General features: G+C 41.9%; 1 protein-coding gene across 1 annotated transcript; it reads left to right on the top strand.

The window, feature by feature from the left end:
* The first annotated feature begins 32,269 nt into the window (after positions 1 to 32,269).
* Positions 32,270 to 71,600, top strand: LOC144259120 (uncharacterized). Its single transcript, XM_077807300.1, has 4 exons — positions 32,270 to 32,407; positions 56,029 to 56,403; positions 58,513 to 58,631; positions 71,154 to 71,600. The coding sequence occupies exons 1-4, from the start codon at positions 32,329 to 32,331 to the stop codon at positions 71,259 to 71,261; spliced, it is 681 nt and encodes a 226-aa protein (XP_077663426.1). The 5' UTR covers positions 32,270 to 32,328; the 3' UTR covers positions 71,262 to 71,600.
* Positions 71,601 to 72,089: the final 489 nt, after the last annotated feature.

Raw genomic sequence — 72,089 nt, 5'->3', positions numbered from 1 at the left:
GTGAACCCAGACTGTTACCGGTCAGTTGCAAGTCAATTTGGAGTGGGGAAGTTCACTTTTGGGGCTGTATTACTCCAAGTGTGCAGGGCAATAAATCGCATCCTGCTGCGTAGGACCATGACTCTGAGAAATGTGCACGAAATAGTGGATGGCTTTGCAGAGATGGATTTCCCTAACTGTGGCAGGGCGATTGATGGCACACACATTCCAATTTTAGCGCCAGACCACCTTGCCTCAGAATATGTCAATAGGAAGGGATACTTCTCATTGGTGTTGCAGGTGCTTGTGGATCATCGAGCATAGAGAGAGGTGGGGTTGGCAAAGTCTTGTGCGCGTGCTGCAATGGAGGTCGACCACGGATCTGCTCAGTCTGCAGCTGTATCAAAGACTTGAGCAGCTCTGTCTGATCCTCCATCACTTTTATCATCCGCTCTGTCGCTTGCCTAGCAAATGCTGCATTCTCTTTTCAGTCCTGCCTTTCGGCTTCCCAGCACTCTTTGTGTTCCCTGCTCTATCTCTCATCACGCTGCAGCTCCTCCCTGGACAGGTCTTTGCTGCGTCTCAGCTTCTTCCTTATCTGCCAAAGCTGGTCGGCAGGGGTGCGTGGTGTGTTCCTCAAGGTCTCGGCTGCTGTGGACAATGCAGAGAAGAGGGATTGTTACATTCCAGCAAAAGATTGAAATATTTCAGTAACAAGGGCCTTTTTGCAACTAGTAGCAATCACTTTCTCTCTGAGACTCTAGGCAGGCACACAGCTCCGCGAGCATCCCAATCATGATGAGTGTCAGGAGTGGGGGGGAAGGTGGTTGTGTGTAGGGACAAAATGGTCATGGCTTGCAGGGCAGATTTGCAGGGAACTCATTCTAAAATTATTGCATATTTTTTAACAGGCGGCCAACCTGCTGGCTGACATCTCTCTGCTGCAGGTAAGCAGGGAAACCAGGGAACAACTACTGCATGCTTGCGGCTTTCTCCCTGGTCTATATGCAGAAACCAGAAACCTGGTCTCTCAGGCTTCTGAATTCCTGTGATGCTCACACTTCATGGTTTTTTTTTTGTCTCTACCATCCCCTTCTCCTCTGCAGCCAGTTGTTTTGATCACTTGGTTAAACACATTTAATAATGAAGCCCTGCTCATGTAGAAGTGCCCGTTCTGGCACTTTGCACGGTTTTACTGGGAAATAACCTGGTTCCCACGTGAACATAACCCACGAACTGTACTGTAAACAGTGTGACCACACTGTTATTGCTTCACTAAGGAACTGCAAGCTGTGTCACCTCTAATGGTCTAAATTCTGTGACATCTCTGGTAAGACAGAATTGGTTCAACTGCTTCTTTATCCAGTACTGTACTTTATGAAATCAGCACTAGTAATTCCCACTTGGGTTCCTCCCATACTGGCTTTGAGGATTTCTGGGGATATCAGCAAACAGTACCATGATTCCATTTGCTACCCAACAGACTGTACCTAAAGCCACCTTTGCTGCTTAGTGAATAACACTATCCCAAATCCCTAACTGGTCTTCTAGCTTTCTAATATTTTGAAAAGAAAGAGAATCTACTGCTGATGAACTGCCTGCCTGCTAACTTAGCTTTCATGCCAAGATTAACAACTAATCCAGCTCCTAGTGCTAACTAGCTACCATCACGTTTGGTATGGACAGCAACTCATAATTCATAGGTCACTCTGCCATCGGTTGGTAAGAGATTTCTGTTACCTGAGTGGATTCGAACCACTGACCAAAAGGATGACATCCTTCCAGAAAGTTAAATACCTGAGAAGAGGGGCTTAAAATAAAAGGCCTCCTCAATATGGCAGTATCACTATTACAACTCAGTAACTCTTGCTCATAAAGTTCTGTTCTGGTTTGTTTCAATTCAGCCCAGCCGATAAACAATTCAAATGAATGCATGCCTTCAACTGAAAGTGCACTTGAAATATATGGTTCCTCCTCAGAACAAGATGAGAGTTTTGAAAGGAAATAACTGTGAATTGGTTGCTTAACTTCCCCTTGAAAAACCTCCTCCATTGCACTGATAACTATGTTCATTACAAAAGAGTCGGTAGCAAAGAAAATGGGTAATGTCAAATTTCCACCTCTGCATCCTTAGCAAAGTCAGGGCCTTGTCTGTGACGCTGATGGAGATACATAAAGGAGTCCTGTGGGGAAAAATAGCATGTGATCACATAATTAAAGACTATGATAATGCATAAAGGGACTAAAATTAAAGTTGCTAGAATTAAGGTTGCCTCTGCATTTCTAACTTTTGAGTATTTGACTGTGCAGCCTAGCAAACATTCTTCAAAATAAACAGGAGGACTTAGAGACTAACAAATTTATTAGAGCATAAGCTTTCGTGGGCTACAGCTCACTTCATTGGATGCACAGAATGGAACATATAATAAGAAGATATATACATATACATACAGATAAGTTGGAAGTTGCCATACAAACTGTGAGAGGCTGATTAGTTAAGATGAGCTATTAATTAATAATTAATTAATTAAATGTTAGTCTCTAAGGTGCCACAAGTACTCCTGTTCTTTTTGCGGATACAGACTAACATGGCTGCTACTCTGAAACCATTCTTCAAAATCAGTTTTTTTAATGCAAGTATAAATTTGTTCTGCCATTTACAAGTGTAGCAAATTTTATTTGTTGCTTTGCTATGTTTGTTTTTGATTGTTGTCCACTTCCTCACCTTTTATTATTTGGGGCGGATGCTTCATTGGGAATCAATTCATAAGGCTTTTCAATCCATTCATAAGTCTTTAAACACATGCTGCAGCATAAGTGTGCATGAAACACCACTCATACTGGGGCATGAGCAAAAGGGTAGTCATATGCTGCAGCTTTATGATTTTCAACTTACCAGAAGGGATTGAAATGTTAGCTAGAAATAACACCGCGGACTGAATAGATGACATTCTGAAGGCTAATATACTTTGACCACATTCCACCACAAGTTTTTTGCTTGACAATAAGGTGCTGCTGTTTCTTCCACTAGGTTGCAAGACTATTAACATGCAGAAATTTGAAGGCTAGAAGGCACATTACAATAGCTGTATGCTGCTGCATTTATGCCTTTGGACACCTCTTACCTGTGTTACTGTTTCTGGACTCTGCAGCTTTCCCTTTCCATTGTCCTTTTCTCCATTTGATGTAGTATTTCTGATATCATCAGAAGCCTGTGTGTGAAGAGGTACTTGGAGGACATGAAAAAACCATGTGCCAAATTCCAGCTTGTCCTGAAACCTGGAAAAAACAATGAAGAAACCTGGAACGTGGCAGCAAAATGTATATACGGAGCAGCTAACTAAATGGCCTTCATGGGCAAGTTTACTTCTCGTTTTAGTCTTGAGATTTTTAAAGCATGATGGTTTCAAAACAAAAAGTATTTTTACCCACCTAGAAAACTAACTCAACCCTGTAACACTGTCTCAAAGCCACCCAATCACTAAGCTATCAAGGGGCTATTTGATTGTTTCTTGTACACCCTCTGAGAGCATGTTTAGATCTTCTGCTCCCCAGCCATGCCTATTTACTCCATGCTAAGTTATTTTCTTGGAGTTATTTTCTTGCCTCCTGAAAAATAAGTAAGGCCTCTCATGCTGGCTTTTCATGCTGAAATGATTCAACAAATTGCCCCATCACAGTCTAAAAGCAGCTCCATAGGCTTGTTCAAGATCTTCTGTAAAACAAAATGTCACTCAAATTGTTACAACCAAATATGCTAAAGCTGTACTGTATATATGGCAATGGGAAGGTAAACTCTAGTTGTGTGACAGACTTTAAAGAAATGCAGTCAGCTCAGAGCATCCCTCCCAGTCCTGAACTACCAGCTCAAACATCAACATTTACGAGTGAGAAAGAAATACACAAGGAACGACTTTCAAGAAGAGATGGTAAAACATTTCTCAGTCTCCTTATACAGTTTCACTGAGATTGTTTTTACACTACTAAATTAAATATGGAATGTTAAAGGGAAACTGGCAAGCTAATTATTATACATAAAGCAGATTCTTTCCCTGTGTTACACTAACACCACCTTGCAGTACTAAGAGTCTGATCCTTTTAAGGGATCCACATGAGCAGAATCCAGAATCCTACACCCAAGCAGAGTCCCACTGATTTCAGTGGGACTCTAGACTGGCAGGACGTTCCATTTGTGCGAATCCCTTTGCAGGGCTGGGGACCAAACTAGAAAGTTTTAGGATTTATTATAGTGCAGCCAACTCTTGTGATGTCGTTACTGGAAACCTCCCTGTGTGTGATGTTTTATGTAAAGCTGCAGCTCCTGTAATCATGTTCTTACATAAGAATCCCTGCTCTTATTTTTTTTAATGAAGGTAAGTTTCTAGCCCTCATAGCAGCAGAAAAAAAACTTGATGATCCTAAATGCTCAAATTCAGAAGGCAAATAAAAAGACAATTTTAAAAAATCCTCATTTTAAAGCTAATTTCATAGGGTTTGGGGGGTGGGGTGGGGTAGGACTGATGATTTTAAACCATGGGACTGGCCAAATTTAATGTAATGTTCACTCTTCCCTGTTTACACAGATTTTTCCATATCACTCAGGTTGTGTCTACACTACGGAAACTATAGTGGGCTAGCTATGTCAGCGTAAGCCTGTAGTGCAGATGCAATCTGCACCAATGGAAGGGTTTTGTTTTTTATTTTGTTTTTTTTCCAATCTGCACTGGAACACCACCTCCCTGAACAAAGTTAGCTGCGTCAGTGGAAGCATTCTTCCATTGACACAGCTGCATCTGTGCTGGGAGTTAGGTCGGCGTCGCTACGTTGGTCAGGGTTCTGGGTTCTTTTTTTCACATCCCTGACTAATGTAATTACTTTGACTTAGCACTGAAGTGTAAGCTTGACCTCAGCTGAGCCTAAATAAGTTTGACTGGTGTGTTAAAAGGTGAGAGACAGAAGTGTTGACAAGACCGATGTTTATTTTCCTGTCCCTGATCTCGTGGAATGCATTAGGGTTACAATAGTTTGTCCCTGTCATGTGGCATTCAGTGTCCAGTTGCTACTGTTAAAACAGGTTAGATTCCTAATATTTAATTTCTAATCCATTTTGCTTCTCCATTCATTTTTAACATTGCCGTGGAGCGTTAAGATCACCCCAAGACTTGTCATTAATATATATATATAAAATGAACACTTTCTACTCTTAAGTTTTGTAAAGAAAAATCTTTTATAACCCTCAAATGTTAAGATATTCAGCAGTGTAATCCTAGAGTTTAAAAGCAACTAGAACTACTTTACTCTCCTCTTAACTAGTATCTGCCAGAAATAGAAAAAGGGGACTACCTAGGAGCATCCTTACTTATATCCAACAGATTATTTATACTGTTAATTTCAAAAATAAAAAATCCTTTTCAGTATCTAAGCTGTTTATTTAGTGCATTTCATGCATCAGGTGTAGATAGAAGCTTCTCTTTCTAACTTCTAGCCAGTTTCTCTTTCTAGTTCAGTCACCAACATCACTAACTTCTACAAAGTGCTTTGCATTCATAGATCTCAAAGTGCTTTTACAAGGAGGGTAACTATTTTCATTTTACAGCTTCAGAAACTGAGGCACAGAGGCAACAGTCGTAGACCTTGGATGGGAAAGCAGGTTTTCTGACATCCACTCCAGTCTCTAGCCCCTGGAGCTACAAAGCCATTGTGTTTGGGTTCAGGATCACACTCCTGAAAGGGACTGATTAAGTCTGTGAGGGTGGGGGGAGGGGAAGAGGAAGAAAGAAAAAGAAACATTCTCCAACCTATACATTACAAAGCCCTTTCCAGACCCCTAGCACCTTGATTTCAAGCAATGTTATACTTGCAATTAAAAGTTCTTTTGCATTTTCAAACACTTAACTGCCAACAGCCTTGGTTTGGCTGGATTAGTCCAAGATTTTGAACATCAGTCCTGGAGAACTGAAATATTAGCTGATATCTCAAGACTGTGGCAGTTGGCAAGCTCCTTGCTCTGATCCTCCTTCCCATCCAGGGAAACGAAATGCTGTTCCTGACCCAGGAAGATCTGATAGTAGTTTTACTGGAGGAGGAAAAAAAAAGGAGAGAGGTCAGGTGTTGGTGTTTAAATGGGTGTGGCAGGGCTAGTGATGGCAGAAGCAGCTCCTTGTGAGTTTCTGCCAGGTGTGAGATAGCTGACCCCCCATACCACTACCTGGAAGCTGTGACAGGGCCATACGTGTGCATTATCACATAGAAGCTGTGGAGACAAACACCACAGGAAGAGCCACCTCGGAAGGCTGGACTAATAGCTTCCTTTGGGTCCCCTGATTGGTCTAGGTGCCCTATTTAATGCCAGGAGGAGTTCCAGAAAGTGGCTGTGCAACAAGGTGGTATCCACTGACAATGGTAGTGATGGATCGGCCTTTTGGCTTGCTCTTGGACTCCTGATCCCTGCTCTGACCTTTGGGTCCAAACCCTGGCACTGACCTTTGATGCTATTCATGGCCTCTGACCGCAACTGCTTCAACCACCAGGCCTGGCTGCCCAGCTCTGTTTGTGACACTCCTGGGCCTCCCTCAGTTAGTCATTAGGGGGCAGAGGCTCCCATGTGCTGCTGTAGCTCTAACCTCTTTGTTTTCTTCCTACTCTGGGTGGGAGCACAGGGACAGACGTTCATGGGGCAACTCACAGCCATGGAGGAAATGGAGGTGAATAGGACCCATGGACGTGGACATCTCAAATTGACAAAAAGGCCACAGAAAGATAGAAGGGAGATGTGACAGATGAGGGAAGGCCTAACTCTTCCCTGCTCCTGAGAGAGAGATGCCATGATCTGCCCCCATTTTGCAGCAAGAGACACGGAAGCAATATTCTCTGAAAAACACGAGTGGAGGGAGTAGGTCCAGTGTTGCCAACTCTCATTATTTTATTACAAGTCCTGCAATATTTGAAGTTTTATTTAAACCCACAGCCAGTGAAGACAACCGATTATGTGAAATTCTCAGCTTTCAATTTATAAAAATGTTTTAGCCTTCATGGTTGAAAGCTTGAAAGGGTGACCCCAGTGCAGACATCAGGTTGTTACACCAATAAAATAAAAACCAGCAGGATCTTATTAAAGGGGAAAAGGCAAAATGCCACATTTATTGTGAATACAGAAAGAATCATAGTAAGCAGTTAGTTATAGCTATAACATTCCATTCAATTTCATATTTATTCACACATTCATTCATACACACACACACGCAGGTTCCGCAAGGTTGTTATCGTAGTTACCAGCCTTTAGAGTTGCTCATGCCAAGCCTCTGGCCAGGTGGCCTGGACATGAGGAGGGAGCAGGGCCTTGTCAGATGCTCATCTAATGCTCCTGGAAGTTGGTTTGCAGAATCAGACCCCAAAGTTTTCACTTTCTAGAGTCCATTTTTATAGGAATTTCTTCCTGTGCCAGTCTATGGGAATTGCTTCACCATGCTGTTGCTGAATCAATCAGCAGATAGCACATTCCTGACGGCTCCGTGCTGCCAGATGTTATCTTGTTCTTTGGTTCTCCCATTCTTGAGGCTGTTGGGTGGATTCCAGTCTGCTCTCCGGGGGTCCTCTGGTTATTGCCACTTGACACCTTCTTCAGCCGATGGACACTGGATTCTTAGGCTGGCATCTCCCTGATCATTCAGTTATTATCCACACCAAACATCCATCCACATACATCCTCTATCTCGATTTTAATCACAATTGTTAACAAAGCGAGATGAATACAACAAAAGGGCGGGGAGTCTCTGGGTGCTGTTTCTGTTGTTACACAGTATTGCTTTGAGTCTCTCTCTGTGTGAGTAGTTGTTGTTGTTACAAAAAATTGCTTTGAGAACAGACTCTGTCTTAGAATGTACTAACACAATTAGCAGCTTGCAAGTTTCACACATAGAGGGAGAGAAACGGTACCAAAAACCAAGAGACCTCTTAATTAGTAATACCCTGGAATTTAAACTATGGGGAATCAAACTCATTTGTGATTTTAATACAGAACTTCTTTAATATGATCCAACAAGGTGACAAACTGAAAGAACCCCAATTTTTTTAATCTCATGATTTTTAAGCCAACCTCACGATTTGTGACATTTTGGGGACAGCAATACTGTGGAACTGCTGCTCCTCCCTGAATAGTTTACAAGGGATTGCAAACCACTGGGCCTTCCCCCAAGAAGAGCAGGGGGGAACCTGTTGGAACAAAGGAGATCATTTGTGACTGGGGGCAGTGGTGGGGAAGTCAGCCCTTTTGTGCGTTCTGACTGCTTAGCTTACTTCACCAACCTTTGGAGGCCCTGAAAGAGGAAATACTCGTTAAAACCATGTAGAATTCTCTAATATGCTATCAACCACCTGATCAAGTCATTCTTGACTAACTGATTGAGTGCAATATAGAAGAAACCAGAGATATGGAAGACTTATTAAGCTACCTAGACCACCTCCTGAAACTGATGTTTCACCTGAGGCCATATTCTACCGTGGCTCTGCATTCAGACCCTCCAACCGTCTGAGTGGAAAGTTGTTTGTTTAAGCTGACAATATCCAGTTGAGACTAGAATCCTTCCTCAAACCCTGAAGGGATTTTCTTTCATGACAGGACAGAAGTTAAAGTCTGTTGGAAAATGAAAGTGGAATAGTTATAGGTATGGATCATTCTGGAGGATTATTTCAGTTTTACTGACAAGGGGCAAGTGGTTTTGCTAAATCTGTATCCTTCAAAGATTTTGGAACCAGACTAACATTCCATGGAAACTAACTCAGTTGTTTCACTACATTTTTAGATACTGTACTTCATAGGAATGTGTGTAATGGTACATATTTGCAAAGACAGACGTTTACCTGACTTTACAATCCAAATATGCACATTTTCACCACATAAAGCTTCAGAGAAGGCAAGAAACACAGAGGGGATTTCTTTGAGCCAATGAAAACCAGCTGAGACAAGAACAACAGTTATACCAACTCTAATGTCCAAAAAGATTACTTAGTGAATACAGCGCCATCTGTGACTCCAACACAATTCTTAAAACAACTGTAGTTAACTATGTGACTCTTTCAGTTCTTTTCTTGCCTTTTTTCTTTCCATCCCTTTTGAATTCGTTAACTTAATTTTTAGCATCCGGATCTGAAAATGTGATGGGACAGCGCCTACAGCTGAAGAGTAAAAGTCATTCTCTCAGTGTACAGTTTTGTTCTGAAAGCAAAGAGGCTTGATTGTACGCACGTGCCAAGCCTTGAAGCTTTTTATTTATTTTAAATCAGAGCTGAAATCCTTTCAAAATCTTTGTACCGTCTCTAGGTGGCACTGTGCCCCTGTATTAGTCCCAAATACACAGAGAGCAATACCATTAAAAACAGTTCATTTTTGAACTGCCAGGTGGAAAAGAATTCATAGCTGCCAAGCAATATGCTTTGAGTTCTTTATATATTGGGCAAGTGCAGTAATAGCTTAATTTATAGTGGTTAATTAGTTCTTCAGTCACAACACAAGCTTATGCTTGACAAATAATCTTATAGAAGTTGCTTGTAGCTAATGCTGGAAGTTTAGCTAATAGATAAGCAAACCAAAGTGCCCAGCTTTTTCCTAAAGAAAGTGAAGTGGCAAGTCTCAATACAATTAATTAGGGGCTGAATACTTGATTAACATTGCATGGTTGTACGCACAAGAGGCAATGGCTTTCATTTCTATAGCTGGGTTGTGTGGTGTATGCAACCGTAACGAAGGGTTAATCAGCCGTATGATTATCATTATCTTGCTAACGCATATATAAGGTTATACTGTGTGTTGTCCTGGAACAGGCAAAAATATTTTTCCTGTTTCTGTAGTGGAATTAAACTGCTTAAATTATCTTTATAAAAATTGGTGCCATTTTCCTAACTACTTTTTACACAAGTACCATCCCTAATGTGAAAGTAGGATCATTAGCCGGTGATGCCTAAGGAAATAAAAAATAATGAACAGGCTCAAGATTACAAGGCCCTGCCAAATTAGACATTACCCAACACGACATATTGAGCACTAGGCTAGAGTCACTAAGACCCAGATCCTCAAAGGTATTTATGGACCTAACTCCCATTGTTTTTGATATGAATTAAGCACCTAAAACACCTTTGAGGATCTGGGCTAACTGTTTATCATTGCCAAAAAGTTAAAACCTTTGATTCCTCAATGGCAAGCAGAGGACCTGCTTTAGTTCCAGTGAAAGATCAGGGCTAATGTTCTGGTTATGCTACATATTCCCCTATGCTTAGATTACAATTGGAATTCACCCCTAAAAATAATGAAATTAAATTTTCCACAGAAAGGGTTAATCTGTCCCGTTACCCACCATCCTCACAGAGGATCTGCTTTACATGGTATGCTGGATGATCCTTCGGATCCATGCCATTTTGCTCAACTGACCACAAATTTTTGCATTTGAAGAAGTGCTGTGCATTTAAAATATACAGGCACAGCCTTGTTCACCAACAAGCTCCATTCAAACCAGAGAGATAGGCTAGGACTTTCAAAAGAACCCACCATTGGCCTAACTGTGCTTCCCTTGAAGCGAATGGAAGTGTTTAGGGGTTGGAGCAAGTGTGACAAATCTGCTGCAGTTCCCCGAATTGTGAGTTAATGTGTTATTCCTCTCACCCTCAGCAGTTCCAGATTTGCAGCTTCTGAGCTATGTATCAGCTTCCTGACATACCAGCTTAATCTGCTCTGCCAGCAAACTCTTTAGCACTCTGCTAGGCCAAACCTTGCCCAGCAGGTAACAATGAGTGAACTCCAATGCCCAAGTTCCTCAGAGACATTTCTCTGCTGTGTCCTGCCCTCTCACTGAACACACACACACACGTTTTTAAAGGAGCAGCAAACTGAATGAGACAGTACCCAGCAGCTCACCTTAATTGGGTACAAACACACTATTTTAATCAAAGCACTGAATTGATTTAAAGTAAAGTAAGTTTATTAAACAAAAAGTCATAGGTTTTAAGTGATATCAAGTATAAGGAATAAAGATAGAAAGGGTTACAACAAACAAAAGTAAAAATACACAACCAAGACTGAAACCTGATTTAACAACCTAGAGTCTCATGTTTGAAGAAGTGTTTCTCCCCAAGTCTCTTTCCAGCATGGCTGACCAGACTCTCTGGCCAGGACCCTTCACAGAGATCAAAGGGCTGGGTTTCTTTGTCTCCTTGGGTGAAAGATGCCAAATGGCACTTTTCCCCCTCTGCTTATATCTTCCTCAAGTTCATTGACCCTGATTCAAGAGGCAGGGAGCTTTCCTAGAGGTGCCGTTCCCATCCCCGATCGAGATTGTTAAGTGGTCATCTTTCCCTACTTGCTCTCTTTTGTTTACCTTGCTTTTTTCTGTCTTTGGTCACACCTTGCTTACTTTACTTTGGAGACACTCAAGCAGGTGGACCCACATTCCATTGTCTGGAGCAGGCATGGCTTAGGCACTGCTTGCCAAATACTTTTAAAGAACATATTCCCAGCACATAGCTGTAAAGTTCTTTGTGGGTTTACTGTACATACGACACACAAGAATATTAATGATCAGTGAGTTATTGGTTTTCCAGTGATATATTACATGCCACCTTTTGAATAGATATCACTATAACTGTGCCAACTGGCAATGGGGGGCTCTTAGGATCACAACAAGATACTGGATTTAGGACCCCTACATTTTATTCCCACTCTGCCACTGCTTCACTGGGCCTGTTTTTGCTCTCAGTTACTCCCATGCTAATCAAAAGTAACTATCCAAGATAAAAACAGATATGAGAGATGAGGCCCACAGTGCTACCTTAGATAACCAGTATAACCTCTCTAGTCTCTTGATCCAGCTGTAAAATAGATGCAAGTTGTCTGCCTTAGAGGCAGGACTGAGGCTCAGTATTTGTGATTTCATCAAAGAATTTCAAGCCCGGAACCTTAGAAAGTGCTTAACTTCCATTGAAATCGATGGGGATTAGGTTCCTAAATGTCTCCGAGGATCTGGGCCTCAGAGATTTACAAAGTATTTAGTGGAGTGCAGATGTAGCGAACTTTGTGCCAGACATTCTCCTGGTTCACATCAGTGTAAACATACAGGTAAGCTGTTTGACCTCTGTTTTGTGGATAATAAGAGTGTTAGGAGAAATAATCATTACTCCAGCTGATATTCTGAGCTACACAGAGAGATTTATCTAATTTCTTTACCAAGCCCAAGAGGGAGCAAAGTATCCTTCTGCAACACAACTACCTTGTGTTAAAGTCTTAAATAAATACTGACTGCTCCTGAGTTTTGTGTTTCAGATCTCGGTGAGCGGCAGGAATAAACTAGAAGGCATTAAATAGAGAAACCCAAGACAGCTTTAACTGCAGAGGTAAACTAAGCAATAATATTCTAACAAGCAAACCCCTGTACATTATTGACACATGATAAAGCTGCAGGAGTCTTGCTCTCTCTTACACGCACAGCCAGTTGGCAGGATTTCTTTCTTCTCTCATTTTTAAAGGCAAACTGCACTTGTCTTAGCCATGCCACACTAATGTCTTAGCAGCTGAATAGCCAATCAATCATTTCAACATGCACCTACAGTATGTTTAAGTTATCCAGGTCCTCAAGGGTATGTCTACACTGCAGCTGGGAGCAAGACTTGTGTCAGCAGGGCTTGAGTTAACATGCTAAAAACAGCAGTGTCTGCGTTGCAGCACAGGGAAGGGGCCTAGGCTAGCCATTCAGGCTCCGAACTATCCACTGGGTGCTGAAACGTCCACACAGCTATTTTTAGCATGCTGGATTGAGGCCTGCTAACGCAAGGCTGTCAACCTGGCCTAGAAGGCTCATTCTCAGTTACTGCGTAAACATACCCAAAGGGCTTGCTCCAAGATTACCTTTCTGCTTTCCAGAATCATCCCTTGTTTCCTAGAGGACATTGATCACCATTGCAATGCTACAGCAGGAGAACTTGGTTACAAGGAAGGATACCTCTGCATATTGTTTGGTTCACTGAAGTTCTTTTTTCACATTTTATATGCTTTTAAAAAAATCCTTAGCAAGCTTCCCTGCATTGAACAAAACAAATAGTCCTCAGAAGCAGACTCCTGGCTTGCTTCAGTCTTCTGCATGCTGGTATGCTTGAGCAGAGCAGGAAGTTGATGACCACCATGAAGCAACAAAAGTTTGTGTCCTTTCAGGACATTGTAAGACTTTACACATTAACTTTGTTTGGCCACCCAACTGCTCTGGCGGGTAGATAGCAACTGACTACCTATGGAAACATTTGTTTAGCCGACCTGTACCTGAACTTTGCTACCCAGATCTGAACCAACTCTTTGTTTTGGGAAAACAAACCCCAGTTGATAAGCCACCCCTTTTACCTATCCCTCATTCAGTCTGAGGCCCTGTCTACATTAAGGAAATTCATAGTACAGGTACTCCCCTGTAGCTTCACTCGTCCAAGACCCAATTACAAATAAACGGTAAAAGTCCAAAGTGGGGCTAATGCCAGTTTACTTCACTGTGTCACTAGATTAAGCTGCACAGGCATAAACGCTGCTTTAAAGTGGCGCAGCGTATCTAGTAACCGGGCTCATCCTGGATAGAGTTCATGTGAATTTCCTTAAAGCAGACAGGGTCTGAGAGGGGCCAAAACTGGAACATGTCATATAATCTGCTCACGGTAAAGATCTGTATCCTTGTGCTGGATGAGATATACTGGTGGCTTCTGGCTGGTGTGAACTCTGGATCCAGAAGAGCCAATAGATGGCCAGATAGCTGAATTTGCTGGGCATTCTGAAGTTGCAGTGGAGAGGTAATTTAGATCGATTGATGTAACCTTGCACTACACCCTGCAGCTAGCATGATGGAGCTGACAGTGGACCCGAACCCAAGTGTCAAGTCTGAACCTCTGTAATCTGTGTAATCTGCAACGTGACTACCACAGGACTGAAGGAGTTATATAATGTTTGGACAGAGGCAGATTTATAGTTAGGCTAAATGGAACAATCAGTTTATAAAAGTGAGTAGGCAAGGCTTTGCATGAATTCCCAAATGTAGGAAGTTCAGGTAAAATAGGGCGAGGACCTAATTCATGTTTTGCAAAGCAAGAACCACTCTGGGCGTATCAATTTATAGAAAGTGAAATGTTAGTTTACAGAATTGCAGATGCTGCTTTTTTCTCCCCTCTACAACCCCCTTCAATCAAAAATAGGAAACAAGAAACGGATATTGCACGTGCATGCTAGAGACTGCATTTTATTTATTCCACTTTGTATTAGCCATCTTTTACATTCTGTGCTTCTAGCAAGACTACAGATACTTTAGCCTTCATCTGCAAAAATACACAAGGAACAAGGAATGCAGCTAGCAATAAGAAATGATTTGGCAGCAGAGTCTACTGATCTTGCACTTAGATGTATTTTATTTAGAGATGGATCTCAGGCATAACCCCAAGACTGAGAAAAATTCAAATACCAGCTTCACAGCTGTATCTCTCTAAATTAAACTGAATCCAAATCCAACCACTCGAAGATCACCACATTTTCACCTAGGATGAAGCAATTATGGCGAGAGAACTGTTCACATACCAAGCCCTGAAACCACCTCACTGTGAAGTAAACAAATTAAGAATACCAGGTATTGAAAGAAATCTTTTGGAAGAAAGCTTCGTCTCCCATATATCCTAAACTGTGAAGTTCAGATTTTGATCTAAATTTACTCAAGTTTGGAGTATCTTGACATGAGTTTCAATTACATTTTTTATTTTTGATTGAAGAGTCAAAACAAAAATTTCAAATTGAAATATTTTGGAATTTTGTTCTGCAAAAGGTACTGCTATTTCAGGAGAAAATTACAAGGTCAAAATATTGGAATTTCCTGCAGGATAAAAAAAAAAAAAATCAAGTCTTCTCAAACAGCTCTAGTTTTGAACTGGGCCCATCTCTAAATGCAGAGAAGTAAAGAACCAATTTGTTTGAGCTTATTTACAAGCAGTTACTTAAAATTTGCTCTCCTACTGTGAACTTAAATAAAGGGAAATATTCAATAACGTACACTTCAATTAACTAGATGACAGTATGAAGGCTGCAGCATAGGTATTGATTATGATTATTAGATCTCCTGTACAGAAATAAATGTAAAAAAAAAACCAAAAAAACCCCAAACCACAACCCCCTAGTTGTAGAAGTTTGGGAGCACTTGGTAGTCTAGTACTCTAGAGAGCCTTACGTTACACATAGCTGATCTTAGCTCAGCTCTTTCTTGATAGATTTATTAGGAAATAGACATTTTTAAACAAGAAATCTTGCTAAAAATGTAATTTTTTCAAGTTTTCCCCTTATGTCCCTTATATCATTTTCCATTACATTATCTTAAATGAGAGTATGAGAAAGATAAATCCACAGTGTAGGTAATGAACAAAGCTAGTTAGTGCTCCCTGATCCTGAGGGCCAGCCTGAACTAGCTCTGGTGAGAGAGAGCAGCTGAGGGGCTGCTCTAATTTATGTCACTGTTGTAAGGTTTCTAGTGTGTGTTGGCATCCTTTCATCTGCAAGAGATGGTGGGAATTGCAGCCTATGATGTAGATGGTTTGCAATGTCTCATGTGACTGAATAGACCAATCCGAGATTTGCATGTTCTTTGGCAGTTATTGCAAATGTATATATCTTGGTTGGGAGCTGCTTGCTGTCTATGGGCTCTTTTCTCCTCAAGCTGTAGGAGCCAACTCCTGTCATGGACTTTGATACCCTGATGGAGACAATGGTGCCACTTGTTACAAACATTTGCTAAGATTTCCCATTGGTCAGGATCAATTCCAAATTCCTTCATATCTCGCTTGCATGTGTCTTTATAGCAAAGCTTGGGACATCCTGTTGTTCTTGTTCCCTCTGATATTTCCCCATATAGCATGTCCTTGGGTATGCATCTGTCTTCCAACCTACTCAGATGGCCCCGCCAGCGCAGTCGTCTTTGCTTGAGCAGGGCTGTCACAGTTGGTAAATTTGCCCTTTGAAGAACATCTGTGGTGGTGACTTGCCATTTGGTGTTGAGTAAGTGGCGTAAACAACGTAGGTGGAAACTGTTCAACCTTTTCTCCTGATGAGCATAAAGTTGTCCAGGTTTCCCCACCAGACATGAGAGAGCTGAGGACGCAAGCTTGGTACACTAGCATTTTGGTCTTGATAGTAAGCTTTGAGTTGTTCCATGCTCTTTTAGTTAGTCTGCTAAAGGTGGTGGCAGCCTTTCCAATGTGAACATTTAGTTCTTGATCCAGTAAGAGGTTGGTGGTCACCGTAGAACCTAAATAGCTGAACTTTTGGACTACTTCTAGCTGATTTGCATTTAAGGTAATTGAAGGATCTTATGGAACCCCCTGACCTACAACCATTTTCTTGATGCTGATGGTGAGAGCAAATTCCTGACAGATACTTGAAAGGTGGTCCATGAGTTCTTGTAGTAGGTCTTCATTGTGGGTTATGAGGGCAGCATCACCAGCTAATAGAAGTTCCCTGATTGGCACCTTTTTGACTTTGGTCTTTGACTTAAGTCAGGACAGGTTGAAGAGTTTCCCATCTGATCTTGTATGGAGCTACACTCCATCTTTCATGTCCTTAAATGCACAGTTCAAGAGTACTGAGGAGAATATTCCAAAGAGTGTACAGGTAAGAACACATCCTTGCTTCACTCCACTTTTCATCTCAAAGCTGTCTGAAGTGGACCTGTCAAACTGGACAGTTCCTCTCATGTTGCTGTGGAATGAACATATAAGACTGAACAGGGTTGGTGGACATCCTATCTTTTCTAGTATTGCAAATAGACCTGCTCTGCTGACTGTGTTGAATGCTTTAGTTAGGTCCACAAAGGCGATGTACAACGGTCACTTTTGCATTCTGCACTTTTCTTGGAGTGGGCGCAGAGAAAATATCATGTCTATAGTTGATCTTCCAGCCCTGAACCTGCACTGTGATTCAGGGTAGACACGATTCACCAGCTGTTGTAGGCACACTAAGATGACTTTTGCAAAAGCTTTTCCTGCTACGCTTAGTAGCAAGATACCCCTGTAGTTGTTGCAGTCACCCTTTTTGCCTTTTTTTTTATACAGAGTGATGATGTTTGCATCACACATCTCTTGTGGTACCTCACCCTCTTTCCAGCCTTTAAGTAACAGCTGATGAAGATATGGTAATACGCTGTCTTTCCCACACTTGAGGATTTCTGCTGGGATGCCATCTTTTCCAGGAGCCTTGCCACTTGATAGCAAATCAATGGCCTTACTTTGCTCTTTTACAGTGGGCTCCACATCTAGCTCTGACATGTCTTGTAGAGTTGGTATTTGGTCCAGTGATTCACTGGTGATGTTTCTTTTTTGTGCGTATAGCTCTGAATAATGTTCAACCCAACGAGACAACTGCCTGCTTTTATCTGTAATGATTTCACCGCTGTGCGATTTGAGAGGGGCACCCTTGTTGACAGTGGGATCTAGAGCTTTCTTCAGACCATCAGATGTGACTTTGAGGTTTCCTGTGTCTGAAGCTGTCTGTATCCTGTTCACAGAGCTTGATCCAGTAATGATTTGCAAAGTGTTTGCTTGCTTTCTATATCTCGGTTTTTGCATGTCAAAGTCTCACTTTGGTGCTCTCTGCTGGCTTCTTGTTGTGTTCCAGATAGGTTGTGTTCTTAATATTGAAGAGAGATAATAATTCCGCTTCATTTTCTTCAAACCAGTCCTTTTTTGATGGTCTCTTTCCCACAAATATAGCTAAAGCGATTTCATGGATTGTGGTTCTTAAATCTTCCCAAAATTCCTCTGCCTTCTCTGGTAATGACTTCCCATGTATGCTAAGTACAAAAGCCTGCACAAACTCCTGGCATTTCCTCTGGTTTTTGGTGTTAATAGCATTGATTTGGGCTTGCTCCTAAGTTTTGCTCGATGTAGTTTCTTGGCTGCAATCTTCACTTTGCTAGTAATCAAGGAGTGGTCAGTGTCACAATCAGTGCTGTGGAACATGTGAGTGTTCTGCACTAAGGGTAGGTCTTTCCTCCTGATGATAACAAGGTCTAATTGGTGCCAGTGGCCTGATCGTGGATGTCACCATAACACTTTGTGGTGACCTTTTCCTGTAAAATATGAATTCGTAATGCACATTTGGTTTTGGGCACAGAATTCAAGAAGTCATTGGCCATTCTCATTCATCTTACCAATGCCAAAATGTCCTAGGCAATCTAACTATGAGTTGTTGTCTGCACCGACTCTTGCATTAAAGTCACCCAGGAGGAAAAGTTGCTCAGTTGATGGTATTCTTTTGACGACTTGATGCAAAGAGCTGTAAAATGTATCCTTCTCTTCAGGGCTAGATTTGAGTGTTGGTGCATAGGCACTTATGATGTTCACAGAGCCGATGGCTGTCTGAAGTTTAAGTGAGATGATACACTCTGACTTCCCAATGGGTGTTTCTAGGAGCTTTACCCACTTGTTTCTCACAGCAAAACCGACACGTGCAGACGATTTTCTTCGCTGCTTTTACCTGGCCAAAAGAAGGTGTAATTGGCCTCTTGGACAGAACCAGCATCTTCAAGTCTTGTTTCCTGAAGTGCTGCAAAGTCAACATTGAGTTTGTACAGCTCACAGTCTATCAAAGCTGACTTCCATACGCTGCTTGTGTACTGTAGGTTGTCATCGTCTGTCAATCCCAGATACATAGTCCTGACATTCCAGCTGCCAAGCTGGGTTTCTTATTCTTGGTTTCTTATTTTTGCCAGGTGCAAAGTTTCTGTCTGCCATTCAACTTTTGGTCTACCCCCACAGACCGCTTGAGGTGGGCCCTCCTCCACGCCAACCCGTAACTGCCACCTTCTGTGTTGTGTCCTTGTTGCCAGCAAGGATGGAGTGTTTTCTCCATGTGATTTGGCTGCAATAGCCTGGGCAGTTGATATGGAGGCTCTGCTTTGCCCATGTGCCCACTGCAGGAGTTGCCAGAGCAGAGGAGATCTTCCATCTGCCTGCCTTTCAGTGCTCCATTCCTACATTGGTTATCAGCCACATCTGAAGGCCCCAATCTGTCCTGTGTGGATGTCGTTGGCAAAAACACTGAGTGAATGTGCTCATCTGCCTTTTGATGGTATTTCCTCCCTCAAGGGTTCCACTACCCTCCTTAGGCACTCATCAGCCCAAAGCTGTTGGCGCTTCCTGAGGTTTCTGGGTTAATTAGCTACAGCCCAGCACTCGGCATTGACCAGTACAGGTTGTACCACTGATGGTCATAGCGGTAGCAGATTTTCAATTCTGACCTGATCAGAATAGGATAGGCCTCCCCTGCCACGTCCCCTCCACCAGAGCTGGGTGGGACAGCTGGTGAATACAGTGCCTTCACAAACTTTACACAAAAAGTTTTTCCTTGCACCAGTGGAATTCCCTTCATACAGATTCAGGCTTCTTTGTATGTGTCACTCCAGCAAGAAGGGTTGGATCTCAGTGTGACGGGCTGGGTCACAGAAACCCCTTTGGGACTACCTCTGAGCCCGATTTCACTGCCATCTTGGGACTTCGGTGCCTTGCCTTGTTTGAGCCAGGCATGCTTGCCTGCTGCAAACACAGATCCAAGTTTGGACCACGTCCCCCACAAGCTGCAGGCTTAACTGAAAACAGTTTAAGAAGTGCTCCTGTCTCTAGCACTCAGACACCCAACTCCCAATGGGGTCCAAACCCCAAATAAATCTGTTTTACCCTGTATAAAGCTTATACAAGCTAAACTCATAAATTGTTCTCCCTCTATAACACACAGAGAGATATGCACAGCTTCTTGCCCCCACCCTCCAACCAGGTATTAATACATACTCTAGGTTAATTAATAAGTAAAAAGTGATTTTATTAAATACAAAAAGTAGGATTTAAGTGGTTCCAAGTAGTAACAGACAGAACAAAGTAAATTACCAAACAAAATAAAATAAAACTTGCCAGTCTACGCCTAATACAGTAGGAAACTAACTGCAGGTAAATCTCACCCTCAGAGATGTTCGAATAAGCTTCTTTGACAGATTAGCCTCCTTCTAGTCTGAGTCCAGCAATCACTCACACCCCTGTAGTTACTGTCCTTTGTTCCAGTTTCTTTCAGGCATCTCTTTGGGGTGGAGAGGCTATATCTTGAACCAGCTGAAGAAAAAAAGGAGGTGTTTTACCAGGGGCATATATAGTCTCTCACTTAGGGGTGGAAACCCCTCTCCCCCTCTGTGTAGAATCCAGCTACAAAATAGAGTTTTGGACTCACATGGGCAAGTCACATGTCCATGCATGACTCAGTTTTCTACAGGACCTTCCCAGGAAAGCTCGGATGTGGATTGGCATCTATCAAGGTCCATTGTTAATCAAGTACTTCCAATTACTTGAATTACCCCTTCACATTATGTTGACCAAATCTGCCTTAGGTGCTTTCTACAGCAAACACTTTAAATACAAGCATAGAGCCAACGCTCATAATGTCAGATATAAAAATGATACATGCATACAAATATGATGAATACATGCAGAAAAACATAACCATTGCAAAGATATGTTACATGGCATAACTAGCATAAAACATATTCCAGTTATGTCATATTTACATTCATAAGCATATTTCTATAAAGCATTATGGGGTGCAACATCACACTCAGTAGATAATCTAGCCTTCTGTGTTCAGATTTCAAGTTCCAAGTTTAAATGTATTAAAAATAGCATTTTGTCTACCAGTTGTGACCATTTATCTAACCACTGACAGAGAGGGTGAGAAATCACATAGGTATCATATTGCACGAATAATCTCTCGCCTTCATGTCACGTGTTCCAAAAAGGAATTAATTTGAATGCAAGAGCTTTGTCACAGCAACACCAAAGCGTAGAATGCGTTGCATTTTAGTTGAAGAGGAAGAGGCTGATTGCTTAGATCCTTTAGCTATTGGGGTGGGCTCTTGCTATTCTTGGCAGGCATCTGCCTTAGAGGAGTGGGCAGTAGGGACAGGCTTATGGTTAAGGCACAGGTCTGGCAGCCCAGAGATCAGGTTTCTATTTCCAGCTTTGCCACTGATGTACTTTGTAGCAACAGGCTTGTAATGGAGCGGAGTCACCCGGTGGCGCCTCCTGCTGCTCGTCAGCAGGAATTAGTGTGTCAGCCTCTGGAGCGCACCTGTCTGGTGATCTGCCTTACCACTGGGCCCAGTCCCTCCCAGGACCCAGTGCCCCCTCCCACAGGGGTGCTGCCCCTTGGCAGTAAACCCCAACAATCCCTGAGGGTCTCCCCTCCCCGGGGAATTCCCACCCACTATCCCCACCTCGCCTCAGTCTTGGCTACTGCCAGTCGTCGCCTAGCCCCGCTCCCCGGGGCAGACTGCAGTGTATCAGCCACTCATCACCGGCAAGGGGGTGGGACCTGCTGCCTCTGTCTTCCCGTGGGCTGCCCCCTTGCAATCCCAGGACCTAATAGACCCTAATCTAGGCCTCACAGCCTGGGGGCTCCCCTGGACCTTTTCCTGAACAGAGAGAGAGACTGGCCCCTTTATAGGCCCAGCTGCAGCCTGATTGGGGCGTGGCCCAGCTGCAGCCATTTCCCCAATCAGCCCCGCCTTTCTTGCCCTCAGCCCTGGGCTTTTAAGCCCCACAGGGCAGAAGCGGGTAACCACCCCACTACAAGGCTGGTCGCAATCAATACCTCAGAACAGGAACAACAGCAGCCTCTCCAGGGTGTTGTAGTGCTTAATTCATTATTATTGATAAAGCACTCTGTGATCCACATATGGAAAAGTGCCAGAGTATTAATCCTTATACCAAACCTCTAGCTAGAACAGGGTATTAGGAATCTGGGCTCTTGGGATATGTTTGTATCTCAACCACAGACTGTGGGACCTTGGGTGGATTAATTAACCTGCATGGTTTAGTTTCCACACATGTAAAATGTGTAAATACTTCTCACAGGTCTTTATTAAGTTTAATTATTGTGAATAATTTGATGCTTTGATGTCCTCAGATGAGAAGTACGATATACTTTTGTCATGCTAAAACATTTAATGGTCAGAGACACCTCTATTATAGATCGCTTAATATGAGAAAAAGTCAGGCCTCTATTCCTCACTAACTGCCAAAAATCGCTATTTAAAGAGCTTTGAAGTTTGAGATATCTGAAAACTGTTCTCCAGCATCCTGGCAATTAAAGAGAAAAGTGACATGGATAAGCTAAAAAGACCTGAAGAAGAGCTCTGTGCAAGCTCGTCTCTCTCACCAACAGATGTTGGTCTGATAAAAGATCCTGCCTCACTCACCTTTTCAAGTTAAAAAGAGCTGGTTCCAAATCATGGTCCAACAGTTGTTGGGTCAACAGGTGCAAATCACATAGCTTCTTTCCTTCAGTATCCTTATCAGTAAAAGGGGCTACACTTCTGCAGATTTTTGAGATCAAAGAGGGAAAATTATGGTTTATTCCTGTTTTATTTTTGTTGAAGTCTTGTGACTAGATCCACTGGAAACCTAAGCCAAAACAAACCCCAGATAGGAAGAGTTAAATTAAATATTGGTTTTTACTGTCAGATCTCCAGCTTCATTGAATATCCTTGGGCTTCTCTACACACCCATTTAGTTCACAGCAAGCTGGGGTGTGACTCCACCTGGCACTAGGCTGCCTTGTCCACCTGGGTCCTGCTGACGTACAGTAACAGGTCCTTAGTGCACTTTGATCAACTCCTGTTCCAAAGTGGGGTAGAGCTAAAGTGCAGTAAGGAACCATCCATATGGACACTCAGTGCACAGCAAGCTAGTGTGTGTGTGGGGGTGTTTACACCCCAGCTTGCCTCAAATGAAATGTTATGTAGACAAGCCCTTATAAAATTTCTTATGAGCTTGATACTCCAAGATGCTGAGCGCTCTGGCATTTGTTCAACAAAGCGCTGAAGTGCATGCTTAGCTATCTTTCTGGATAAGGGCCAACATGCTCAGCACTGTAGAGGACAGAACCCTCTATTAATGGCTAGTAACATGTGCTTACAGAAATTATGATGTGAAGCTGGACAGCACAGCATGGGGAGGAGGTGACCAGCCCTCTGTGGAGAAAGAAGTGGTTCAGGACTATTTAGAAAAGCTGGACGAGCACAAGTCCAGGGGGCCGGATGCACTGCATCCGAGAGTGCTAAAGGAGTTGGCAGATGTGATTGCAGAGCCATTGGCCATTATCTTTGAAAACTCATGGCGATCGGGGGAAGTCCCGGACAACTGGAAAAAAGCTAATGTAGTGCCCATCTTTAAAAAAGGGAAGAAGGAGGATCCTGGGAACTACAGGCCAGTCAGCCTCACCTCAGTCCCTGGAAAAATCCTGGAGCAGGTCCTCAAGGAATCAATTCTGAAGCACTTAGAGGAAAGTGATCAGGAACAGTCAGCATGGATTCACCAAGGGCAAGTCATGCCTGACTAATCTAATTGCCTTCTATGATGAGATAACTGGCTCTGTGGATGAGGGGAAAGCGGAGGACGTGTTGTTCCTTGACTTTAGCAAAGCTTTTGACATGGTCTCCCACAGTATTCTTGCCAGCAAATTAAAGAAGTATGGGCTGGAGGAATGGACTATAAGGTGGATAGAAAGTTGGCTAGATTGTCGGGCTCAACGGGTAGTGATCAATGGCTCCATGCCTAGTTGGCAGCCGGTATCAAGTGGAGTGCCCCAAGGGTCGGTCCTCGGGCCGGTTTTGTTCAATATCTTCATTAATGATCTGGAGGATGGTGTGGATTGCACCCTCAGCAAGTTTGCAGATGACACTAAACTAGGAGGAGAGGTAGACACGCTGGAGGGTAGGGATAGGATACAGAGGGCCCTAGACAAATTAGAGGATTGGGCCAAAGGAAATCTGATGAGGTTCAACGAGGACAAGTGCAGAGTCCTGCACTTAGGACGGAAGAATCCCATGCACCGCTACAGACTAGGGACCGAATGGCTAGGCAGCAGTTCTGCAGAAAAGGACCTAGGGTTTACAGTGGACGAGAAGCTGGATATGAGTCAACAGTGTGCCGTTGTTGCCAAGAAGGCCAATGGCATTTTGGGATGTATAAGTAGGGGCATTGCCAGCAGATCGAGGGACGTGATCATTCCCCTCTATTCGACATTGGTGAGGCCTCATCTGGAGTACTGTGTCCAGTTTTGGGCCCCACCCTACAAGAAGGATGTGGAAAAATTGGAAAGAGTCCAGTGGAGGGCAACAAAAATGATTAGGGGACTGGAACAAATGATTTATGAGGAGAGGCTGAGAGAACTGGGATTGTTTAGTCTGCGGAAGAGAAGAATGAGGGGGGATTTGATAGCTGCTTTCAACTACCTGAAAGGGGGTTCCAAAGAGGATGGATCTAGACTGTTCTCAGTGGTAGCAGATGACAGAACAAGGAGTAATGGTCTCAAGTTGCAGTGGGGGAGGTTTAGGTTGGATATTAGGAAAAACTTTTTCACTGGGATGGTGGTGAAACACTGGAATGCGTTACCTAGGGAGGTGGTGGAATCTCTTTCCTTAGATATTTTTAAGGTCAGGCTTGACAAAGCCCTGGCTGGGATGATTTAGTTGGGGATTGGTCCTGCTTTGAGCAGGGGGTTGGACTAGATGACCTCCTGAGGTCCCTTCCAACCCTGATATTCTATGATTCTATGAATTAAAAGGCATAAATGAAAACTGTGCAAGCAAGTTCTTTCTACGCATTTGGATTGGGGCCATGGCGACCCTAACAAATTAGGAAATACTAGATTTTGCTGCTTCATTTGCATAAACATAAATATAAATCATCTTATACTTGGGCAACAATGCCCTAAAGTTGAGTTTAGTAAAAATGAATCCCAACAAGACTAAGTCTTTGGCTTATTGAAGTAGTGTCACATGGCTATGTGTCCTGTTATTAAATTACAAAGATCTGAGAAACAGCAGCTGAAGATCAGAAACCATACCCAAGCGTTCCATTTGGCAATCCAAAGCACCATAGCTAGGGCATGGTCCAGAAACAGTTTTGCTTTCCAGTGCTTATCATTATGTGTTACTTCTAGCAGCTGCAAAGGAAACATAAGCTCCAACTGTAGCTGTAGAAAGAGCAAAATGCTTTTATCGGATACTTAGAGTTTAAGTGTTAGACCCCTGTCAATGCAGCAGTTCACTCGTAACTATGTTTGGAAGGATTAGATTATCACTAAATGTTGATAGACAGATTTCACCATACATGCACAAACCAATGAAAACATATTTCCATCAGTGATAAGAGAAAATTTACAGATGGGCAAATTAAGAAAAATGCTGCTTGTGAACTTAGAGCTTTATTTAAGTCTATTTTCTTTGTATACTTTGATATATGATGTTGACATGTGTTTTAATAGTTAAAGCTTTAACTTTTTGAATCCCCGTTTACTGTCATTAAATAATTGTCTGATCCCTCCCCCTTATAATTTCCTGCAACTATAAACATTTAAATAGATACAAACAGAAAAAAATGCTTAAAAATAAGCATTGATTTTATCAAAATTATGACTAAAAAAATAAAAATCGAATTGTCCCAAGCCTAGTCATAGCAAGATTAGTAGTCACTGACAGACACCTAAGGCTTGGTTTTCCTTTTGGAGTAGACCACTGTAAATCAGAAAATCAATGGAGTTATAATGGTGGAGAGCTGGTGTTTGTTTTCAATTGTCTTCTGCATTAACAAGATTATCATTTTTATGTAGGAAGAATCTCTCACCACTTCATCTATTAAATAGGACAGGTACAGTTTCTTTTCTACATTTATTTCCACATAGATTATGCTCAATCCCTTAAGCTTTTTTTATTTGTATTGATGCCTCAACACTTCAGGAGAAGGAGACCTTATACGTCATCAGATTTTCAATATACAGGCACAATCCTGCATTGGATTATGATGTGATTATTTGTATTACATTAATGCCTAACGGTTCCAAACAAGAGCCGAGGCCCATTGTGCCATACTTTATATATAGTAAGATGCCTTGGCTACACTGGTGGCGGCGTGTACTGTATGTATAGCCACACCCCAGAGTGAAAAGCGGGCTTCATCCAGGCTGCAGTGTGTTAGATACGCAGGACAGTAAAGACTCTGGCAGGGGGGGAGTGGAAGACTTTCCCTGCTGTGGGGAAAGGCTCCAGCAGTGGGACACTTCAGTGCTACACAGAGCAGTGTGGAAGACCGAGGCACTGCTTGGGCATGTAGAGAAATGTGTAGAATACATACCCTAAGGTTCTCATGTGTCTTTGACTAGCTCTACACTTATGGTGGCATACACAGCACATATAGACTGGTGCTAGGGGTGTGTGGAGTGTATGTACTGTATATGCCACCGTAAGTGTAGAGCTAGTCAAAGACACACGAGAACCTTAGGGTATGTATTCTACACATTTCTCTACATGCCCAAGCAGTGCTTCTCGGTCTACATTGATATATAGATACCTATACCTAGGGAGGTGGTAGAATCTCCTTCCTTAGAGGTTTTTAAGGTCAGGCTTGACAAAGCCCTGGCTGGGATGATTTAATTGGGGATTAGTCCTGTTTTGAGCAGGGGGTTGGACTAGATGACCTCCTGAGGTCCCTTCCAACCCTGATATTCTATGATTCTATGACCGGTGCTAGGGGTGTGTGGAGTTTATGTACTGTACATGCCACCATAATTGTAGGCATACTCAGAGACAGTGGGCAAAAATAGGTATCCCCATTTTATGAATGGGGAGCGGAGGTACTGAGCAATTAAGCAGTTTGTGCAACATAATACAGGAAGTCCATGACAACTAGAGCGGGGTTAAATTTTTAATCAAAAACTTTTTTCAGAGAAAAATGCAGATTTGGTGACATTGAAATATTTCACAAATTCATGTCAGTTTTGCCAAAGTGTTTATGGCAGGGAAAAACAAACAAATGGGGGAATTCTAATAGTTGATATGAAACATTTCAACATTTTCTAAATGAACATGTCACTGTGTTTTGATTTGAAATAACTGTTTAGAAATTCCTTCAGGTTTAGTTAAACATTAAGCACTCATCGTCAAAATGTTTAGTTTAACTCAAAACAAAAATCTCTGATATTTTGGAATTGACAAAGATTTAAAAATCTGTTATTCACACAGTGATAGTGACACTCAGGATTTGAACCCAGATCTCCTGAGTCTGTTCAATTCCTTCATCATAAGATCTCCCTTCATCTCTATTGTCTTTTTGTATGAACTGCAACAAAACTGGGAGGAGAGGTAGACACGCTGGAGGGTAGGGATAGGATACAGAGGGCTCTAGACAAATTAAAGGATTGGGCCAAAAGAAATCTGATGAGGTTCAACAAGGACAAGTGCAGAGTACTGCACTTAGGACGGAAGAATCCCATGCACCGCTACAGACTAGGGACCGAATGGCTCAGCAGCAGTTCTGCAGAAAAGGACCTAGGGGTTACAATGGACGAAAAGCTGAACATGAGTCAACAGTGTGCTGTTGTTGCCAAGAAGGCCAATGGCATTTTAGGATGTATAAGTAGGGGCATTGCCAGCAGATCGAGGGACGTGATCGTTCCACTCTATTTGACATTGGTGAGGCCTCATCTGGAGTACTGTGTCCAGTTTTGGGCCCCATACTACAAGAAGGATTTTTTAAAAATTGGAAAGAGTCCAGCAGAGGGCAACAAAAATGATTAGGGGACTGAAACACATGACTTATGAGGAGAGGCTGAGGGAACTGGGATTGTTCAGTCTGCGGAAGAGAAGAACGAGGGGGGATTTGATAGCTGCTTTCAACTACCTGAAAGGGGGTTCCAAAGAGGATGGATCTAGACTGTTCTCAGTGGTAGCGGATGACAGAATGAGGAGTAATATTCTTAGGTAAGTTGCAGTGGGGGAGGTTTAGGTTGGATATTAGGAAAAACTTTTTCACTAGGAGGGTGGTGAAACACTGGAATGTGTTATCTAGGGAGGTGATGAAATCTCCTTCCTTAGAAGTTTTTAAGGTGAGGCTTGACAAAACCCTGGCTGGGATGATTTAATTGGGGATTGGTCCTGCTTTAAGCAGGGGGTTGGATTAGATGACCTCCTGAGGTCCCTTCCAACCCTGATTCTATGATTTACTCTATGATTCTAAAAGGAATCTCAAGAAATTAATTTTATATTTAGCATAGGGCTTGGAGAGTAAGTTAGGCATGGCACCACACAGAGAGACAATAAGCAATATCGAACCACCCAATTCAATGAGCACTGTCAGTCCTGCATGCTGCATGACGTAAGAGTCTTGTGGAAAAACATAGTATATGATCATGTAAAGACAGATTATTATAATTCATAAGAGTGGGGGCAAATTAAGATTGCACAGGCAACCTAAAGTCTACCATTTTTTAAGTTTTGAGTGCTTGACTTTGCAACAGTAATGTTGCACTACACTATATATGGTGTTTTTTAATACAGGCTCCTTGATTTCAGTGGGCTTTGGATCAGACTTCACATTAGCACTATTTGTCGATCATCAGATTCATTAGTGGGACTGCCTGGCCCAGGAGATAGATTATGGGTAATAATGTCTTTCCCCTCTACTAGTGGTAGCGAATTCTCAATTCTATTCAACCTATTAGGCATGGAAACCCATCACCATCTGAGGGCGGTTTGATAGCCTGGTCCATTAAGTTGGCAGGCATCCAGATCACAAAAGCCACCAGAGTTGCTGTTATTTTGTAACATTCTGGGCAATTTTGCGGGGGGTGGGAGGGACAGGACAGAGAAGCCAACTCCTACCCCCCTCCCAAATAAAAACCCCATAATGGGTCATGAAGACTGAATTATGTTCTTGTCCCTACAGGCAATGCCTGCGGAGGATCAGAGTTATATTCCATTGATCCATTCAGAGGGGAGAAACTTGAACTGCTACTGATTGTGACATCCCTATTTTACAGAGAGAAAATTTCTAACTCATGAATTAGGTCCAATGTTCATCACCAGCACTAAATGCTAATTAAGTGAAAAGAGTCTTTTCAAGCAATCAGAATATTTCCTACCAGAATAGCCACGTGGATCACAGCACAGGAGCCAAATCCCATTTTAAAGATAAATCACTGCTTATTATTGACAAAATTTAGACTAAAAATATTAATTTAGCTCACTGGGCATTTTACAAAGTGACAGAACTGGCCAAAGTCAGCACTGGAATAAACCGTTTTGTCAGGGCTAAATTTAGTTTCATGTTTTATGGCAATTTCTCCACCTGATCAATGAGTACTTTGTCCTTCATCATTCATCCCTTTGAATCCCACCAGCATGTATCCTACTTGGTTTGTATTTTGGTTTTTTTTCCCTTTGAGACAGGTTTTTAAATCTAGGAAGTATTGCTTGAAGTTCTACAAATAACCAAGTATAGTAGAGCTCATCCAGTTTGGAAATTCAGCTTGAATACTGTAGTTACTTCACTAACACATGCTTCGAGGTGTAAGAGCAAAGCAGTAAACAATAAACCACAGATGCTGAACTAACTGCTAAGGCGGACTAAAACCCACAAGACTGGGGTTTCAGTTTAACTCCACGTTTGCCGGACATGATCAGAGACCCTCTATGGTACACAGGACCAAAAAAAGATTAAAAATACACTGCTACCCCATGGGAAATTTTCAAACATTTCTCACACACAATTCTGTCAACACATTTTAGGAGATTCTCTTTTTATTACCAGGATATTAGCCTGACTTTTTCTCTTGTTTTATTGTCTCCAACTCCATATTCGCCACATGAGGCCCTGATCCTTTCCGCAGCTACCAAGAGTGACAATGCAGGCAGACCATGAGTAGGAGCTCACCATCTACTACAATTATGAAGAGTCAGAAAATATAAGAGCAATAGCATTGGAACAATGTGTGTAGTGGGGGTGCTGAGAGCCATTGAACCAAACTGTAAACCCTGTATGTGACGGAAACCACTTCAAGCCAGGGCAAGCTGCTGCACCTCCAGCACCCCTAGTTCCAGCACCTTCCATTATGGAAGCACTCCAGATTCCAACATGCATTATTATAAATGCAGCACCATAGGGGTTCGTCGAGCCAGAAACCTGTCACAATTTGCCTATAAATGGCAAAGAGTTTACAGTCCAAGCCAGACAACATAGAAAAAAGATAACGAAAGGCAGGGAAATGCTGCAGGAGGACAATGCTTATATACAACCATACAATAACAAAGGCTCATGCTATATGGCTCAGGAAGTATTTCTGCAGCTAGTTGGTTTCTCTCACCGTGCCTTTTATTTTTAAAGTGAGTTTACTTTGTGACCAGAGTGAAGGCTGTTACAGAACAGCAGCTTCATGGCTCAGATGTGCGCCATTTTAGCTTTTGGTTTGGTCAGTTTAGATTTAGCAGCATGGAAAAGCTGAACATTCAGCTTCCCAGGGAGATTTTTAGGAAGGGGCAGGGCTGACCTTACCATGAGGTGAACTGACGCGGCCGCCTCAGGTGCCAGACTGTGGTGGGGCGCCACTAGGACCCAGAGTTTCAAAGTTTTGGCCCAAGTGAGAGGGCATGGGGGTGTCATTTGAGCTCCCTGCCTCAGGTGCCAAAATGTTGTGGGCCAGCCCTAGGAAGGGGCCCCACACTGAGGCAATTTTTGGTACAATTTTCCATGCTGAGGACTGGAGTAAAACTTAACTGTGGCACAGGGCTTTGTGTGGGCATGGGCCCCTCTGATCTGGGGTGAATTTCATAGTGAGTAGCTATTCAACATATCTTTATGTTAATGCACATCTATCTCCCCTGCTACATAGCTACTGTCTAAGCAACTTTGTGTACTGTTTTGAGCTGGACCGAGATAAGTTAGAGTTCCTGAGTCATAGAGTCATAGATTAAGTCCAGAAGGGACCACCAGAGTATGTAGGTGTGGAATAGGACTACTAGAACATTTATTGTACAATAAACCGGAGAGACTCATCTCATTTGTTGCTTCAGCACTTGACTCAACAGCACTTAATTGGCATGACAGGTATACAAGGGTGGCCAGAGCATAAAGGATGGAATTCAAGAATCTGTCAGAGGGACCATAGATCAGCAGCGCAGAGTGTGGTTAAAGAGACAAACACCCTCACCACCAATAATGCACTCCAGTAACCATTTCCAGGTGAAAATTACAGACAGCACCAGTCTATAAATGTTTACTTTCACACCCTGACTCAGATTCTGAAAGCTATGGTCCTCAGTTTCCTCATCTGTAAAGTGGGGATATTGATACTTGCCTCCATTTGTAAAACGCTTTGAGATCTACTGATGAAGAGCACTGCATAAGAACTAGGCATTATTATTTTAAGAGAAAAAGTATGGCAAAGAAAGAGTCAGGTTACATGTGTACATCACATTGTCTCCAATTCCCTGGACATACATATCGTACCAGCTTTGGGTACTTTATTTTCAAGTGCCAAGCCCTCTAGTCTAGGGTAATTCCATACATCTGAATTTTAATTAGAGGAAGTTACTTTCAAGAAATAACAAATCTCTAAAATAATAAAGTTTGGTTAATTAAAACCCTGCACATACGATCCTCCTCCTCTTATTCAAGTTAATTTATCAATGTTATTTCTTTTGGAACATCCAGTGTTCTCTATCACAATCTTTAAAATAGCTCCATTAACAAGTGAAATCTGTTAGACTGTGGAATAGCCTTGAAAGAAGTGGAAGAATCCCCATCCCTTGTGTCATATAAAGTTAAATAGAACATAGTACTCGGGTATGTACCATACAACACAATGCTATATTGACAGAAGGATGGAGAAAATTACCTAATAGGTGTTTACCAACTCTGGTAGGATTTATGAACCAACAGAACAAAATTTATGGTTTTGTCATACATTAGGTCCACACTTATCATTTACCTTCCTGTTTACTGATTAACTGTTCTTAACATATTTTGTCTGGTAGTTCAAAAATGGTTAAGACAAAGTTTGAATTCTGGTTTCCAGTTTTGTGCCCACAACCAAGTAGGAGTTCAATTCTGTGGGCACAAAACAACAAGTCTGATTTGCAGGTGCAACTAGCTAAATCAATGTCTAAAGGAAATACTTAGTCTCCATGAAATTGCAAGATGGTTTTATAACTGTTTTGCTCTTACAGTAATTGCAGAAACAGGCTTGTCTCATTTCTGTTTTTTGTAGGTGTTCATTACAGTCCTTTCCCCCAATAAGAACACGGTCTAGTTTTAAGTTTCCTGTTGTGGTTAACACATTCCACCCCTCCAAAGAGCCCAGCATGAATGATTGTAAATCTTATTTGTGTTATTGTATTTCTAGCAGAGTCAAAGAGGGGAAAAAAAGTCAGTTTTATTTAAGTCATAGTTTAAAGTGAGCCTTCAGTTTGAACTTGGAACAGAAAAGCAATGCATTCTCCTGTCATAGCTGGTTTATTTTACTTTCTCCTAATTAAGGCTTGGAAGAGCTTAACTGTCCAGTGTGAAGGTATGGTCATAATATATTAGATATATTACAGCTACTAATACTGTTCTAATTTTGGAGGGGACGTTTAGTTTATTTCATCATCACTATGTTGGTCTTAAATAAGGCTGAAATCCTGGTCCCATTAAAGTCAATGGGCACGTCGGTGTGGATTTCAGTGAAGCCAGGATTTCATGTCAAGTGTTTTTCTCCTATAGAAATGTATAGTCATGAAACTAAAAGTATTTCATTAAAATCAAAAGGCAGATTTTCAGGATCCTTTGTGCTATAAAATGACAGACAGACAATCTCTTTTAAACTTAATTTTATAGTCACTTATATTAGGCATAAGTTCTTGGTTGTGGCCAAGTGGTAATATTACAGACTGGCTTGGATACATTTGCTGATGACAGACTTCACCTTTGTTTCAAAATAATGCCAAAACTCAATGACATTTCTAAAAAGGAGGCATAGTAATGTTCTGTTATTGTGAATTTTTTTTTTAAAAAAAACAACTTTGTTGCAGTCACAATATTTGGCAAACATTAAATGGAGCAATCCTTTTATCGGCTTTTTACGGTGGGGAAAAATTAGCACAGAGGATGCGTGATTTGCCTCAGATCACACAGCAAGGCTCCAGCAGAACTAGAAATAAAGCCCCAAATCTCCTCATTCAGAGATGTACGTTTGGACTGCCCTTCTCTTTCACTAACACAGAAAAGGTGGTTTATTTTGGAATACTTTCTCCATAAAAGAGGATGTGATGAGAGCAACTGTATGTTTACAGTAGCATAGCAACGAAGAATCAGGGAGGTCTGTGGGTTTTGCCACTGAAATATCCATTTACATTCAATTAGCCGTTTTTAGAAGGGTGAGGAATGAAATGTTTGAGACCTCCTAGTCAGAACTTTATTTTGTATACATTGATTTAGAATGTTTCTCCTGTGCTTTGCTATGAAAAAAAAATTAAGTCCACAATAGCAAACAAGATTCAAACAAAGAAATGTAAATCTTTGCTTTGTAATCTCTTTATCATTGCAATATTTGAGTGTAAGAATTAACTAATTTTAGATTGCATTGTTCTATTCTGTACATATACCCTGTTCTGTCCGTTAAGAATAACGCATGAATACGAGGTCTAGGAAGAATGGTTATTATGAACAGCACTGTATTGGTAACAGAGAGACAAGGTGGGTGAGGTAAGATCTTTTATTGAACCAACTTTTGTTGGTGACAGAGACAAGCTTTCAAGCTCCACAGAGCTCTTCTTTGGGTCTGGGAAAGGTACTCAGAGCATCACAGATAAATAAAAGGTGGAACAGAGCGTTTAGTGGAAGTAGTTGACACATACTCTAAGGGACCATTCACACCCCTGTAGTTATAGGACAAAAAAAGAAGGGTTGGTGGGTTACAATAAGCCATAAATCTAGTGTGTTTATGAAGACCATGATTTTTAGTGTCTAGCAAAGTTATGAATTTAAACTCCCAGGCTCATCTACTGAAGGCAGTATGCAGGTTTTCTTTGAGGATGGGGATTGAGAAGTCAGATATGGAGCGATTGTTTTGTGTAAAGCATCTGCATGCAGGCGACATGGTGTTTTCTTCTTCTATCACATTTCTGTGTGAAGTCATTCAAGAAACCAGACAATCACTATGTTCAATCATGATTTTTACTGGGGCATTTAGAGTGCACTAGATGAGGTACATCACATGTTGTGATAGGCATGGCATGGATCTTGCAAGGTGTGTTGTGGGGGATATTGATCAGCATAGCAGGGGAGATACATCTGCAGATTTTGTATCAGTGGTTCTGGCAGGGTCTGGTGCTGCTTTGAGCTGGCTCCTGGTCTCTGGGGAGCGTGTTGCTGCTGCTGAGTTGGCAAGGTTGACTGTGTTCTGAGGCCAGAAGAGGGGGTTTAGGAAAGATTTCTTTCAGGATGTGGTCCCTATCGAGTATGGGTTGTAACTATTTGAGGATACCCCGTATGGGTTCCAGTGTGGGGTGGCAGGTGACAACTAGGGGTGTTCAGTCAGAGTGTTTTTTCCTGTATTGATACAGGTGTGCTGGGGGTATTTGGGTGTCCTGTTCCATGATGTGATCTACTTCTCGGGGGAGAACATCCTTGTTTGGTGAAGGTGATTTTAAGTGTTAAGAAATGGATCCCGGACTTTCTCCTTGTGTGGTATCTGAGGACCTGGCTGTAGATAACCTCCCCAAACACTCCAAGAAATCTGTTACTGGATCTGTGAAAGTAGGTGTGGTGATCTGTGGGTATCTCGTATATAGTTGTCTGAAGGGTTCTATTATTGAAGCTGATTCTGGTGTGGGAGTATACTAGAGAGAGTTTGATGGATGGATGCTGATGGTTGAAGATGTGGTGGAAATCTATGTGGGAGTTTAGGTGGTCCATTCCAAGGATGAAAATATCCATGTATATCATTGGTTTTGTGGTGCATTGGTCCAGAAATTCTTCCTCAAGATGGCCCTTGAAGAGGTTGGCATATTAGATAGCCATCCATTACCCATAGCTGTTACCAGTACTTCAGTGTCAACCATGGGAACTGACATGGATAAACCCAATATATAAACATATGAAGTTTCTAAATCAGAAAGCAAGAATGAATAACCAATCTTCCAATTATTATTTTGTAGAGCCAAAATGTTTAGTTCGTGGCTACTCATCTTAGGCTAATTCCTGAGCACCTGGCCCTTATCCAGCAAAGCATTTAAGCACATTCTTAACTTTAAGCATATAAGTAGCCTTTTCAGCTCAGTGGGGCTGAATATGTGTTTAATTTTAAACATGTACTTAAGTGCTTCGTGGGGTCGGGCTGGTGTGCTCAGCACCTTGCAGAATTAAATCTTGTGTGTTAATTCATACAAAGTCTGATTCTACAGACCTTCCATTGAAGTTTATGGTAATTTTAAGTATCTAGGGACACTAGAGGCCAAGCCTTTGAAGTATAAACGTTTTTCTATGGAAATTGCATCAACAAGTTAAAAATGATACATTCTAAGAGAAGCTGTTTACAATTCTAGGAGGTACATTTAAAAAACCTCTCTAAAATTTAAAGAAAGGATTCCAGCCAAAAAAATAGTTTTGACCAGTAGCTAAAGTTGTCCTTTTCACTTGATTTTCTACTGTATTTTTTGCTGATCTTTGGAGAGCCAACATAACCAGATATCTTCCTGTACTGGACAGATTAGACAACCAATAGCAGTCTTTGGGAAGAGCACCCATCTGGAAGCTTACAGCTGTGACAGACTGTCAGGGTTCCTTCCCCACTCTGAACTCTAGGGTACAGATGTGCGGACCCGCATGAAAGACCCCCAAGCTTATTTCTACGAGCTTAGGTTAAAACTTCCCCAAGGCACAAATACTTTGCCCTTGGAGGGTACGCTGCCACCACCAAGTGATTTAACAAAGAATCAGGGAAAGGACCATTTGGAATTCCTATTCCCCCAAAATATCCCCCCCAAGCCCTTATACCCCCTTTCCTGGGGAGGCTTGAGAATAATATCCTAACCAATTGGTTACAAAGTGATCACAGACCCAAACCCTTGGTCTTAGGACAATAGAAAAATCAGTCAGGTTCTTAAAAGAAGGATTTTATTTAAAAAAAAAAAAAAAAAAAGGTAAAAATCACCTCTGTAAAATCAAGATGGAAAATAACTTTACAGGGAAACAAAAGATTCAAAAACAGAGCAGAACTTCCTCTAGGCTTAGTTTCAAAGTTACAAAAAACAATAATAAAGCTCCCTCCAGCAAAGGAAAAATTCACAAGCAAAACAAAAGATAACATAAAATGTCTTGCCTGGCTTTTACTTACAATGTTTGTAATATGAGAGACTTTTAGGATGGTTTATAGGAGAAGGAGTTTTCAGACCTGATGCTTCCCAAGAGAACACGCACAACAAAGCCTTCCCCCCACCCAAGATTTGAAAGTATCTTCTTCCCCCATTGGTTCTTTTGGTCAGGTGCCAACCAGGTTATTTGAGCTTCTTAACCCCTTACAGGTAAGGAGGAATTCTAGGCTACCCTTAGGTGTATGGTTATGACACAGACTTAAAGGCACCATCACTGTGATAGCTGGGTGCAACTGACGTAGCTGAAACTGGGTCATTGTGAATCCAGAAAGAAATACACCATCCTTCCCAGCAGCTTTAAAAACAAAGGAGATGAACCTGGCCAGTCAGCTACTGTCCATCCTTCTTAGGGCTACTTAAGATTATTGCTTTGATAGTTAAGTGCCACTAAGACCCTAGGACTTCAGAGTTTGGTCAGTTGAAAAAGCCTGGGCCACAAGATGGACCTTGACACTACAGAGGTGGCCAAGCTTGTACTTCAGAGTATTTTCACTAGGCACATGGCCCCACTACAAAGAATACCCTACCTGGAGCTCCACCTAGGCTGGGTCTTCCAAGGCTGCGGTCTAGGGTGCTAGGAGATGAAGACACTGTCTTGAAGGCCCTTCTGAGTTTTCAGACATGCAGAAGGGCATAATTACCTGCCTCACGTGTGTGCTGAAAAGAGCAAAGAAAAATAATTGACAGATTCCATCCCAACCTCAATGGCTCATCTATTACACTGCAGGGGGAAAATCCTGGTGTTGGACAAGCTAATCCAACAAGTCTTTCCCCTACCTGCTGCTTTTGTGACTTAGTGCTGTAGCTTCTCCCCAACAATGACAATGCTTGATATAATTCATAGGTTGGTGTGAAACCCCACAACAAACCTGGTTTTGATTTCACAATTTTACTTCAGTGGAGTGCTATTTATTGCATTTATTGCACTGGAGTTACCCCCATTTAAACTAGTGTTACTGGAAGTTGAATTGGGCCCAGTGCATCTAATCATGAGGTTCTTACAGTCCTTGTTCACTCAGCCTTATCCAGCAGCAACTTACACCTCACATGAGTCAGAGACTCCACGGCCAGAAGAGATCATTCGGATCCTCTAGTCTGACCTTCCATACAACACAGGCCAGAGAATTTCCCCAAAATAATCGCTAGATTTTATATAAAGAAATCCAAACTTGATTAAAAAATTGTCTGTGATGAAGCATCCACCATGACCCTTGATAAATTGTGCCAATGGTTAATTACTTGCACCATTAAGAATTTACACCTTATTTCAAGTCAGAATTTGTCTAGCTTCAACTTCCAGCCATTGGATGTTACACCTTTCTCTGCTAGACTGAAAAATCCATTTAGTAAATATTTGTTCCCCACTTAGGTATTTATAGACTGTAATCAAGTTACCGCTTAACCTTGGTCTTTGTTAGGATAAATAGATGAAGCTCCTTGACTATCACTGTAAGGGCAGTTATCAAATCCTTTAATCATTCTAGTGGCTCTTCTCTGAACCCTCTGCCATATATCATCACACTGTGTAACAACGTGCTGGATTAGGACCATGGCAAACTCTCTGGGGCAGGGACTGTACCTTTTAGGTTTGGACAGGAAATAGCATATTGTGGGTGCTATAATAAGCAGTACCTAGTGAGGAACTCTGCAGTCTGACACAGTAATGGCCATTACTGCAATACTAGCTGCCCAGGAGTTTGAACCCAGTGATTTTCTGGTTACCCCAGGAACAGTCTTTGGTAGATGTTACTTTGGCCTGGATTATCCTGCCAAATTCCACGTGTCGATGTCTCCCCTAGCACAATCCTCCCTGCTTCTCTAAACCTCACAGGGACTTCTCCATGGGAAGTGGGTGGGAGACTGGACAGATTGGGCACAAGAGTGAGTGAGTGTGTGTGTGTGTACCTGGGGGAATGCACATCAATTCCCCAACTTCCATCACAAACAACATCCCTAATGTGAAAGCTGGATCATTAGCCGGTGATGCCTAAGGAAATAAAAAATAATGAACAGGCTCAAGATTACAAGGCCCTGCCAAATTAGACACTACCCAAAACATAACAGATTGAGCACTAGGCTAGAGCCACTAAGGCCCAGATCCTGAAAGATATTCAGGCACCTAACTCATGTGGATTTCAATAGGAATTAAGCACCTAAACACCTTTGAGGATCTGGGCTAACTGACTAGCATTGCCAAAAAATTAAAATCTTTTATTCTTCGATGGCAAGCAGAGAACCTGTTTTAATTCCAGTGAAAGATCAGGCCTAGTTTTCTGGCTACGCTACATATTCCCTCAGGTTCAGTTACAATTGGAAATCAACCTAAAAATAATGAAATTAAGAGATGACAGGAGTTTTCCATGGAAAGGGTTAATCTGTCCTTTTACCCACCATCCTTACAGAGGATCCGCTTTACACAGTATGCGGGATGATCCTTCGAATCCATGCCATTTTGCTCAGCTGACAACAAATGGCTGTATTCTCTGAGGGAGAGCTTTGCCCTTAAAATACACAGGCATGGCCTTGTTCACCAGCAGGCTACATGCCATGCCGGAGATACAGGCTAGGGTTTTCAGAAGTGCCCAGCATTGGCTCAACTGCTTTTCCACTGAAATGAATGGGAGGATTTAGGGGTTGAAGCATGGTACTTGACTCAGGAGTCCTTTCCCAGCTCTGCCATTGGCTTACTGGACAGATTGGGCTCAAGAGGAGGGGTGGAGCTGGGCGAATGCTCATCAGTTCCCTCACCACCCCTGCAGAGATTAGTCCAGGTTATGTATTTTCCCCAGAATCTCTTTTCTGTGTATGTTCTATCCCCTATCCCCACCCCGGGTAGCTGTGGCCAGCATTAACCCCCCTGAACTGCACTGTTAGTGAGCCAGAGGGGACCCCATTGGGGAAGGGGGGCACAGTTGATGCAGAGACACAGTCTCTCTGTGCTAATGGCCCTGGCCTTCCAAGGAACCCAGGGGATATATTTGGTTTGGGGCAAATTTCTCCTCTCAACAAAACAATGTGGGCAGGGCAATTTCTGCAAGGTGGAACTTCACCTGAGTTTCTTCTCCTTGAGCCTCTGCTTATTGATTTTCCACACAAGGAGCTGATCTGAGCTTATAGCAAGAATTTTCCTTGAGAACAAGGAACTCATATACATAACGAACTTAACTTAACATGGGAACGATCACACCCCTCCTTTGATCATTTGCAATGGAGTTTCAACTAAACCCTTTTCTTGCTTTAACTATTCCAAAGACTGTGTCAATATTTCAAACCAAACCTTGCTACGGTTGAGCTGCAGAGTTGGTCTGCATACATCTGGTGAATTCCCCAACCCCACGAGTGTAACAACATGCTCAGACTGATACTGCTCTAAGTATGGTTGGCCTTTCACTTCAGCTTTAATTTTTTTTGTTATATTTCCAGACATTCAAAAGGTGAGAACTAGAAAAAAAACCCCACATGGTGAACCAGCTGAAGACCTTTGGGGGTGGGGTGGAGTGGGGTGGGAAGAGGAGAAAAACCACCAATGGTTCAGATGAGTTCAGTATGCCACAACAGGTTGTGCATATCTTGGCTCTAAGTGGTTTTTTCATCCACCTCAAAAGTGCCCCGAGAACTAAATAATGCAGACAGTGTGTTTTAAAAAAGGTGACAGTTTGGAGCATCCATTATAATTAGTTATGACAACTAGAGCAGTTTTCTGGTCTAAAACACAGTTTGAGACTTAACAGTTCACCTGTTAATTTCCAATTTGTATGGTGCAACACAACCCTCAACACACTCACCTGGCATACCGTGTTCAGTTCTGGTCACTCAATTTGAAGATTTTACAGAAGCAAAACCGAGTCTATAGACAGACAAGCTAGAGGTGCGGAAAGACTTCTAGGAGAAGAAAGGAATGAGATTGTGATTATTTAATTTTAGAGAGAAGATTAAACTCATTGCCTTTTAATAATATTGCTTAATATTAAAATGTATAGAAATAAACTGTACACAGTGCCAAATTTAACGGTACAAGTCACTAACCAAGGCATTTATCAAAGCAATCCAAGTAACCATGCAGATTTTAGAGCACTCAGAACAACAGAGATTTGAACAGACAGCTAGACTAAACCTTAACTATAGTAGAGCTGGCAATCCATTGTATTATGACCTCCATCACCATAGTATCTATGCACCTCACCATCTTTAACATACTTAGGCCACGTCTACACTAGTGAGCTTGCAGCAGCACAGCTGTACCGATGCAGCTACACCACTGTAAGATCTCTCGTGTAGCCGCTCTATGCCGGCAGGAGAGAGCTCTCCCGTCAACATAATAAAACCACCTCAACAAGCGGAGGTAGAGGGAGAAATGATCCCACCGGCATAGTGCTGTGCACATTACCACTTATGCCAGTGAAACTTATGTCACTCAGGGGGTTGTTTTTTTCACATCCCTGAGCGACATACATTTTGCCGGCATAAGTGAGAGTGTAGACATGGCCTTAATCTCATAACACCTGTGAGGTTGGGAAGTGCTATTATCTCCTTTTTAGAGAGGGGGAGCTGAAGCACAGAGAGGCTAAGGGACTTACCCACAGTCACATAGGGAATTTGGTGTAGAGCAGGGATTTGAACTCATGTCTCTCAAGGCCTAGGGTAGTACCCTAACCCCTGGCTCATCCTCTTCCACTGGACCACCCAGCAGGGTTATAGAGACCAAACATTACCAAGTATGAAGGCAACCCCTAAGTGCTGGAGTTAGGAAGAAACTTACCCAATGGTAGTCAGCAACATAGTGTCCTTACCAAGGTTTCCTAAATCTTTTTCTGTAGCATATGGTACTGACCACTGTTAGAGACAGAATATTGGCCTAGATAAATCACTGGCATATTAGGAGATCTTGCAGATTTTGTTCCTTGCCTGAGTTTATGTGATAAATTATTCACAATAAATTATGACCACATTCTGAAAATTGATCCCTCTTCCTCAAGAAACCATTGCCAAAGTGGATATACTTTATCACCAGGATGAATGTGCATGATGATGGGTGGACATTTACAAAAAAGTCTTGCTCATGAAAATTAAAGCCTCATAAAAGTTAAGCATGAACACCTGCGCTAAAAAGTAGGCAGTACTGTGAAGCTAAGCAAGTGACCTTGACCTGTAATGAAATAGGAGTTCGCTGAGTAGGTGTTTGAGACAGGTATTTTTAATCTGAACAGGCTTCTGTTTTCCTTGAGTAGGCATAGCAAAGAACAAATGGACACGAAGACCAGGTCTACAGTCAAAAGTGACATCAACCCACGTACCTCGCTCAGGGGTGTAGATTGTTCACTTCCCTGAGCGACATATTAAAGCCGACCTGACCCCCACTGTAGACAGCACTAGGTTGATGGAAGAATTTTCATCAGTCTAAACTAACTACGCCAACAGGAGGAGACACCCTTCCACCACTGCAGTGAGTGGCTACACCTCAGACACTACAGCAGCACAGCTGCGCCATGCCACCGTAGCTTCAAAACGTAGACTAGCCCTAAGTGTTTATTGTTACTCTAAAACCACATCATCAGTTTACCACATTACTTGTTGTTGGTGTCTATTGCTCTTAAACATAGAAGATGAAAAGATCAGATGCAAGCTTGAACATATTCAGCAATGCGTTATACAACGTAATCCTCGATAAGCCATGCGTTACACAGCTTCCACTATTGACCCAATGTCTTGGTGTTATGGTGGGGCTGGAGGTCTGTACTATGCCCTCAGCAGGATTTAGACACCAGGGCCAACATTTTACAGCTTTGCTGCCAATAGGAAACTAAGCCCATTCTTGGGCATCTATATAATAGCAGCTTGATTTCTAGAAGAGCTGAGTATCTGCAACTCCCACTGAAGTCAATGGGGGAACTAAGCAAATAATGGGGTTGGCAGGTGGTTGGGATACCTCGCTGGAAAATTATGGCCATCTAAAACAGAGAACCAATGACATAACCAATGGAAACTTCAGTGTTTCATTTAAGATGGCAGTGGTGAGTTCTTTACACCTGCTCTGGCCCCTTCACACTGGGTGAAAGGGTCACAGCAGCATAAAGAAGCCCTGAAAGCCCTGGTTCTGGGCAGAATAGGATTCCCTTGGTTCAGGCACTGTGGCAGATGGCAGTAAGTCTGCCTCCCAAAAACTATTCCTCCCATTGCAAGCCCTGGTGTAGAGGCCATGCTGGGAGTAGGGCCACAAAACACAGTGCTGAGGCCCCAGGAGGCTGCCCCAACTTGGAGGGGCCCCGCACAGGACGGTCACATTATGCCTCAGGCCTCTCCAGTAGCCCAGAATCATGAGGGCACAAAGATAGCTTCAAGGTACCTTGGCCCCCCCTCCCCCTGAGCTGCAAGTTCTATGCTGTGACTTTTAGAACTGCAACACGTAATCTGGATGCAAACTTGTGAAGAAAAACTGTCTGCAGATTTAGATTCTGTTGCTATCTGCAAGCTGACTGGCTGGCTAAAAAAAATCTGATCTATATTTCCTATTCATACATCCATCCATCTATGTCTAGCACTACTGAGATTATTTGTCAACATGTACAAATTTATTGACCATTCATTTGTGCTTTATTCTAACATCAGGCAGACAATTTATCTTAGGCTCTGTCAATTTAATTGATTGTGGCTTGATCTTACACCACCACAGGAAACAAAAAAGCAAAAACTCCCCAGCACCCACCTCTTGCCCTTCCCCCCCCCACCCCCAAGCACCTTGTTCAAGAGTCCCATTCTACCAGATTAAGACCTGCAGCAGCCAATTCCCACTGCATTTTACTGAGCAATTCTGTAATACCAGGAACCAGAGAGCGTAGCCAAGTCCTGCTCTGACCACTAGCTACCAAGTTCCTACACTACTGTACAGCGAAATCTGGAATGCTAGCTCAACCTCAAAGCATGAGTGGAGCTACCTATCCAGACCTAATGGTTTTGGACTTTTGTAGTAGCTGACACTACAGTCAACAACTCTCTGTATCCGCAAAAAGAAAAGGAGTACTTGTGGCACCTTAGAGACTAACAAATTTATCTGAGCATAAGCTTTCGTGAGCTACAGCCCACTTCATCGGATGCATGCAGTGGAAAATACAGTGGGGAGATTTATATACACAGAGAACATGAAACAATGGGTGTTACCATACACACTGTAACAAGAGCGATCACTTAAGGTGAGCTGTTACCAGCAGGAGAGCGGTTGGGGGGGGGGCAGATTTAGAACCTTTTGTAGTGATAATCAAGGTGGGCCATTTCCAGCAGTTGACAAGAACGTCTGAGGAACAGTTGGTGGGGGGGGGTGTGAAATAAACATGGGAAAATAATTTTTCTTTGTGTAATGACCCATCCACTCCCAGTCTTTAGTCAAGCCTAAATTAATTGTATCCAGTTTGCAAATTAATTTCAATTTAGCAGTCTCTCGTCGAAGTCTGTTTTTGAAGATTTTTGTTGAAGAATTGCAACTTTTAGGTCTGTAAGCAAGTGACCAGAGAGATTGAAGTGTTCTCCAACTGGTTTTTGAATGTTATAAGTCTTGACATCTGATTTGTGTCCATTTATTCTTTTACGTAGAGACTGTCCAGTTTGGCCTATGTACATGGCAGAGGGGCATTGCTGGCACATGATGGCATATATCACATTGGTAGATGCGCAGGTGAACGAGCCTCTGATAGTGTGGCTGATGTGATTAGGCCCTATGATGGTGTCCCCTGAATAGATATGTGGACACACTTGGCAACGGGCTTTGTTGCAAGGATAGATTCCTGGGTTAGTGGTTCTGTTGTGTGGTTGCTGGTGAGTATTTGCTTCAGGTTGGGGGGCTGTCTGTAAGCAAGGACTGGCCTGTCTCCCAAGATCTGTGAGAGTGATGGGTTGTCCTTCAGGATAGGTTGTAGATCCTTGATGATGTGCTGGAGAGGTTTAGGTGATGGCTAGTGGCGTTCTGTTATTTTCTTTGTTGGGTCTGTCCTGTAGTAGGTGACTTCTGGGTACTCTTCTGGCTCTGTCAATCTGGTAATAGCTCACCTTAAGTGATCACTCTTGTTACAGTGTGTATAGTAACACCCATTGTTTCATGTTCTCTGTGTATATAAAATCTCCCCACTGTATTTTCCACTGAATGCATCCGATGAAGTGAGCTGTAGCTCACGAAAGCTTATGCTCAAATAAATTTGTTAGTCTCTAAGGTGCCACAAGTACTCCTTTTCCTTTTGCAAATACAGACTAACACGGCTGCTACTCTGAAAACTCTCTATTGTAGACTGTGGAACACCTGTCTCTTCTTCCAAGAAGTTCTCCGTCATGCTGCAGGCATCAGCCAGAAGGGGATGCTCCCAATTCAGAGCAGCCTGTATCCTTTAGCTGGGAAGAGGAATGATGTGAATGTATTAGGCTGGAATCAAACATGTTTAATTTGTTCCCACCTTTTGTTGTGGTCTTTCTAACTAATGGACTAATAATATGGCAAGGAAATCTTATTCGGTTTGTGCAATGTATTTCTGCTTTATCTGCACTTCATAACCAACAATATTAAAGGATAGCCCTAGGAACTATAACAGCCTCTATATGTAGTATAAAACTTAGCAGCTTTTGTTCTCAAGGGGTTTGTGCAAAGCTTCTCTTGCTTTTTTGCTCGGAGTTTGTACCTTCCTGAGTTTCAGTTTTGAATGAACTCAAAATCTCAAAGAAATTCAGCTAGTACTGCTAGGTTTCACCCAGTCTTGTGTCAAAATAATGCAAAACCCACCAAATTTCACATTGGTACCAAGCCATGTAGTCCTGTCTGGCACCTAAAATATGACCCAGTTTTACTGAAAATGTTTGTGAACTTGACCAAAGGTTCAAGTTTGCAATAAAATCTGAGACCAGATAACTCTTGCCTAGCTTACAGTATCATGACAAGAGAATTGCACAGCTTTAGTGTCACCAAACTATTGCCTAGGGTCAGGATGAACTGACTGTCCCAGTTTCAGGGTCACTGCACCTATATCTCCGCTTCATGGTCCACTCCAGGAGTGCCCAGTCAGGTCTCAGGCTCCAGCTATCGTCTCTGGGCAGGGACCAGCGTCCCACTCCCTTTTGAGTGGGGATGTCAAGGCTATATGGCTTCCTCACTGTGATATCCTTAGCAAGCCATCTGCCTAACAGCCACTGCCTGAGCATTGCTTTCTCTCTTAGGGCTATGAACAGTTGCAAGTTACCACACAGCTTTCTTGGCAGAGTACATTTATCCTTCGGGTGAAAGCCTCACAGATCTGGTCACGCAGACAGAAATCAGAAGACCAGAAGTCTGAAGTGCAGGCAATGCAATGTTTATTAGGGTTAGTTCCAAGCAAACATAACCATAGCTCTACATGCCGGCAGAGTCTGTTTCCCAGCGTCCCCGTTCCCAGCTCTGATGCTGCAGAGCCTTGCCTGTGACCCCATTCCCCATCTCCACCCCCTCCTCCGCAGGCACTGCAGGTATATTTGGGCATGTTCCTAGTCACACCCCTTACAACTTATGGTCATGTTCTGTTTTGGAGGGTTGTAAGTCTGAGGTCTTTGTCCCACCTCTTTTGTATCCTATGGGAGGGGTAAGGAGTGAGGTTGTATTCTGGCCAAGGCCAGGCCTCTCTTTGGCTTTTAGTGTCTTATACAGCCCTCCCTCTGCGCCCCGCCAGCAAGCCCCTTGCCCTTCCTAACGGGCAGCCTACCAGTGTATGCTTATCTATTACACTCCCACCATACCCTTTAACACTTAACTGTTCTTATCTGTTCCTATTATACTAACAAACATCTGTCCAGGCAGAAGCAACACACACAGTATCTTTGTCCCTTGTTTACACATATTAGCATCAGATATAAAAGTATCAAAAAGTCAAACCCAAAATTCTATCCCAGGCTAACACACAGGCCTATATACTAACATCTGAGCCTGTGTAAACTCAGCCTCTTATATCAAAAGCCTTTCTTTGTCTCTTGATTTCTGAAAAACTCAGTTTGACTAGCATATGCAAGCCACCACAGGAGGTGGTACCTCTCAGGAGTTGTTTATAATCTGAGCAACTCACCTAAAATCACCCCCCACCACCCCCGCACGCACACACACTATTTTGAGCTCCTGTAGGAGTTGTGGTTACCTGCCCCCCTGGAGTAGAACACAAACATACCAAAATCGTTCACAGATTTAATACAGCGATCACCTAAGATATTGTATGAGATTGCAATTATCAGTCACAACAACCAACCACAGAAAAGGGAGTGGTGGACAGGAAGCCAGGGAGAATGTAGCAGTATTTATAAAGGGGAGCATCATCAGTATTTGGTTTGTCATTATCTACTCATAAAAAGTCTTTAGTCCCATTTCCCCATAAACTCTCCTACCTCTCACACAAGTCCAGAGCTTCCTAAAGAGGCAGGCAGAGCTCTGTTGATGCCCAACTCTCTCAACTCTGAGTACTCTTCTCCCCAAGATGATTCTCCTGCTTCTCCTTTCAAGAGCTGTTTCCCCTCCCCCACATTCCTTCCACCTCCCAAGACTTTTTGAGTAGTGTCTTTTCCCTCTAGAAAGAGTTGGGTCTGGGTTACATAGGCCCCAGGCCCTGCCCACCAGCCTCTGGGAGGATTGGATAACTGGAGCCAGTTGCAGGGGGATTTTTAATCCTCCCGCACGTGACAGTTTGCTCTGGAAATTTGTACCTCTTGCATTTCTGTTGTGAATTAACCCAAAAATTGCAAAGAAATTCAACTGATATGGCTAGGTTTTATCCCATTTTGGGTCACAACAATGCAAAATCAACAGAATTCCACACTGGTACCACCAGAAGCCACATAGCCTTAATTTATCCTCCTTAGCATATCTGACAATGGTTTTGTTTACTGTAATGCCAGACAGGGCTATCTGGCACCACAGGCAAAGCCCACATGGGTCCCCCCATGTCTTGACCCCCCCACACTATGGCCCCATCCTTCCATAGGGTGGCAGCTATTTCAGAGATAGGACAAATGGGGCAGTTATTGTTTCAGGCCACACGCAGACTCAGACAACTGTCAGTTCATTCCATTCACATTTTCAGTTCACATTTTCCAAGCTTCTCTTTGCATCCATGTGGGCCAGAAACTTCTTAAAATGAAAGCCAATATCCTGATCTTGTTATGCAACTCCAGGAGATAGGCACTGACAGCCAATGCCTAGGACCCCATGCCTTGATACAGCCCTGGCACCCAGGCAATTTCTATTTACCACAAACAGCCCAAATAAAATCTTCATTTCTGAGCCACTAATTCAATTCCATTAGCGCAGCTAGGCAAGAGTCACAGACTTTAATCCAGATTTCATGCAGTTCTTGAGCTTTTAATTCATGCCTGAAAGTTGATTCTGAAAAACAAGCCAATGAAACAAAGGAAATAGGAATTGGAACCTTCTGCAGCACTTTGCTCTAGTCATCCATTATGAAGTAATTAACAGACATTCTACAATAAGGAGAGCACCAACCAGCAACAATTGACAGATAAATCACAGGCCATTAAAGTGCTCTTCAAAACTTTATAAATAAGTGAGAGGAAGTGAGAAGTGAATTATGAGATTTGTAATTAAATATTGTAAAATAAACTCATTTATGACTCACTAAAGCTTCCATCTTAAACATCAGTGGTTATAGAATCATAGAAATGTAGGGCTGTAAGGCCATCAAGGCCAACCCCCTGCACTGAGGCAGGGCCAAGTAAACCTAGACCATCCCTGACAGGTGTTTGTCTAACCCATTGCTAAAAATCTCCAGTAATGGGGATTCCATAACCTCCTTTGGAAGCCTATTCCAATGCCTAACTATCCTTGTAGTTAGAAAGCTTTTCTTAATATCTAACCTAATAAACCTCTGCTGAAAATTAAACCAGTTACTTCTCATCCTATCATCAGTGGACATGAAGAAAAAATCATCACTGTTCTCTTTCCCCTTAACATATCAAGTCCCACCTTCAGTCTTCTTTTCCTCAAGCCTAAACATGCCCAGCTTGTTTAACCTTTCCTCATAGGTCAGTGTGACAGAGTGCACCTATTGAATTCTGGGAGGTGAGCCTGCACTGTGATCATTCAGATGTTAATTAGTTCCCCTTGAGAAAGCTGATGTGGGTAATTAGACAATTAGGCTGGCCAGCTGGATGGAATAAGGAGCGGTTTCTGGGGGAAGAAGGCTGGAGTGGAGCCATGTCGCATGCCAGTCAGGTTTTCTAAACCATTTATCATATTTGTTACTCTCCTCTGGACTTTCTCCAATTTGCCTACATATATGATCCCAGTGTATATACAATCCTGGGGTAAATGAACTAGCCCAATAATATTGGCAACATCAAGAAAGGAGTGAGAAAGAAGACCTTATTTTTCCTTTAGAAGATATATCCCCCTGGTCTTGATTTGAGAGTTTCCTTTTAAACCTTAAGGTAGGTCTGCACAGCAGCTGGGAGGTGTAATTCCCAGCTCAGGTAGACATACATGAGCTAGCTCTGCTTGAGCTAGCACCTAAAAATAACAGTGTGGCCAGAATGGCATGAACAGTGGCTTGGGCTAGCTGCCTGAGTATGTACTCAGGGGCCAGGTGGGATTGTACTCAGACAGGTAACCTGAGCCACTGCCTATGTTGCCAAGGCTCAGGCGAAAACTAGCGTACTTACATCTACCCAAGCTGGGAATGGCACCTCCCAGCTGCTATGTTGCTGCTCCCTTAGTCAACATGCTTGGATGCTACATTTCATAAATTAGCTGAAATATGCCTCCTACACTCTCTCTCTCTTTCCCCATTAACATTATTGGGGTCTGAGTCTTTTCCTGCATGAAAGGAATAACTGATATTGTAGGTTAGTTTACACTTGTAAGCAAAGGGAGTTACACCTATTATGCAAGAGGACAATCGAGCCCTTGGATTTCACATTCTCTTAGCTGCTTTCTGTAAGTACAGGAAATGGAGGTTACGATACCTGCTCCTTGTTAATGACAGCCACAGTTAAATCCAGTTTTTATCCATGGTAGTGGATACTTCGCTAAGGTTGCAAACAGTTTCTATTCCAAATCCAGTCACCACTCTATTTGCATGTACACCTAAGTCTGCAGCAACATTCATGTTTTGGGGGCTGCATGCTTGATCTCTGCCTTAAGGTTTGTTCAATTTTTTCCCAAACACTTCCAGAGTCCTTTCAGCTGTTTTTCACTAAAAGTGGGCAAGGGCAAAATTTTCCCTATTATACATATAAATAAATGCATGCACACGCTGGAGACCAGCAGGGGGCCAGAATAACACAGTTGCCTAAAGCCTGAGTGGATAACAGAACAATCTGCTTCCATTGACCCCCAAGCCCACTAACCTCCCTCCCCCTATCCACCCACACACACCCAAAACAAAACCAGAACACAGTTGCAGAGAATGGATTCTCCAAGAAAATCTGAAAATTTCAAGCTACCTCACTAAGAAGAATGCTTCTGGCTCACAGTGTGAAGAAACCACTCAGACTCCAAGTGAACACATTTCTGCCTCGTTTGGCTGCTATGCCAGAGTTGAAGAAAATCAGAATGACCTCTTTGCTGGCCATTTGGGGCGGGGGGGGGGGGAGAATCTCTGAGTCCAAGGCTATGAGAGATGATCGGACGACCAAGCTTTTTACAGTAAAGGAAGTAGCTGATTTGAGAGAGTCACAGTGCTAGAGGCTGGTCCAAGAGAAACAAGTGAGGGAACCAGAGCTGCATGACACTGATAGAGCAAAGAGAGAGAGATGCAATTTAAATGGAATGATATAGAAAAACAGATCAAGGTGGAACATCATCAGAATTAAGGGACTGACAACACACTGAGGGAGGTAACCCGATCTGGCATGTAAAAACTTTAATTGTGGGGTTGTTACATCTGACCTCTCTGGAAGAGGAAAAGTGGAGAGAGCAAACACAGTGCTGCTCCAACGACCTGGGCCTCATAATAAATCCAGAGACCTAACTGAAATTTCATGATTATCAACAGAAAAAAAAATTATGAAGAAAAGCCAGAGTGCATTCAGTACTCATACTCAAAAGACAACAAGCTGCAAATTTTTCATGACCTCTTTTGCCCTAACTTTTAAAAAGAGGAGAAGAGCTGGGGGGAATTACAACAGCACTCAGGAGGGCAGATTTCCACTGCAGATGGGGATTCCCATTTGAACCCTCATTCAGCTTCCAAAATCGTATTATACGATAAGAAACTAAACAGGGAAAAACACACTCCAGTCACTTGGGATCTCAGACGTACAAGACAACTCTCCAGAGGTAGTAACTACAGATAAACTGCTGAAAAACTCCTGGCAAATGGTTAAAAACCAGGAAAAAGACTACAAAAGACTCTAGAGACCATACTGGCATTGGCAGACGTTCAGACACCTGAATAGTAATCCAAAGACTAATCAGAAAGGACTTCTTGGGAGTCACCAGAAACAAACAGCTGAACAGTAACTATGTTAATGTTATAAAGATAATAATATGATGTTCACTTTAATTGGGGGTGAAGAGTAAAAGTTGTGTTCTGTATTTTAAATATAGAGTAAATTAAGGACAAGAGCAAAGTGGGGTGGGATTTCAAAGTTGGAGGAGATTGGAGAAAATAGAGAGGGGGACGGAAGGAACCTTTAGAGGGTCTGTGTAAACCCGTCCCATAACTCAAATGATCAGATGGTAATCTATCCCTAAAGCTGAGGACCAAGGTGGAGTAGGGTACCTCCTTTGGATTGCAAGAGAAGCAGTCCAAGTGCTTTCGGGGAAATTACAGGAGTTCAGGGGTCAGCAAATCAGTCATTTGGAGACTGTTTTACATGTTATGTTGGTATTTCATTTGTGGTTTTAGAGTAAAGGGAACGGAGTAGAGGGAAGGTAACTAGGGAGGCAGGGAGGAATTAATACAAGAAATAGACATGGAAGCTCACAAACATAAACCACGCCATATTCCAGCACACAGTAGTAAATGCAGCATAATTAGAATCAAGAAACATTGGCAACACAAGTGTTCATGTAATCAAACAGCTAAAGAATTGTAATAATTTAAGGTTTAAGCTAAACTAGTTACTGTCAATGTCTCTTCCTTTTAAAGTAACATCTTTGAAAGTCTAAAAGCTAAATAATGTAATTAAAAAGGAACAAAAACCCCGGTGGAACTTAAAAACCCACTCTCAGATTATTCTACTTCAAGAAATTCATTTTCAGCAGGCAAAAATAATAGGCATGAAAGGCAGCTGATTTCAACAGACATATTTTACTTTAGCAAATATTATGCCCAATCCTCTTTCCTTCAGCTGAACATGTACCTTTTCAGATTAAACATCAATTTGTGGATAAAAAGGGACTATTTATATTGCTGGGTTATTAACAACAGTGGGATCAGTTTAAAACCCGATAAAACTTTGGGAAAGGGGAAATTATACTTGCAGGAGACTTCAGATGCATCCTAGAACGATGGTGGTGGTGGCGGGGGGGGGAGACCACACCCCATGTTGGATAGGGAAACAGGTACAGTACTGACTTCCTGGTGCCAACTATTCACTCTTTCAGATTGCTGGTGAGAATTATGCCAAGGGGAAAGAGATTACTCATATTATTTACACCCTTCCAATCTCTAAATCCTTAATGAATCTGACAAGATCTGCAGAAACTGGCAACATTACAAGATCATGCACCAGTGGAAGTAATATTTGATAGCTGGGTTGGGCCCCAAAGATCACTATACTGGAAAATGAACTGCTTGCTTCTCCAAGGAAAGATCAGGTTGCAGCAATGAAAGACATTGTTCAATACTTCAAATTAAACAATATGGACAATATAAAAACATGCCTTCTCTGGGAGTCAGGAAAAGCTGTATTTAGGGGTTAGCTGATAAGCAGAGCCTCTCAATTGAAAAAAGAGCTCTAGAAAAAAATAGAAGTTAGAACAGGAGATAAAAAGGTTACAAGACATTCACAAAGCACAAGTGCAGAAAAACAAACAATTAACTAATATTAGGGGGAAGTTGAATATGTTGATGCCAGAGAAAAAGCCCTTGGAGATACAAAACAGATGTTTTATGAAAAAAGGAAATAAAAGTGATAGGTTATTAGCTTCAAGAACAACATATATTATTCCCCCCAATTAAAAGCAATCGGCAAAAGATTGTTACAGCCTAAATGAAATATGTGCTACTTTTTCTGTTTAATAATAAACTCTCTATACCGCAGATACTCCAAGCTCTGAAGTTATTAAAAATATCTGGAAGTTGCAGGCTCTCCAAAGAAAAGCCAAATTGATAAAGAAACTTTATCTAAAGAAATAACAGAAGAAATCCTAGAGGTAGTAGCAAGTATGAAAAGTGGTAAACTCCAGTATCTGATGGCTTTCAAGCTGAACTTTATAAGCTATGTAGGGAGGTGTTGGTGGGTGCTTTGAGAGGTATCCTCAATGCAATTCTGTTAGGGGAGGAACTTCTACAACTTGTGAAAGAAAGTTATCGTGGTTGTTCTCTCTAAAGATGAAAAAGACCTTACCTTATGCAGTTCCTATATGCCCATCTCTCTGTTGAATTGTGACAAAGACTTTAGCAAAAATACTAGCCAGCCAACTGCAGTGTATGCTCTCAGTTTGTATAAATCTGGATCTAACTGGATTCATTAAGGATAGACAAACATCGGACAATATCTGGGGAGTGCTTGGAATCATCCATAATGCCAGAGAAAGTCTTTGATATAGTAGAGTGGAACTTTCCGTTTCAAGTCCTGTCCCATATGGACTTCTGCCCCAATTTCCTTTAATGGATAACTGCTCTTTACACCAGCCCAAAAACAGCTATGCAAGTTAATGAGGTTAAATCTCCTCTGTTTGAATTACACAGAGGAACTAAGCAGGGGTGTCCACTCTCTCCTTTACTTTTTTGCACTGGCCATGGAGTCTTTTGCACAGAGGACAAGGAACAATGGATCCATCACAGGAATAAAACTTGCAGGAACACATCAGAAAATAGCATTATATGCAGATGTAATATTTTTATCTAAACCAAATATTTCCCTAAAATTAGTGTCTAATGAAATCTAAGATTTTAGTAAAGCATCCAGATTTAAAGTAAATTATACCAAATCTGAAATGCTAGCTATAAGTTTGCCAGACTCTTAAGAGTCAATCTTCCAGAAAATAAATAGGCAACCAATTCTATAAGAGATGTGAGATTTAAATCTCAAACAACGTGGAAAAGCGCTATGATTTAAATGTCAAACCACTCTGTGGAATACTTACAGTTAGGCACTTTTGCTGAATAGCTGGCCAAGTTATTTAGCAATCAAAACTAATTTTAACTAAACCACTCTCCCCTGGTACCAGTACTTCAAGTCAGGCACTGTTTCTCTCAACTTTCTAGAAAATCTGTTTTATGGAGAAAGCTAACTTTAATAGAAGTGATGGTGTCTGGTCAATTAGGAAACAAAAACAAAACCAAACAAACCACTAGTTTATATCAATCTTTACAGACAGATTTTTTTTTTTAAAAAAAAAGGGAAAAAAAGTGTTCCTATATGACACTTTGTGAAAAGTACGTAGATAGAAAAATTACCCCAGAGAAATAGGGTTTGATCTGGAAAAGAGGACCAGCAACCTCAGTCTGAAGCACAATAAAAGAAAATTTCTTTAAGATACTATTTCAGTGGTACCTCACACCAACCAGGTTAAAAAAAAAAGAGAGAGAGACTGAATGGGGATAAATGTTGGCAAAATTGTGGTTGAAGAAGAGATTCTGTGCTTAGGAGGTGGATACGTCCAGTCAGAGTGTATTGGGATGCAATCCGTAAGCAAATGGTTGGAAATTTATCACCAAAATGATCCTTTGGTAAACCTCCCGGGGCTTCCTAGTGGAAATGGTCACACAAAAGGAAATGAAGAATTATTCTCTTATCTGTTAGAAGCTGTTTGGTAACTGGTAGTGTCTCAATAGAAAAATAAAAATAGCTCAACCATTGAGCAATGGTTCAAAAAATATAAGTTGTGGTTATGAAAAACATTAACACACCAATTACCTATGCAGCAAAAAGGCAGACAGATATTTGGTTACCTTGTATTCAGTCCTCAAAGTACATTAATCTAACCTCCACCCCAGCATACCTGCCCATTTTTTTTTTAAATGTTAAAATTTGATAGATACACCTGATCTGTTAAATATAGAGATTAGTAGAGAGAGAGAGATTTCACTAAATCTAATGAAATCACTAGAAAACAACATGGGTGTTGGAATGATGCTCATTCTGTAATATGGCAACACCCTGTTAAATAGAAAGATCTGATGATTAGATTCCTGTATAATATCTCTTTAAACAAAAGATAACAGTTCTAAGGATTGTTTTGTTTCTCGTATTTACATGGCAAGGATTTGTAAACTTGTTAAAACTTCCTCAAATAAGAAAAAAAATTATGCACTTTAGGTAGTTGTGGCGATAGCATGTGAAAAAGCTGAATCCAAACTGAACTTTTGAAAAAAAATGAGTAATTTAGCCGCACAAGTCCCATTGACTTTCAGTGGAATTTGCTACTAAATCACTTACCCCTTTTTGAAAAGCCAACCTTGTTAAGCTTTGGAAACTCAAGTTATGGACATTTGAATATCTATGTAGGTACATACACATTAATGCTGCTACATGTTAAGTTGGGCATGAAGCTAACTCAACTTTGAGGAAACAAGTAGGCCCCTAAATGGTTTTGAATCACAGCAGCTTCCCTAGTATTTTAGGAACTTTACGGTCTGAAAGAAGGCATCAATCCTCTTCTCTCCACAAAAGTGCTCCCTTGGCTCATGGTTGTCCAACCTGATCCAATATTTCAACTTTCTAACCAGAAAATATCCAGCATTTAACAATCCAATTGTTACATCAGTGATATGCATATGTAAAGTGCGTCTCCATAGTATTAGTGCCGAGCTCTACAGGATTGCTCACAATGAACAATATTGCCCAATCATCATCAATAGGGAAGACAGTGGGGTCTTGTAGATAGAGCACCAGACTAGGACTGAGGAGACATAGGTTCTATTCCCAGCTCTTCTGCTGGATGATCTTGGACAAGTCAGTCACTTCACCTCCCTGTCTTATATTTCACCATCTATAAAATGGGGATAAGAACACTGAGTTCCTCTGTAACATGCTTTGAGATCTCTAGATGGAAAGCAGGATATAAGAGCCAGGTATTATTACTTGTGTGTGGGTAAGCACTTCTCAGCTTTGGGGTTGCAGAAACAGACTGTTAGATGAAGTACAGCAATTGGGCACTGCTGTGTGGCTTTCTCACAACATGGATGTTCCCACCTCCTTAACAAGACAATTTTTTAAAAGATGAAAAACTTGCTTGAGGAAACCTGAACAAAATTTTTATATATTTAGAAAAAACAACAACAACACTGTGAATTAGGAACTAAAATTCCCGACCCCTCTCTCCAGAACAGGAGCTACACTAATCTCTAATTACCCTTTTACATCGTCTCCCCTTTTGATGAGGGATTTCTTAAAGCAAGCAAACATTGAGAAAGCAGTGCTCCTGCTGTGATATAATCAGGAATACTCATGTAACAGCCCCATGAGAGAACACACAGCCTTCTAATTAAGGCTATTTTTAATCTATCAAACAGCCAGATTAGTGCCTAATTACATTTGGAGGCAGATTAATTTTAAAGAAAGTGTGAAAATTTAGGACTAATTTGGAAGCAGTAGCTGAAGATCTGCGAGATAAGAAAGGAACATGGACTAATAGATGATTTGTGCTTTTATTTTACAGCCTATATCACAGTAAAGCAATATCCCGCCATAGCCTCTATTAAATATGGCACATCTGCACTTCTTGATTGTATATTTGACTTCCAGTTTCTATCAGAGGCTGAAATTGAAGTCTACTGGAATATTCAACTGCCGCTTTTTAATGATTCCGTGAAGAAAATAACTATGTCTTCAAAGATGTTGCCTTTAAACCAAAGTGCTTCGTTGTCAAGGGATGATGGAAAGTACAAGCTCACAGGCAATCTTCTAAAAGGTGTAGTCTTCTTAGAAGTGAAGAATCTTCAACCACGGGACGTTGGTCTGTACACCTGCAAGGTGGCACGCCTGATACCACCTCCGTATCTAGAAGGAAGTAGCAATGGAACTTACATCTGTGGTAGGATTTTGCTAAGCCTCATTTTGAAACTTTTCCTTGATCTTCAGCTAAATTGTGTTAGTCTTAAAGGTACAAGACCATACTTCAGTCACTATTAACATACCAGTATTGCCAACGGACACCAGGCTGTTATGTTCTACAGAGAGAAACTGTAGCATGAGAAACCATTTTATGATATTTGTTGGCAAATGGTGACTTCTTAAATAGCAACTACTGTCCCTACTTAAGTTTAAATGTAATGAGCCGTCTTTATCCTTAAATGCAGGCATTTTTTCCCCATAGTCTGGAAAAACAAAACCCCCCCACACTTTAATACTAATGCAAAATGCTGCATCAACAACTCTGGAGACTGAAATTCTAGGTTTATTCACAGAACTAGTATACTGTACCAGGGACATCACCAATTCACAAGTTTCCCCACTCTACCACGCATTACTGCTGTTTTGGTACAGTACTGCCCTCTAGTGACTAGCCTACAGAATATAAGAACCTTACTGCTATTAAAGGACCTAGCACAAATTGGGTGCTATGTAAATATCACATCCTCAGTATTCCAGTTAAAAAGTTTCTCCTTTGGCCTAAGTCACGAAATTTGCATTTTGGAAACAACCCCATTTTCAAATGCCACACCTATGTGCTGTAGCAGATAACTGATGCTTTCATACATAAAGTCATAGGTTTATTTATACCATCTAGGGCTGAATGGTGTATTTATAAATGGTTATTCATTTCAGTAAAATATGGATTATATACTTGTCATAAATATAAAGGGAAGGGTAAACCCCTTTGAAATCCCTCCTGGCCAGGGGAAAGCTCCTCTCACCTGTAAAGGGTTAAGAAGCTAAAGGTAACCTCACTGGCACCTGACCAAAATGACCAATGAGGAGACAAGATACTTTCAAAAGCTGGGAGGAGGGAGAGAAACAAAGGGTCTCTGTCTGTCTATATGCTGTCTTTGCCGGGGATAGACCAGGAATGGAGTCTTAGAACTTTTAGTAAGTAATCTAGCTAGGTATGTGTTAGATTATGATTTCTTTAAATGGCTGAGAAAAGAATCGTGCTGAATAGAATAACTATTTCTGTCTGTGTATCTTTTTTGTAACTTAAGTTTTTGCCTAGAGGGATTCTTTATGTTTTGAATCTAATTACCCTGTAAGGTATCTACTATCCTGATTTTACAGAGGTGATTTCTTTACTTCTATTTACTCCTATTTCTATTAAAAGTCTTCTTGTAAGAAAACTGAATGCTTTTTCATTGTTCTCAGATCCAAGGGTTTGGGTCTGTGGTCACCTATGCAAATTGGTGAGGCTTTCTATCCAACATTTCCCAGGAAAGGGAGGGAGTGCAAGTGTTGGGAGGATTGTTCATTGTTCTTAAGATCCAAGGGTCTGGGTCTGTAGTCACCTAGGCAAATTGGTGAGGCTTTTTACCAAACCTTGTCCAGGAAGTGGGGTGCAAGATTTTGGGAAGTATTTTTGGGGGGGCGGGGAAAGGCGTTTCCAAACAGCTCTTCCCCAGTAACCAGTATTTGTTTGGTGGTGGTAGCGGCCAATCCAAGGAGAAAGGGTGGAATATTTTGTACCTTGGGGAAGTTTTGACCTAAGCTGGTAAAGATAAGCTTAGGAGGTTTTTCATGCAGGTCCCCACATCTGTACCCTAGAGTTCAGAGTGGGGGAGGAACCTTGACAATACTATAGAACAACAAGATGCTCTTAAAGTTACACTATCAAAACCCACTATCTATGAACTATTGGCTTTGTGTCAGACATTATTAAAATAATGTTCATGGTTTTTAAGATTAAAACTACAGTCCCAATGCAGTCACATATTTGCAGCTGGTTTCTAGTTTCTAGACCCTGTTTTTAGACAGGGAAACATTTTTGTATACTAACTTGCAAATGGCTTGACATTTTGTTTTCCAAAAGCCCTTTTGGAGTCCCTGTGTTTTGACTCTGCAAAAACAACAAAACATTTCTCTTAAAGTGTGTGTTGGGTTTTTGGGTTTTTTTTTAAAGCCTACATTTTTATGAAAAGCTCAATGAAACCTGAGTGGAGAGTATTTGCTTCAGAACCAGGTTTTATTTTAAATTGTAATATTTTATGCTTAGGAATAGAAGATACATTGCAAGATTCCTGCAAGCCATCAGAAACTAAATTTGTCATATGCTTGGGGACCCTGGCAGCCTGTACTTTTGTGATCATCATGACTACCATAATTTATGTACAGGTAAGCACACCATTTAATGAGTAGATTTCTCAGAGTGACACAGCAGCATTTTGTTTACAGTGAGGTCGTGTTTGTACTCCGTTTTGACAGGAGTACAAAACGATAACTGACTTGTCCAAGGTCATGGAGTGTAGCCATCAGGAAGGAGTATCTATTCGGACATGTCTAATGCACTCACCATTCAGGTATCTAGGTGTGCAGACAGGACCAGAGAATGGGCAATTCTTCACGTGAATCTTTCCCTTTTGAGATTTTAAAGAACTCTATTAGTTTACCAAAGACAATTTCATTCTTGAAAGCCTGCACTAAAATTGTGCAACACATTCACAGCAAGCCACTGATTTTGGATTAAGAAAAGGAGTACTTGTGGCACCTTAGAGACTAACCAATTTATTTGAGCATGAGCTTTCGTGAGCTACAGCTCACTTCATTGGATGCTCATGCTGTAGCTCACGAAAGCTTATGCTCAAATAAATTGGTTAGTCTCTCAGGTGCCACAAGTACTCCTTTTCTTTTTGCGAATACAGACTAACACGGCTGTTACTCTGAAACCTGATTTTGGATTAGCTTTCCAAAGATCTAGAGACCAAGTTATCATTTCAAGTCAAACTACCCTGCAGCACACTGGGGCTTTTCATGGTTTGGGCCCAAAACCAAGGTGAAATGCAGGGATTTGGGGTATACAAACCTGAACTCAAAGTAAACGCAACAGGAGAAAAACCTGCAATACAGCAGGGAACTAAATATGAAGCTCCACCTAGCTATCTTATTTGGCCCCCATTCCTGCAGCATTGAGGCTCTCACAATGTATTTATCCTCACAACGCCTCTGAGGTAGGGAAGTACTATTATCCCCATTGTACAGGTGGGGAATGGAGTCACAGAGAGGCTAAAGTCACTCCATGAGAGGTGTGACTGCAGCCTCTGTAGCCATACCAGAGCTAGTTTTAATCCAGCTAGCTTGGATACCAATAGCAGTGAAGCTGTGGCAGTGTGGACTAAAGCAGTGGTTCTCAAAGCCAGTTCGCCGCTTGTGCGGGGAAAGCCCCTGGCACGCCGGACTGGTTTGTTTACCTGCCGCGTCCGCAGGTTGGGCCGATCCCGGCTCCCACTGGCCGCAGTTCGCCGCTCCAGGCCAATGGGGGCTGCGGGGAGCGGCGTGAGCCCTATTGGCCTGGAGCGGCGAACTGCGGCCAGTGGGAGCCGGGATCGGCCCAACCTGCGGACGCGGCAGGTAAACAAACCGGTCCGGCGTGCCAGGGGCTTTCCCTGCCCAAGTGGCAGACTGGCTTTGAGAATCACTGGACTAAAGCACAGGCTAGTCGCCACTGCCAGAGTACACAGCCAGGGTCCTGGGTGGGCTAGTACAGCTCATGCTGTAGACCATGCCACCACAGTTTCACTGCTCTTGGACTTGAACTAGCTAGCTTAAAGCTAGCTCAGGTATGTCTACATGTGCTGCAATCACTCCTCCAGCTGCAGCATAGGGATACCCTTAGTGATTTGACCAAGGTCTCACAAGAAGTCTGGGGCATAAGAACAGAAACAAATAGCATACTACTACAACAAAAACTTCTCCTATGGAGTATAGCAAATAGGCTGAAGTAGGAAATAGAAATTCCACAAGAAAATTTTCTTGTCAAAAAACCAGATCCAAGCATCTCCAGTAAATTGCAATAACCTTCCAAACTTTGGAGGGTTTATTTGAACTGCAACATCAGACTGTGTTTCCCATTAGGAATTAGAAGCTGAAAGCCTTGTAGTTCCAGGTCCTTTTTCTTCTTTAGATCAGTCTATTGCCCTCATTGCGTTATTTCAGTCTGATTGTTCTTTGTTTATATCTTAAAGCATTTTAGGAGATTACTTTTTCTTTGAAGTTTATTACTTTGCCACCAGTAATTCCCAAAGTTACCAGATATGATTAGAAAAAAACCCCACCCTGCACCTACAACCATTTGGGAGAGTAAATGTTTACTTAGTAACATTTTTAGTCTTTTGTACTAGATTACACTGGAAATATTTTCCCCGTTCATTGTGTCTACTGAGTTGCATATCAGCTTGAAAAGTTGTAATTACTGAAACAAAAAGATCTAGATGAAGAAAGGGGAAGAGGCTGCAGCTTTGATGATCATCCCAGAAATCAAAGTTCTGGTGTAAACAACAAACTCAGATCTGAATTACGTAGACAGTGTAGTCGTCCACTCTTCTGAACTCTAGCTAGAAATTAAAAATTAAGTTTCTCTCCTCTGGCAAGATAGCAACAACTGCAGGTAGTTCTGCTCTTTCCCCATCAGAGAAAATTAGTGTGTGTAAAGCAATTTTAAAGCCTCCAATCAAAGGCACTTTTGGTCAAGGACTGTCTCTTCACCTGTGTTTGGAAAGTGCCTAGCACATTATGGCTGCTACTGCAATCCAAGTAATGGTTGCACTTTATATTAAGGGTAAATTTAATAAATAGTTTATAAAGCTTTAATGATAGATGTATAAGCATGTTACAGGCAAAAGTGTCTCATGCTTCTAGTCATCTAGAACACATTAAATGCTTCTAGAGGATGTTATGGATTATTGTAAGCACCAGAACACTGGACTTTTAATAAATAGCTAATCAATCAGCCCTTTGCTAACATATACAGATGTACTCCTAATAGTATTATCTATTATCATTTAGATCACACTGAGAACAAGCTCCTATAGACAGATTCAGCCTTGGAACCCATTCTTCCCTGACCCACCCCTTTTCGATATCAATATCAGGCAGTCTCTTTGTGCAAGCCTTCAGAAAGGCATGCTGGCAGGAATACTGTCATACAGCTTGTGTTTTACATTAGACACTGGGTATTTGGGTTTCATTTCAGCTGCTTTTGGGTACAGAACATGATTTACAAATCTGTGTAGCCTTAAATTGGCTTTGTTGTTGAGTAGGAGCGAAGTAGATCCTCTCTATATTACATTATGAAGGAGAAACTTACCAGTTTAATTGCAGGACTCCTTCAATCCCTAAGTCTCATAACAACCCAGCCATCTTACTCCACTCCTCACAGATTTAAGAATCATTGCCATAATGAAGTCTTTTTACTAAATTTTTTTACATGCACTAAGTACATGAGAAATAAGTGACATTAAAATATACGTGTCAAACAAGACGAACCAAGTACAGTCTGTGGTGCAGAATTCTCATTCACTACCTAAAGCACAGAATTTACTCACTCAGAGGAACTTCAGGACAGTGAGACTCAAGAGTTCTATAATATGCTTTTATTTATATTTTCTGCTAGTGTTTTATATTTCATTCTGAGATGCATAGACTTATAGGCTTTAAGGCCAGAAGGGGCCATCGTGATTATCTACTCTGACTTCCTGCACATTGCAGGCCACAGACTCTCACCCACCCACTCCTGTAATAGACCCATAACCTCTGGCTGAGTTAATGAAGTTCTCAAATCATGATCTGGAGACTTCAAGTTGTAGAGAATCCACCATTTACACTAGTTTAAACCTACAAGTGACCCATGACCCAGGCTGCAGAGGAAGGTGAAAACCCCACAGGGTCTCTGCCAATCTGACCTGAGGAGTGGGGGATTCCTTTCTGATCCCAAATATGGCGATCAGTTAGACCACGAGCTTGTGGGCAAGTCCCACCAGCCAGACACCTGGGAAATAATTCTCTGTAGAAACACAGAGCCCTCCCCATCTAGTGTCCCATCACCAGCCATTGGCAATATTCAGTGCTAGCAGTAAAAGATCAGCTACATGCCATTGTAGGCAGTCCCATCATACCATCCCCTCCATAAGCCAATTAGTTTCTTTGCCCTCACTGCTCCCCTTGGAAGGCTGTTTCAGAAATTCACTTCTCTGATTGTTAGAAACCTTCATGTAATTTCAAGCCTAAACTTGTCGATGGCCAGTTTATAGCTGTTTGTTCTTGTATCCACGCGGTTACTTTACCAGGGAAGAAGTGGAGTTATTTAAGTTTGTATCCCTCTGATGTATTTATAGAGAGCAATCATATCTCTCCTCAGCCTTCTTTTAGTTAGGCTAAACAAGCCAAACTCTGAGTCTCCTCTCAGAAGGTAGGTTTTGCATTCCTTGGATCATGTTAATAGCCGTTCTCTGCATCTGTTCCAATTTGAATTCATCTGTCTTAAATATGGGAGACCAGAATTGCAGACAGTATTCCAGATGCAGTCTCACCAGTGCCTCATATAAGGGCACTAACCCTTCTGTCTCTACTGGAAATACCTTGCTGATGCATCCTAGGACATCACATTGGCGACTCAGTCATCCTGTGATGAATCAATACACCCAGGTCTTTCTCCTCCTCAGTCTCTGCTGACTGATAAGTCACCAATTTATAGCAAAATAGACTTAGGCTTGTCTCTAAGTGCATGACCTTGCAGTTTGCATTATTAAATTTCATCCCAATTCTATTACTCCAGTTTTCAAAGTCATCCAGATCATCTTGTGGGATATTCCGGTCCACCTCCATATTGGCAATACCTCCCAACTTTGTGTCATCCACAGATTTTATTAGCACACTCCCACTTTTTATGCCAGAGTCATTAATAAGAATGTTAAATAAAATTGGTCTCAAGACCAGTCTGTGAAGATCTCCACTAGTAATCTCCCTCCAGCCTGACAGTTCACTTTTCAGTATGATCCATTGTAGTCTCCCCTTTAATCAGTTCCTTATCCACCTTTCAATTCTCATATTAATCCCCATCTTCTCCAATTTAACTAATAATTTTCCATGTGGAACTGTATGAAGTGCCTTACTGAAATCCAGGTAGATTAGATTTACTGCACATCCTTCGCCTAAAAAAACCAAAACAAACAAACAAAAACCCACCAGCTTCTCAAACAAGATCAGGCAAGATCTCATGATCTACCTTTTGTGAAACCATGTTGTATTTTATCCCAATTAACATTTACCTCTATGTCCTTAACTATTTTCGCTTTCAAAATTTGTTCCAAGACCTTGCATATTGTCAAGGTTCCTTCCCCACTCTGAACTCTAGGATACATGAAAACCCCCTAAGCTTATTTTTACCAGCTTAGGTTAAAACTTCCCCAAGGTACAAACTATTTTACCTTTTGCCCTTGGACTTTTTTGCTGCCACAACTAAGCCTCTAACAAATATATATAACAGGGAAAGACCCCGCTTGGAAATGTCTTTCTCCCCAAAATCCTTCCAAACCCTACACCCCCTTTCCTGGGGAAGGCTTGATAAAAATCCTCGCCAATTTGCATAGGTGAACACAGACCCAAACCCTTGGATCTCAAAAACAATGAAAAAAGCAATCAGGTTCTTAAAAGAAGAATTTTAACAGAAGAAAAAGTAAAAGAATCACCTCTGTAAAATCAGGATGGTAAATACCTTACAGGGTAATCAGATTCAAAACCTAGAGAATCCCTCTAGGCAAAACCTTAAGTTACAAAAAGACACAAACAGGAATATACATTCCATTCAGCACAGCTTATTTTCTCAGCCATTTAAACAAAACAGAATCTAACACATATCTAGCTAGATTTACTAAGTTTTAAGACTCCATTCCTTTCTGTTCCCGGCAAAAGCATCACACAGACAGAGAGAGCCTTTGTTTCTCCCCCCCTCCAGCTTTGAAAATATCTTGTCTCCTCATTGGTCATTTTGGTCAGGTGCCAGCGAGGTTATCTTAGCTTCTTAACCCTTTACAGGTGAAAGGGTTTTTCCTCTGGTCAGGAGGCATTTTAAAGGTGTTTACCCTTCCCTTTATATTTATGACACATACAATTGAGGTCAAACTTATAGGCCTGGATCACTTCCCCCACCTGCCCTTTCTAAAAATAGCAACAACATTAGCAATTCTCCATTCATAGGGTACAACCCCCGAGCTTACAGATTCATTAAAAATCCTTGCTATTGGGCTTGCAATTTCATGTGCCACTTCCTTGAGTATTCTTGGATGGAGATTATCTGGGCCCCCGATTTAGACACATTAAGGTAAATCAGAGTTCCATCTTGAATGTGATAATTTCTACTTCCATATCTTTGTTCCCATTAAACACCCTGCCACTACCCCTCAGCTCTTCATTTGCCTTATTAAAAACTGAGGTAAAGTATTTGTTTAGGTGTTGGGCAACGTCTAGATTATCTTTAATTTCCACCCCATTCTCAGTGTTTAGCATCCCACTTCTTTCCTTGTTTTCTTTTTATCTATATGGCTATAGGACCTCCTACTATTGGTTTTACTTTCCTTTGCAAGGTCCAACTCTGCTTGGCTTTTGGCAGTTCTCACTTTGTCCCTACACTTTTTGACCTCCAAGAGGTAGCTTTTCTTGCTGAGCCAGCCCATCTTCCATTCCTCACATTTCATTCTGCTTTCTCTTAATACAACAGTGTGAGATACTGTTCAGCTTGGTCTGCCACCCTTCCCTATGCATTTTTCCCCATGCTTGGGATGAAGGCTTCAGATACTTTAAGTCAAAGTTTCAGAAACTAATTCCAAGCCTCCGCCACATTCAGATCCTTGAGTTCTTCAGTCCAGCCCACTTCCCTAGCTCATGATCACTCGAACCAAGGTTGCTCCTATGACCAGTTGTTCTAGGAGGTCCTCGCTACTCACCAATACCAAATCTAAAATGGCATCACCTTTTGTTGGTTCATTGATTGAGTGAAGAAATCTGTTGGCTATCACACCCAGGAAAACCTGGGCCCTACCATTATTAGTAGCGCTTGTCCTCCAATCTATAGCTGTGAAATTAAAAAGTCTTCTATAATCGCACAATTCTGAGTATTAGTTTTTTCATTACAAACATTAAAGACGTCTCTATCCACATCTGAATCGGATTCTGGCGGTCTGTAGAATACCCCAAGCAGTACCCACAGGGAACCTCTAGTAGCTTTCTTCCCCAAAGTGATTTTGACCCAGACTCTTTTATCCATCTATCACTCCCCGCCTTTTTGTTGTATTCATCTCACTTTGTTAACAATTGTGATTAAAATCAAGATAGAGGATGTATGTGGATGGATGCTTGGTGTAGATAATAACTGAAGGATCAGGGAGGTGCCAGCCTAAGAATCCAGTGTCCACCGGCTGAAGAAGGTGTCAAGTGGAAATAACCAGAGGACCCCCGGAGGGCAGACTGGAATCCACCCAACAGCCTCAAGAATGGGAGAACCAAAGAACAAGCATGGAGCTGTCAGGAATGTGCCATCTGCTGATTGCTTCATCATGCTGATGCTGAATCAATTCCCATAGACTGGCATAGGAAGAAATTCCTATAAAAATGGACTCTAGAAAGTGGGAACTTTGGGGTCTGATTCTGCAAACCAACTTCCAGGAGCATCAGATGAGTGTCTGACAAGGCCCTGCTCCCTCCTCATGTCCAGGCCACCTGGCCAGTGGCTTGGCATGAGCAACTCTAAGGCTGGTAACTATGATGATAACCTTGCAGAACCTGTGTGTGTGTGTGTGTGTGTGTGTGTGTGTGAGAGAGAATGAATGTGTGAATAAATATGAAATTGAATGGAATGTTATAGCTATAACTAACTGCTTACTATGAGTCTTTCTGTATTCACAATAAATGTGGCATTTTGCCTTTTCCCCTTTAATAAGATCCTGCTGGTTTTTATTTTATTGGTATAATGCATTGCTGTATCTTTTCTTACTTGATTTTCCTCCCACTCAATGATAGAATCAGGTGTGGAGATTACTGAGTGCCTCCCGGCTGTCTCCCCCAAAATTCCCGGTTTAAAGCTCTTTTAATCAATTATGTCAACCTCCACTCCAGACGCCTATTTCCTTCCCTATGCAGATGGAGTCCATTCCATACAAACAGTCCCCTCCCCATGAATGCCTCCCAATGTCAAACATCCCAAATCCCTCCTTATAGCACCACTGCCTGAGCCATATGTTGATCATCAGACCTTCATTCTCCTCCTCTAGGGATGGGTAGAATCCCACTGAGGATCACCTGAGCCTCCATTTCCTTAAGTGTCTTCCCCAGCCTGACAGTCTCCCTTGATACGTTCCAGTCAGAATCTAGCATTATCATTTGTCCCACATGAAGGACAATCAGTGGATTCTTTGCTGCTCCTATTAGGGTCCTCTTCAGCCTCAGGTCCATATCCCTATCTTAGCTTATGGCAGACATCACACCCTTCTGCTCTCTGGATCAGCTCTAGGGACAGGCCTGTCGTTCTTAGTAGGGAGTCACCAATAACTTAGACTTACCTTTTCTCAGTGATGGTGTGATTCTCCAACCTTCCCTCTGTTCTTTCTGGCTTCAAGTCATCTTGTTTTTTAATTCTCCCTTTCAATCTTCCAAGAGTTATTCTGAATCCTCCTGGGGCTCTGAACTCTGCATATCTCCATTGGCTCTTCCTCTCTTACAGGACTAGCTGTTCTCTTTTTCCTGGCCCTTCCACCTTCAGTTACTGCCTGCTGGTCCTCTTCTTCATTTTCCAACTCAGCAAAGCTATTCCTGAGCTCTATTTCTCCTTCACTAGCTGGTCTTTTCCTCTGCTTGGTTCTCATCATATGCTTCCGCTAGCCACTTTCCTCACCCAGCAATCTCCCCTCAGAGTTCTTCAGTCCAGCTTGCATCTGCCAGTCTTGACTTTTCCCTTCAGCGCTTCTCACCTTCCCTCATCTGCTTGAATCCCCTTCAAAATTCAACCATACTTTCCACCTGTGTCTCCAAGCCTCGGATCTTTTCTTTCATCAGCTCTATCAGGTGGTACTCCATACAAAGCTCTTTTCAGGTACCCACTCCAGGATCATGTACAACAACCCACAGCTTCTACATCCAGTCATCTTCATTGCTTCTTCCATTCCTTGGGTCACTACCACTGACTACTATCATGGCCTTCCTGCCTAACCTCCTGTCAAGGAAAACAAAAACCAAAAACTCCACATATGCCCCTCCCCAAACTCCCTGTACAAACTCCCCCATTTACAGTTCTGTTTGCTGGCTCCTGTGCTGCTGGCTACTGTTTGGCTGCCTTTATAGGACCCATAATCAGGGAAAACCCATCCCTATCAGGATTCTGCTTCTCTGACAGCACACTGCCCCATGCCACCCTTTACAAACTGAAGAGGAAACACACACCCACAGCCTAAGGAACATTAATATCCAGTGTGAAACCCAACTACAGACAGACATTTTTGACAAATGGAGTACCAAGTTCCACTTGAAACATTATTACCTAATAGATCAATTTTAAGTCAGAGGTACTGATGTTTTTATGGCCTCTCCATTCAGAATAATGGGTCTCTAGTCACAGAGGCTTCATAATTTGAATAGAGGGCATCTTTTAGATTGACCATATGATTTATAAATCTTGCATCATGAGTTGAGAATCATTATGTAAATCAGAAATGTTTCTTGAAGTGAAAATTGCTGTTGCTTTGATGAATGAAATCTGTATGTTCTTTGGAGAAATTATTTAAATTCATAATCCCAGCACATACTTTCATGGGAATAACATTATGCTAATGAAGCCTATTATCGATTTGTAATCCTACCTAATTAAATTTGAGCAATGGCTTGTCGCGTAAAGACATACGTAGTTTAATTTCCTGTGTGACTCACTGTCATGCCATGGCCTATAAAGGATCACACACAGTCTATGTCAACATGTAAACAAGAAAAACTCCCACCTGACAATTGCCCCTGATTGTGAAAGATCATGCGTCTTCTATTTTAAGCTCAAAGTAACACTTGGTATTATCTGATGGTTTATTTTTGTCAGACTATTGACATCAGAGATGTTGAGTCTTGCATGGGGTGTTATGGGGCCCGATCAGCCTCATAAGGGGTTGAAGAAATGAATCAGATATTATTACAAATGGCTACTTTTCCTTTTGTCTTTCATCTAGTGTAAGGTATTTTAAAGACCTGCAGTGCATTTTCCCTGGCAGATGGAAAGATATGAAGAAAATAACTAGCATTGATGGGGGAGGGTGGGTGGAGAGAAATCCTATGTTGTGTGTGACTGGTGAAGTTATAACTAACTACAGTAAAATCCACATTATTTAAATCCTCACTACTTACCCCTCCTCTTCTGAGCTGCTAGTCTCTCCTGCACTGTTGCTTCTGAATTATCTGATAACACAACCATTTCAAATGACCCAAGCAGTGTCAATGATTAGTATCATACTGTGTTATTGTTTTATTTGATTTATTTTGGTCTCTATAGTTGTGTCTGTGTTTTGAAGCAGCAGCAGCAGCTTCTCCATAATTAAAGTTTCATCTAGCTTCCATTTTATAGGCCTCTTTTAGCACTCTGAGAACTTTGGCTTGAAATGTGTTCTTGACCTGAAAATTGCCATATTGACCCTGAAAACAGAGAAGGAATTTGCAAATTTTGAAGAAAATTCAACTGTATTTGAAAAAAGAAAAGGAGAACTTGTGGCACCTTAGAGACTAACAAATTTATTTGAGCATAAGCTTTCGTGAGCTACAGCTCACTTCATCGGATGCATTCAGTGGAAAATACAGTGGGGAGATTTATATACACAGAGAACATGAAACAATGGGTGTTACCATACACACTGTAACAAGAGCGATCAGGTAAGGTGAGCGATTACCAGCAGGAGAGTGGGGAGAAAAAAACCTTTTGTAGCGATAATCAAGGTAGGCCATTTCCAGCAGTTGACAAGAACGTGTGAGGAACAGCTGGGGGGGGGGGGGAGCACGCGGGGGGAGGAATAAACATGGGGAAATAGTTTTACTTTGTGTAATGACCCATCCACTCCCAGTCTTTAGTCAAGCCTAAGTTAATTGTATCCAGTTTGCAAATTAATTCCAATTCAGTAGTCTCTCAATTCAGTCTGTTTCTGAAGGTTTTTTTTGTTGAAGAATTGCGACTTTTAGGTCTGTAATCGAGTGACCAAAGAGATTGAAGTGTTCTCCAACTGGTTTTTGAATGTTATAATTCTTGACGTCTGATTTGTGTCCATTTATTCTTTTACGTAGAGACTGTCCAGTTTGGCCAATGTACATGGCACAGGGGCATTGCTGGCACATGATGGCATATATCACATTGGTGGATGTGCAGGTGAACGAGCCTCTGATAGTGTGGCTGATGTGATTAGGCCCTATGATGGTGTCCCCTGAATAGATATGTGGACACAGTTGGCAACGGGCTTTGTTGCAAGGATAGATTCCTGGGTTAGTGGTTCTGTTGTGTGGTTGCTAGTGAGTATTTGCTTCAGGTTGGGGGGCTGTCTGTAAGCAAGGACTGGCCTGTCTCCCAAGATCTGTGAGAGTGATGGGTCATCCTTCAGGATAGGTTGTAGATCCTTGATGCGCTGGAGAGGTTTTAGTTGGGGGCTGAAGGTGATGGCTAGTGGTGTTCTGTTATTTTCTTTGTTGGGCCTGTCCTGTAGTAGGTAATTTCTGGGTACTCTTCTGGCTCTGTCAATATGTTTCTTCACTTCAGCAGGTGGGTATTGTAGTTGTAAGAACGCTTGATGGAGATCTTGTAGGTGTTTGTCTCTGTCTGAAGGGTTGGAGCAAATGCGGTTGTATCGTAGAGCTTGGCTGTAGACAATGGATCATGTGGTGTGGTCTGGATGAAGGCTGGAGGCATGTAGGTAGGCATAGCAGTCAGTAGGTTTCCGGTATAGGGTGGTGTTTATGTGACCATTGCTTATTAGCACTGCAGTGTCCAGGAAGTGGATCTCTTGTGTGGACTGGTCCAGGCTGAGGTTGATGGTGGGATGGAAATTGTTGAAATCATGGTGGAATTCCTCAAGGGCTTTTTTTCCATGGGTCCAGATTATGAAGATGTCATCAATGTAGTGCAAGTAGAGTAGGGGCACTAGGGGACGAGAGCTGAGGAAGCGTTGTTTTAAGTCAGCCATAAAAGTGTTGGCATACTGTGTGGCCATAGCAGTGCCGCTAATTTGAAGGTATACATTGTCCCCAAATGTGAAATAGTTATGGGTGAGGACAAAGTCACAAAGTTCAGCCACCAGGTTTGCTGTGACATTATCGGGCGTACTGTTCCTGATGGCTTGTGGTCCATCTTTGTGTGTAATGTTGGTGTAGAGGGCTTCTACATCCATAGTGGCTAGGATGCTACTCTGAAAACTGTATTTGAGTTACAAATTAAGAGTGGCTTTGATTTGAAGTTTTAGCTATTGTCTAATGTTTCTCTCTTCCTCAAAAATTGCATTTTATTGTTCCTTCACACTTTCACACAGGTAAGTCTCCATGAAAGCTTGTTCACAGGCTATCTGAAGAACTTAGATTACTTTTAAGCAAAGCAGTGTGGCTGAGGACAATTTTGACATTAGGGTGGGCAGGATTGTCAATGGGGGATTTTTGCCATGGACTTGAGTGGGAGTAGAATTAGGTGAAATGGATTTGTTCCAGGAAGCTCATTATCTTTACCACTAGAAGTGATAAAGCAACACTGACAAATTAAGAAGTCAGAATAGAAGTCAACTCTTATGTGTATAAGATGTGCCTGTGCATCTTTAACAGATTACACACTAACTGTTTACGTAATACATCTTAATGCTTTCTTTTCAGGTTAGAAGAAAATCTACCTGCACAAGTTCTCCTTCACTGCCAAGCAGAGACTCTATGGTATACGTGGATATGAATTTTGCAAAACAAAGCACTAACAGCGAAGAGTGAAAACTATGGAGCTAGAAATGTTGGAAAGTGGCTATCCCAGCCTTGGTTGAAAAAAAACCAAAACTCTAGAATGATTGGATTTTTAAATCATAAAGCATGATGGGTGTAGAGCACTATAATGCTATTCTTAAGTATAGTTTGGCAGGATTTTGGTTTGTTTTTAAACATTGTAGAACCAGAATTTGTTATTGTAGCATGTAGTTCAGGCCCTTAGTCAGCAAAGTACTTAAGCATTCACCTGAGGTTAAGCAAGTGCTTACATCCCATGGAGCTCAATGATTAGCTATTGTTAGCTGCACATTATCTTAATTATTTTTTATGGTTTCTCTTACCACTTGTGTGTTGTATTTTAGCCTTTACAAGAAGCCAATCTTTTTGTGGCTGCCCAAATAGGGGTTGCAGCAACTTAACAGTTCTTTTGGTTTGTTTTTAAAAGCAATCTTGATGAACCCCTGCATTATGAAGAATTCTGACTAACTAGTGAACACGGTAAAGGAGCCCATCCATCTTGATGGAAGAGCAAGGCCCTAACCAGCTGCATGTCTTAGTGGTTCTGAGTCAGTTTTCACAGCAGTAGAATTTTTTAAGTCATGTTCTGGCCAAGTTCTAGTTGGGCTGTTTGTTTTCAGCATGCCTACAATCCCTTGCACTTTCAACTAGATAGATACAATATTCTTCTTAGCTTCCAATGTTGCTCAGTGTTGCTTTGAGCTGTGAAACCATTACTGCTTGCAAAGATACCTGCATTTCAGAGGTGGGAGTAATAATGACTGTATGTGGGGGTGAAAATAATTCAATCAGGAAAGTTTCTACTCTTAAATGGAAGGG

This window comes from Eretmochelys imbricata, chromosome 1 (assembly GCF_965152235.1).
Source record: "Eretmochelys imbricata isolate rEreImb1 chromosome 1, rEreImb1.hap1, whole genome shotgun sequence".
NCBI classification, from domain to species: domain Eukaryota; kingdom Metazoa; phylum Chordata; order Testudines; family Cheloniidae; genus Eretmochelys; species Eretmochelys imbricata.
The sequence above is the reverse complement of the archived record's forward strand: the minus strand, read 5'-3'. Positions and strand labels throughout refer to the sequence as shown.

Coding starts and splice junctions, on each gene's coding strand:
- LOC144259120 (XM_077807300.1), top strand. CDS start 32,329: ATGCATTCTCCTGTCATAGCTGGTTTATTTTACTTTCTCCTAATTAAG. Junction 32,408..56,028: donor CTTAACTGTCCAGTGTGAAG/GTATGGTCATAA, acceptor TTTATTTTACAG/CCTATATCACAGTAAAGCAA. Junction 58,632..71,153: donor CTACCATAATTTATGTACAG/GTAAGCACACCA, acceptor CTTTCTTTTCAG/GTTAGAAGAAAATCTACCTG.